The sequence below is a fragment of the Petromyzon marinus genome, unplaced genomic scaffold (genome assembly GCF_048934315.1).
Source record: "Petromyzon marinus isolate PM22_M1 ecotype Great Lakes invasive population unplaced genomic scaffold, UKy_Petmar_22M1.pri1.0 PM_Scaffold_7, whole genome shotgun sequence".
Classification (NCBI taxonomy): Eukaryota; Metazoa; Chordata; class Hyperoartia; order Petromyzontiformes; family Petromyzontidae; genus Petromyzon; species Petromyzon marinus.
In genome coordinates, this window is record NW_027423677.1 from 2,184,937 (window position 1) to 2,257,025 (window position 72,089).

The window sequence follows — 72,089 nt, forward strand, 5'->3', positions numbered from 1 at the left end:
TGGGTTGGACGCTGCTGCGTTAGTCAATAAACACCACCGATTCAGTAACCAATATTTTTGTGAAATCACCTTCATCACAAGGGGGCCAGTGTCTTGGCTGGCAAAGAAGTGGGGCATAAGATATCCTAAACCTTTCATACATCTTGACGCGTATACACCTTCATTGGCTGATTGTACTGGTTGGCAAGGTAAAAATTCGAAATTAAAAAAAATTGCGCTACCATTTGAACCGCTGCGACAGGAGAACGAAGAACCGGTGACCTCTGGATTGCAAGTTCAGAGTGCAAACCATCTGTTACTTCAGGGTAGCATTTCTCATAAACGCCACTGCTTTTTTTTCAATTGTTCACCTCTGCTTACGAGCACAATGTACACTTAATTAACTCTGCAGATGTAAAACCCAGAGTGTGTGCCCACTCATGCACCTCCTCCGACATCTTGTTGACACTGCATCCACGATACACTAGTGCTGTCTGGGTTTCTTAGGCCGGGGAGAAGGCGAGCCCCATGGGGTGGACTCCGCAGGGTTGTAGCCTGGAATCTGTGACAGCGGACACACAAATGGCACAAACGTACAACAAAGATAGTCACCCAAATAAGCCTTTAACAGACTGTGCTGCTGTTAGGCGGCATGGCCCACGAGGGGGTAAGTGGCCAACACCTCTCCCCAGTGCTGATGTTTACACACTGCACCAGGTACTCATTTAAGAAAGAGTTGACCTTGGATAGGCAAAACAGCAGTTCAGATAATCCTCACTGGTGTTGGCGGTGAGTGGGAATTGGGTTGTCGGGTTCATAGCGCAGCGTGCTAACCACTACACCAATGCTCTCACACACACACATGCGAGTATTTCCAACACAAGTGATACGTTATTATTACACTTATTAACATTGAAAAACTTCGCCAAGTCTGAAGACTTTTGAGGAACAGGGGGAGATAAGATGACAACTCCACACAGTAACACATTCTAGTTGGGAATCAAACCCAGTTTTCTTGCTGCAAGACGCAAGGGTTAACCAATGTGCCACCCTGCCGCCCATGGTGATACGTAAACTACCTTAATACCAGTTTCAACGCATGCTTCTTTTTAGATATGGGAGGAAACCAGAGAACCCGGAGGAAACCCATGCAGAACAGACTCATGGAGTTTTGTTAAGAAATCTGATATCTACCAAGACTCCCACACCCTGACTTAGCTTGGTATCTTGAGAACTCGCATTCATCAACAACTGCCCCTAACGATCATTTAAATAGGTCACGTTTCAGATAATGGCCCTTCTTGTGCAATGAACTAGGGCCATAATAAAAATCTATTTTATACAGCACCTTGCATATCGAAATATCTCAAAAAAGCACTGGACATTAAAAAACTACTCAAGTATAGATACAAGCCAATAGAAATAAAGTAAAAGCCGATAATAACAATAATGACAGTGATACTGACACTTTACACAGCATGCAAAATGCAATAAAAGCTAATCATAATGATTCCCCTCACAGTAATAACCAATCAGAATCCAGGAAAAGCCAATTAATAACGACGTTTTCAAGCTGGATTTAAACACACGGACAGTCACAACTGATATAGGTAGGGATAGTGTCCCATAGTCTTTGGATATACAGTCTGTTCTATAATACAGTAGTTGCGTACCTCAAGAACACCGCGTTTTGGAAAAATCGTGTTATAATAAATAATATATGGTATATGGGGTAAAGCGCAGTCTGCAATAACGCGTGAGATGCGTAACACAGGCTGAACAAAGACTAAGGAACGTGGGTAGCATCTAGAAGCATCCAGCAGCATCCCGCCTTGTGTGATGCTACGCCGAGGCAGCCGTTACAACCGCTTATTCCTACTCGCACGACGTAGTTCCATTCATTCAACAGAGTTATATCCAGTTTGGATCCGCGTTACACAAAAAATGCGTTCCTTCATACATTCATCATCGCGTTATATCCAATTTGTCAGTTATAGGAGGTATAGGACAACAGACTGCAGCTCAAAATGCTAGCTATAGATATATTTTTTCCATCCAAGACCGGAGTTTATATTTTATTCCTGTGTTATAAGGGTATTACGTTCAGGGGCTAAATGCCAATGGATGGGTCTGATAGCCACGGGAGAGCCTCAGGAGAGAGTTTGTGTCATCTTGCCACCCCCTCCATTGAAGGAGCGCAGACTACAGTGGTGTAAAATGTGGTCCATAGTATGGGTTGCATGGCCACAATCGTACAGTAGCTTGTTTTTAATGCACTGCTATGTATCTGTATGAGTCTCTATGAATCTCCAGGAATCATAATGGGTCTCTCTGTATCTCCTATGTATATCTGTGTCTCTATGGGTTTACTATACGGTCCCACAGTTTGGGTTGCATGGCAACAAGCGCTATGCTGTGGCTTGTGTCATTAATTTTCGGCCCGCTGACGTTCCGATGCGGCGAGCGTTTGTTTTTTGTGCACTACTGCTGGCGCAGCAAGCAGCAACAGCAGCATGGTCACAATACAAATCGGTGGTATTCCGAGGTTGCGCGTCGCGCCGCACGGTGAGTACCTCCGGGCGGACGAGGTGCATGCAGATCCGCTGGTGCTGCAGGTTGGACGAATCCAGCGACACGCGCACGCACACGCGGTCGAACATGTTCAGCGCGATGCCGTCCACGCACAGCGTGGGGCCCTACACAAAACACAAAGACATATCTCCAATGTAGCCTTAACAGACTGTTGGGGCAAGTGCTGTTGGCGAGGAGCACAGATGAAGGCCGGCACGGCACACAAGGGGGTGGGTCGCCAGCGCCATGCCCGGCCGCCTTTGTCTCCCCAGTGGCGATGTTTACACACCGCACCAGGCATTCAATTGAGTTCTGAGTCAACCTAGGGGAGGCCCAGGACCGGTTCAGATAATCATCACTGGTGTTGACCGTGCGAAGGAATTGAACCCAAGTCGCCGGGTTCGTAGCGCAGAGCGCTAACCGCTACACTACCGCTGATTGCTCTCTGCCAAGTGCCCTTAACACAAGCACGGATTGACGTAAACCCAACGTTCTTATTCATACTATTACATGGGTCACTCAGAAAAGCCTCACTGATTCTCAAAACGTTTGCATTCAAGGTCACTGCTACGTCTTTGTAAAAGGAGGTGAACGATTGATATGTGCTCCCCAAATAAGTAATTTGCATGTAATTTGGCAACCTTGGACCATGATGCTGGCACACGAATAACGTTAGAGGCTCTTTTAACGTCCACTGTTAAAGCGGATAGCCTGTAAATATTTTACACTTAATACACACCACAGTATTAACCGGAGTGGCCACCGAGTTTGAAACGCAAACCTCCACAACACACAGCGAATGCAATACCGCTTGGGCCACCTCACCGCGAGCTGAAAACCGGGCATGAGAAGCCGATGGCTGCAATGACCAAACCAACCAAGGGATTGTGATGTGCGGGCCAGCCAAGGAATTTTAAAGCCTTATTTGGCCATCATTAAGGAGTAGATGCAACCCCCCTTAGGTTATATGGAGTGTACAATTGCAGTTAAGAACATACCTAAAATATGGCTGCAAATGTTGACACTTTGGAGCTTCTGGTCCAAATTAGGCTGTGTGCATTATCCACGCAGAGTGACAATGTAATGCGGCATGCAAGGCATGCTGGAAAGGACCAGATCCAATGGTCACAAATGTGCTTTTTGCCATCTAGAGATCACTTTTTGCATCAACTACTATTTCCCTCATTTGTTTTTATTCTACAAGTACTTTTCTGCCCTTTGAGTTTCTCATTGTTTACAGAAAGCATTAGATTTTCTCTATAATTCTTCCGGATCTGAGGGATTTTACTGTATTTTTAATGTGATGTCCTCTCCGTGACAATACGGGCTCCATCATGGCAGTTATTTCCAAAGCATATTTAATTGTGACCGTTTTATATTTGAAACGCATTTACATCATTTAATTCAGTTTCAGTTTATTTTGGTATAGCCCTGTGAGCCATCCGGCTCTAATGTATCCACCGGTGTAACTTCCTCTGTAATAGTCCACACTTCCAAATGGCAAAAAAACGGAGCTTCGTATCTCACTGCATTCTTCCACCTTAAACCAAGTGTCTGTGTGTCTGATAGAAACCTAATCGTAGAGAGATGGTCAGGGGGCTTGGGTCCCAGTGCATTAAGCCAGTCCTGGGTTTAAGTGCAGAATTCAGCCGTTCAGGAAATGCCAATACCTCCCGGTTAAGTGAACACATGCCCTACCTCCTCGTCGAAGGTAACGTTGAGCTTGAGATCTTTGGAGTCAAAGAAAACCATCCCCTCCAAGCCGTACTTGGGAATGAGCACCACCACGGCGTTCTTGCGCACAAACAGCACGAAGCCCTCTTCACTCACCACTCCCTTGCTCTTGAAGAACAACTGAGACCACAACAACAACAGCCATTAATCACCGCTACGTGGCCAAGAGCAGACACACGCGCATCACTTACCAAGCCCATAATTAATTAACAAAATTTAAGGTTATTTTCTGCATCCCCCCGCTAATTTATTCCAGTTGTGCTATTGGCATCATGTCATGGGGATTATTTTGAGTTCAATCGTGAAGGTACAATGTCAATTGTATTGACTATAATCCTCCATCACCTGACAGAGCCAATCAAATAAAGTTGTCACATCATGGGCAAATGTGACTAGGTTTTTCAGCAAACACAGAAGAATGCTGAAAAGCAATGTCAAGTGTAGCCAACCAGTACAGCCACGGCACCACCACACGTAAGCGTGCGAATAGAAAACAATTGATTCTTACTACACGCACAATACGATGCCTGATTTCGTGACCTTAAAAATGGTTTTCAAGAGACGAATGGACGCATTATCAGGTGCCTAAGCACACGCCGTGCAAGCTCCACGTGGCCCACACTTCCGCCTCCCACCTGCATGTGGAAAGCTACAGACGAGCGTTGGGCGTACTGCGCCATCTTGTGGCGGTAGTTGAGATTGTTGCAGAGCTGCTGCTGATTCTGCTTGTCGGTGAGCGCCGGGTACGTGGGGTCGGCGCCCACGCACACGGCCAGCAGCCGGTGCACAATCACATCCGAGTATCTGTAACGGTACAGGGAGACAACAACAACAACAATATTCACATTTGTTGTAGCCTCTATTTAATATGAAGATTAAATTAATAGTAGATACAGGCTGCGGTATGGCCACGAGATGCCAACGGAGCAGCGGTATTAATCCACCAAGCACCGCGATTCATTCTGGTGGATCTCAGCGGGTTTGACGATCCACCAGAAAGCTACGCAAACAATGACTCAGATGGATTTAACGCTGTGATAGAATACTGTACTCTGGCCATACCACGTTCTAGCACCATCTGCTGGTGGAAATTATCTTTGTTAATGTATGAATTTAATTCTTTGTTGAGGATTTTTTATTTGTCAACAGATGTAGCGCAAATTGCTGCCTGCTCATATCTGTGTTCTTATTTAAGATCCACAACAAAATCGTTAGCGATCCATGGCAGAATTGCATTTCACTTTTGGCCGCTGCTGCAACACGGCAATGGATTCTTGATTCTGCACGTGGAACACTGTCACCCTCCTTGTAGGCGTTGGTGTTCTCCGGATCCTCTAGTTTTTCCCCAACACAAGCCAAACAACCATTTAAGGAATTGTCCAAACTTCCCGTTTATAGGACCTTTTGGAAAAATAACTCGAAATCTGAATCTTTATCCTGGAGAAATCCGATTCGCGATAAAAGCTCGTTTTGACAGATGTCCAGTAGGTATATGATAGGAGTGCTAAGAAGAGGAAAGGTAAACAAATCAGTAAAAGTAAATAATAGAAAAAAGATATACAAGTTGTATGTTAAACTTAATTCGCACCGTACGTAGCCAACCGTGCTAATTGGAGGTGTGCCGTAATCACAAGTTAACATTGCATAAGTACATCAATTAATAAATAAATTCCTAAACTTGGGAAAGGCAGCACAGTCCCAGACCACACCAAGACAACAACATAGTCCCCTCAATATTCGCGAAGGTCGATTTCACGCGTGTGCCTGACGCCAGAGCACGTCACCGTCGAATGGGCGACGTGAAGTGGGTGTAGATGGCGGTGGCGAGCCCGTAGTGGTGGGTGTCGGGCTCCATGCCGGAGCAGAAGTAGATGGCCTGCATCATGCAGCGCGTGGCCAGGATGCGCAGCAGAGTGTTGAGGTATGGTGGCGCTCCCGGCACCGCCGCCCGGTCCAGGGACTCGGCCAACGCCTTAGCCGAGTCCACCTGGATCTCGATGTTCTGCGCAAAAAAATCGGGCACACCGGCGTTTGTGAGGTGACTATCCCGCACGTGGCTTGTAGTTCAGTGCTGGGGAAGCAGCAAGGGTTGTGGTGTATTGGAAAGAAAACGTTATTCAGCGCACTTCCTGTGGGCATTCAGGTTTCCATAACCTGGCTTGCCAGGAGAAGGCAGTACAGCAAGTGGATTAATCTACATCTGGCACAGTGCCTGGCTGCCTTCCAGCGTTGTCTGTGGTTCGTCACACCTTTTGAGTTGTTCTGCCTCTAAGGGCGAGTGGAAACTATACGGCTACATCTCAAGATAAAGGTAAAAGGTGCAGCCCTGCAATTGCTCGCTCAGGCCAATACTGACATCGTTTCAAGACACCTGTGCTTCACAGTAGGGGGTAGCACATTCCCACCCATTTTGAGCATAATGTTCATCACAATAAGTCGACCTGATATTTCAACATTTCAGTGCTGGAATTTATCTAAAATTAAATACAGTACTACATTTATCGTGATGGTTTTTTGTTGCTTATTTCTGTGGAGTAGCTGGGAAACGAGCCGAGTCCTTCAATTCCCTACACTTGATAACACAGTATGTTCAATGTGGCTGCTGGATTTTGAAGCCAGGGTCCCAGCTGTAATCTCTGGGTCATAGGGTGACCCAGGTGACCCTTGCAAATGAGACTATTATGTTCTCTTGAGTTCTCACCCGGTTAAACCAAAAGACCTCAAACAAAAATTTGAGCCACCCGACGACCTCTGAATTCCTTGCGAGGAGGATGATATTGAAGGAAGGTTAACAGCAATCTAGAGACAGTAGAACCCCTCTTAAAGACGGTAATTGGTTCCACGAACACGAGCATTAAAGGATTTGGTCATTAAGCGAGTATAGGAAATACGTGTTAAAAGCTTAATTCGTTCCGATAGCATCGAAAGTTTCCCTTGTTCACCCAAAAAACGTACTTTATAATATTTAAACAATGGATATTAATACATAAAGATACTAACATTATAAACACATCATATTAAAATAAACACTGTTAATAAATGCATGAATTCATTTTGATTTAAAACTTTCGTGACTGCAGGGATTCATATTCTTGGTTCTTTCGGTAAATTCACGTAGAAGGGAAACAATAAAATAATAAAAATATACAACAATAAAATTCTCACGACGTTTCGACTGCAACACAAGCAATCATCATCAGGTGTGAAAACCACAACAAGAAAATTTGAAAAAAGTGGCGGTTATTTTAACGTTAGCACCACGGAGAGAGATTTGATAAGCCATTTCGGGTCTTAATTGATTGATCACGCTTAAGGTGGCTGTCAGAACGCATCCATTATTTTTTGTCTCCCCCCTCCTCTTTTCCGAACATAGATGGACTCGTCCATCTGAACAAACTGTCAAATCTCTCTCCGTGGTGCTAACGTTAAAAATAACTGCCACTTTTTTCAAATTTTCTTGTTGTGGTTTTCACACCTGATGATGATTGCTTGTGTTGCAGTCGAAACGTCGTGATAATTTTATTGTTTTATATTTATTTTATTGTTTTCCTTCTACGTGGCATTAATTCATATTTACTGTACCTACAAGAGCCCGTCGTTAACAGGGAAATGGTCGGTTAAGCCTACACATTGAGCTCTATGGAGGCCCGTTGTTAAGCGATTAGTTAACAAGGGTGGTCGTTAAAAGGGGTTCTAACTCTACCTTTGATTTCGCCGCCTTCACCAAGATGTCGTAGTTGGAAGGCGGAGGCGCCGGGTGGCGTCAGAGCAGCGCACACTCGGGGAATTCGCCTACGATGCGCTCCGCCACGGAGATGTTGGCGAGCAACATGAACTCCTCCACCATCGAGTTGGTCTCCCTGTGTACACGCACCAGTTTCCGCCACCACAACACATCAACCACATGGGTCAAGATTCTTTATCTTAGATTATTTTGGTGATAATAAATTTCCCACTTGATAAGCCACTTTGTTCAGCTATCATTTGTGGTCAGGGTTTTACTTGGTAAGATAAAAATAGTTTAGTTTTATTTGTATATTTGTTTAAGTTATTTGTTTACCTTTCCAATACTTTGCAATCCTAACGTGTGCTTGTATTGTTTGTTGTTGTAACGTTGTGACCTGCCCCAACTGGACATCTGTGAAAAAAGAGCTTTATAGCTCATCGGATTCTTCCAGTAGAAATATATATTTTGATTCTGATAGAGAGATCTGCACAACAGTCGGATCGCAGTCATGGGAGGTGTCTTGTTGACGAGACTCACTTGAGTTCCTTGGTCTGCAGGTCGATCGGGTCGTGGGTTTCGCTGTCCATGTGGAATCGGACCTCAGGGGATGCCAGAGTCAATGCCCTACGGGTGGAAAAGGGACATGAGCGATTATCATGTCCAGCCAAAACAACACAGAATCTTAATATAAGACACTTCACAAACTCAGATATTTGAGTTGAACATGCACAGCTCGTTAAGTCAATCCACTGCTGGATGAGGGCCGCCCCATGTCATACGGGTCGTGGGGTGGTTTTACCGTACTTAACCGTGGTGGTCAGTACGCGTTGGCAAAGGTGGGGGAGCACAGACATGGGAGCATTAAGAAGAGTAAAACAATTTATGTCACTGCATTGTCCTCTATTGCCCACAATGTAGCCCCGCAGCAGCCTGTAACACTCCAATCTAGAAGGATGTTATTAACCAGGTAAAACCTTAACTTCTTTATTGTTGCCTTCATTTCCGCATCTCCAGCTTCTTCAGCCTCCCACTCCCAGCCCCACTCACTTCCCCCCCCCCCCGGCATTTTGCCGTGCTCGCCCCTTTAATCCCTCTAGCAGCACCCCACTTCCCCTACCCCACACCCCACATCTCTATCTCTCCCCCCTTGCTCCCCCCACTCTCTTACCTATATAGCCTCTTGTTACAACAGCCCTTTTTTGCCCACTTCAGCAATTGTTTCTGGCTGTGGTTGTCCCACCTGAAGAAGGACTCTTGTGTTGCGCCCGAAACGTCGTGATTTAATTTAGTTGTTATTTTATTTTATAGTTTTACCTATGTGACTTTACCGAAAAAAACCAGAGTATGAATCCTGTAACACTTGTTTGTGCATGATATTCACCCAAGCCTCATGCATCATGGGGTCAAAAAAGCAACAGGTGCAGCCTTGCAATTGCTTGCTCAAGCCACTGCTGGAAGAAGGGGGCTCCCATAAAAGGCGGCCCCTCTAGGGATGCACCCTTTTACAGTCCCTCTCAATGTATTTTAGCCTACTCTTCCACGCTGGCCGGATGTCTTAGAAGACACGGGAGTAACCACACTTTACCGCGCCACAGGCGACCTGCCGATCGACTAAATGCGGTGCACACATTAATACGGCTCATCGCTCCAGTGGCGGTGGAGGGGATGAGGATCTTGACAATGAGTTACCCGTTTTGAATGCGCCTCTGCTTGAGGATCTTGGCCAGGGAGTTGAGGCCACGCAAGCTGCTGGTGACCGGATCCTTCCACCCAGCGTCGTCCATCATTAGCTGAGCCTCTGCGTACGTCAGAGACGCCTGCGGGGATACGATGAACACACCACGGGTGAACCATGGGGTCCTCGCAATTACACAATGCCCACGCCTGATCCAAGCCCAAGCCAGAACTCAACAGATGTCTACGTGGCTCCCGATGACCACTGAGGGTTACGCTCACCCAAAGAAAGTAAAATTGATATATTTTTTTAATTCTCAAAGCTGGAATTTAACCAAATTTAGTGCAATGTAATTTGGTGGTCTTTCGTGCAGTGAGTTTAACACGTAGGCTTTCGTGACCAATATCATCCATAATACAGGTTGTTTGGGTTAGATTGTGTAAATACATAAATGTGTCGTTAAACCCGCCACCACCCGACACAGCCGACTAGTAAGGGTTGTCACATAAACAGAACGTGGCCAATTCGTCACTGGTACAACACACCGGTGTTAGCCATGGCTTGAAAAATAGCTTTATAGCTCATTGGATTCCTCCAGTATAAATATTCTGATTCTAATTCTCAATAAGCCACATCAAAGCAACGCTTAAAACCCAAGCTGCCTCTAAGCATGGTTCCAGCCCTGAGCCTCCGTGTCCCTTGTGCCTCCACGTATATCTCTGCATGCTCCCAGCCACGCTCAGAATTTCCGTGAGCTGTGCCTGAGCCAAGGCACAGCTGAGCCACTCATACTTCTTTGGAGGCAACGGAGCAGATCAAGCCAGAACCGAGCCATGTTGAAGTCAGTCCTGAGCCGAGCAGAGACCAAGAATACGGGCACTAAGGCAACAATGTTTGGAAACTTAATAACAGGAATATTGTCCACCCCTTTGTCAATCCACTGCAGGATGAGGGCTTCTCCATGCCGTAATGGGTTGCGATTGTCATTTGACCTTGCTTTGTTACGATGGTCAATGCAGGTGGTGAAGGGGAGAACTTGGGCAGTTTTTTTTAGATATCACTCTGTACCGGTGTTAGCCATGACTGGAACTAAACCAGCTTGACAGGATGAATGTGCAGTGCACTTAGCATTGTGCCACTTAAACTCCCCTTGTAACCTCCGCTAGCATTGACAAAACCATGAAAGGAATAGGCACGAATTACCGCGACCGTGACCACGATTACCACCACCAAATGAATACCTCGGTGTTCCCATTGTCGAGCGGTTTGCAGTGTAGGGCATCGTCGATGTCTGTGCAGCCTGGAGGATCCACACTGCAGATGGACAACGCACGAAGGTCCTCCCTGCCAGCCTGGTCCTTGTACGGGACACACACAGCACCAGGTTCAACAAAACGCTGCCTTACAACAAACAAAACACAGGGTGAGCCATACATGGGTAAACCAACTTCATTCTAATGGCGTTCTATCTTCTCAATAGGCGACTGAATATTCTGAAAGTACAGTCCGTTCTCCTATAACTCTGCGTGTTTTCATATCGTGAATTAGATATAATGCGATGAATGCATTAGGGAACACATTTTTTCATAACATGGATGCGAATTGGATAAAAGGCGATCGAGTGAACAGAACTGCGTTGTGCGAGGCAGAATAAGCGGTTGTACGGTTGCCTCGGTGTAGCATCACACAAGGCGGGATGTTTCTGGATGCTTCTAGATGCTACTCACGTACCCGAAGTCTTTGTTAAGCCTGCATACGCATCTCACGTGTTATCGCGGACTGTGCTTTACCCTATATTATTTATTATGCGATTTTTCCACAATTCGGTGTTCTTCAGGAACGCAAGTACAGCGTTATAGGAAAAAAGTCTGTAGTCCCCTTGCTCCATTCATTTCTGTACTGGACCATCTCCACGGCCACTGCAAAGTCCTCCACATCCTGGCTCACCACTTTGATCCGCAACTCTCGAGGCCTGCCTCTCGGGTCTCCGCCCTGGTGCTTCCATAAGTCCGTCGCCTTCATTCCTCCGATGTGAATTTCCTCTCTTCTTACGATGATGTGTCCGAGCCATCGACTTTCTTTCAGGTCGACGGCTTTTCTATATACGGTCTGCGGTAAAGGTGTAGAGCCCCGTGGCGTCTCGTTCATGCCAGTGCAGCGGAAGGACCTCGACTGGAGGGAGAGCTCCAGAGAGGTCCTCTAGAAGGTATTCTACGCAGGCCAAACATCTTGAAACTATTGAGGTTTGACAGCACGATGATGATGGGGGGTGTTTTCGCATTTGTCTATTGTCGGGGGCCTATACGTCGGGGGCCACACGTCGTGGGCCACACCAAAGGCCACCCAGGGGCCACCAGTGGCCCGTGGGCCTTGTAATAAAGAACATTGAAGTAAAGGATTCTCACATGCACGACCAAGCACACCAACACACTGCAGGCATAAGAATTGAACTCAATCGAGGAATTGACATATCGTCACACGTCTCATGCGTACCTCTGCTGTGATGCTGAACGTGGGAGGGGGCAGGCATGCAAGTACGGCCTGGCTGAAGGGCTGGTGTGGCACGTCGTGCTCCAGCAGCAGTACCTCTGTCTCCGTCTCCTTATCCCCACATTCGCCCAGAGAGCGCACAAAATGGCCCTGCATAAGCACACCGACGATTAGCACGGTTGTCTACGTATGGTACGGAAGAAGTTCAACATGCATATGCACATACGTGGCCAATCGTCACCGGTATCCCATTTCCACTGGTACATTGGAACCCAGACAGCGCAGAGCTCTCGAGGTGTCTGTGGTCACCCACTGGCTTTTTGCCGTGTCGAACCAGAACCAAACCGTGATATGCTGGCCCCACAAGGCATCCAAATCTATCCGGGGGCCGAGCAGGGCCAGGGGCGGGGCTAGCGACATGTTAATTGTGTGACGGCAGTCGGTACACCACGGGGACGTGGCACCACAGCGTCATCTGCATGTGCCATGAACTTGTTCAAAGCATTGACCGTCCATGGCATGGATCTGCTTTTGCAGTGGATAAACAACCTGCAGCCTACTAAACCGTGCCAGCCATGGTGCCGCTCGGTTGTGCAGTGGCAAATAGGTATGAAAAGCACAACCACAATGCCAACCTTGTACCTAACGTACATTATGTAGAATATTAACCGGCATCTGTTTAAACAAAGATACAACCCAAAGAATACATCTTAACAATATATTTAACTTTTCACCAATTTTGTTTCTCATTGTGTTAATGGTATCACACAAGACGAGGAATCTATACAAACCCTCCGTGGTCAAGGACGACCCACAGGAGCAGACATAACAGAGCTACTTCTAAGATCCATTGAAGTGAAATGCAGTCCAAATTGTAGGGGGGCAGTGCTTTTCCAACCACTCTGCCAATCAAAGCAATGTTCATCACATGGCAGTCAAACGCAGTAGTTTTCTCAGAGATGGAAATTAAACAATCGAAGTGCACGACCAAATTTAATATCGTTTTTGGTGCAGTTATTGGTGACTGGGCTGAGACTATCAACTTACAACACCTTAATAACCTAGGTTGAATCACAGGTGAGTTTGCCATGCTTTCAAACAAAAAAATCACAGTGGTGCCATCTCATCCACCCTGACTTCCAATTCACCGTGTCACCGTTCGTGTTTTGGGTTCGACGGCTGTATTGCATACAGAGCCGCGTGGCCGCGCGTCAAGTGACAGAAGGATGAGCCCGACGATGCCGACCACGGGACGGACGGGTGAGGTGTCACGGCGTGCGGGGCGTCACGGTGCAGTCGTACGTTCGGGTAGCGGGAGTGTCGCAGCCAGCCATCGATGGCCACCACGATGCGGGGGGCCTGCAGGGACGCTGCTTGTCTTGTCTCCACCCGCACTCGTGGCATGCGGCGGTCCGCGGGCATGAACAGGTGGCGGGTGGCCTGCAACACGCACAAAGAGCCCCCAGTAAGGCATTCAACAAACTGTTTGGGCGAGTGCCGTCAGCACACACCTATTCAAGCTGGTACGGCAAACGACGGGGTGGGTACGGCCAGCACCATGCCCGACCGCCTTTGTCTCCACAGCGCTGATGTTTACATGCCACATCAGATACTCATTTATGGCCGAGTCGACCTAGGGAAGGGCCCAAGACAGGTTCAGACATTTGCCGCTGTTTATTGGTTATGAGCGATAAATATAATCCAACTCGGGTCCCAGGATTCGTAGCGCAGCGCGCTAACCGCTACATCACCGCTCCCCACACGTACACACACACATGCAGATCAGCCCACCTCCTTGATTGGGCTGGGCATGAGCATGCCGCACAGCGGCCTCGAGTTCCGCTTGATGATGCCGACCACTTTGCCAGTGGGCCGACGCATCTTCCCACTTTCGGCTTTCAGCTGGAGACCAAAACAAAGGACAAACATCGTGTTGCGTAATCTAAGCAAGAGCGACGACAGCAGCAGCAGCAGCTGGGATAGCACCGGGAGATGACAACGCAAACTCAAATGAGCACTCACCACAGTAGCGTCTCTCTCACACACTGAAATAATGAAATAACTATTTTTTTACCAGCTCACTGCATAACACAATACAATTTGGCTTGAAGGGGAAGGAGCAATCCAAAACAATAGCGCTTAACCTGCGGATGTGGTTTCATGCTGTGTCTCATCAATGCCAATAATGAGACTGACGCTTTGTTAAAATGACAAAAGATCACAGTGAGGAGTCCTCCGTAAATATTGATAAGTTAAAACAGTTCTGGCGATTGATAGAATCAACCGGAACACGCCCATCAGACACCACATGTTTAAAAAAAAACCGCGTAGGCTTTTGCGACCAATATTATCTACAACAAAGGTTACCCTCCCATCTAATTCACAATTTGATGCTTAATCTCTCGATTCTTTATGATTTCACTTGCAATTGTGATTGACATTTTCTCTTACCTGCTTAGCACATCAGTCACCCTATATGTGTTTAATGTTTACGTAACGTTTTTTCTAAGTATAACCGTGCAATGATCAATCTATAAATAATCTGCCCAAGCCAACTTGCACTACATGCGATTTAATATCTAACACTTATTTATGTTTGTGAAATATTGTCGACTTTTCATAAACCACGGTTGTTTTTGTGCCAATTTCAATTAACTTCTTGCTGTACTTTATTATGTTTTGCATTTTGTCACTGTGGTATGTATGCATGTAAAACTTATTTCGCACCGTACACAGCCAACCATGCTAAAAAGAGGTGCGTGGCAAGGACTACAATCTAAATACAAAAAGCAGTACTAAAGAAATTAGTTTTCAATATAGAGGCCACCCTGTGACCCAGCTCAGACTGTGGAAGCGCCACCGTGTTGAGCCTGGATATGCATAACAGGTGGTATAGGCTCTGCGCCAAAATGGCTGGCAGCAAAGCGCAGTACAGCAAAATGAACTGTTGTCCTGTCCTTCTATGCTCCTGATCTATGCCCCCCCCCCTCTTCACCAACCCGCACCGAAGTATGGTCAAATAACCCCTACGTACATACAAAAATAGTACGAAATGATTAGCACTCCTGACTTGATTTTGAAGTAATGTAATGTAAAGTCATTTAATAAACGCAAAATCAAGCTAACAGCATCTCTAATGTGGATTGTTGTCTGGTCACACGGTGTTCATTATGTTTAAGGTCTCTCTTGAAGTGGTTGAGTGTTTGTTGTTATTCTTTGTTTAAACTATATTAAAACTATTTAAAAACTATAAACTAAATAACTTTACCAGGTAAGGACCCTGAGAGCTATATAGCTCTTTTTAAGTGACCTGGCCACAAATGATCGTTCAATGAAGTATCTTATCACATTTGAAATTGATAGCAGCCAAATACTCTAAGTGCATGTCAGATTGTAACTGTGCAAGGAAAAGTCGGAGGACCTGGAGAAAAATCCATGCGACCACGGGGAGAGAGACACGCACACTGCAGGTGTCTGGGTTTGATTTTGGTTCGGCAGTGTTGACGCTCCACTCACCACATCCTCCTCATTCTCTTCTGCAACGTCCCCTGCGACGCCCTCATCGTGCAGGACCAGCGAGGAGGGGGCAACCCAGCGCTCCTCGGGGAACATCTCCACGCACACGATGTCGTCGTGCATCGCGCGGTTTAAATGCTGCAGCCCCTGGATCAACACCTGCACGGAGACAAAAAAGATCCCCCGTATAGCCTTAACAGACCGCTGGGCCAAGTGCTGTTAGAGAGCAGCATATACAGTAAAACCTTGGATTGCGAATAACTTGGTCTGCGAGTGTTTTACAAGACGAGCAAAATATATAATAAATATTAATTTGATAAACGAGCGAGGGTCTTGCAATACGAGCAGCTTTGTACTGCCGAACGTCACGTGATCACAACTGATATACGAGTGCTTTGATATACGAGTGCTTTGGATTACAAACACGTTTCCAGAACGAATTATGCTCGCAATCCAAGGTTTTACTGTACGAGAGTTTTAATACCACGAATAAACAATTTAAAATGTAGGACTATTAGCCCATGAATCTTCTGAAACCAATGTTTTTCAGTAACATATGTTCAAGCAGGGCAATTTCTGGACTGGGTTTTTTTTCCAACAAAGGGCCAATGTACCTAATTGTTATTTAACGTTACATTTTGGAGGTGGAAATAGACCATTCATTTTATACTCTTTGGTTCTATTGGGTAAAGTCACGTAGGTGAAAATAAAATAACAAAAAATCACGACGTTTCGGCCACAACACAAGCGGCCTTCATCAGGTGAAGGGACGAGCCTGTCTGGAGGACAGAGCTGGAGTGGAAGAAGCCACGCTTAGATCACGACATTTAAGCTGTGTGAGAAGAAGAAAAAGACCACGCGCTTTGACAAAGGAATTAGCATATAATTTAGCATTGAAATGGCTCATTCAAATAGCTAAGTTAAAGTATACACATCCGCAGAGGTGCCCGTTGACAAAGGAATTAGCATCGAATTTAGCATTGAAATAGCTGAGTGATTAGCTAGTAACTGGTCACAGAAATAGCTATGTTAAAGTTAGAGTATATACATTCACCGAGGCACCTAGTACTCATCAAACAGGAGAATTTAGCGAAACACAACCACGCTCAGACATCGGACCTGTGTGCGAGCCTACAAGGTGTTCTGACAAAGAGATTAGCATAAAAATTAGCATTTGATTGGCGGATTTTAGGAAAGAGGTGGTGTACGTGCCGGTGGACTTGCAGTTTGGCGCGGGGGGGGGGAAAGGGGGGAGGGGGATTTTACCTATTGATGGTGTGAAAATGGGAATTTATAAGAGCTGCGAAAGTTTGGGGTACCACTACTCGAAAAATATACTGTACCATTGAAATTAGTTTAATGTTTAGTTCGATTTAGAACATCTTTCCAATGGTTGCTTAATTTTGAAACCATCCTCTCAGTTGAAATTGTGTCTGTGTTTGTAAATCTGAATTGCTTCATGAACAAATCTCTGATAAAAGCCCGTGGGTTTGCAAAGAACCTTGGTATCGGAAAAAAATATATCGTGATCCCCCACAGCGTTGTAACAGTGATCAGCCACGGCAGAAGAATTCGTTTTGCCGTGTTTCAAATCTGCTTTGTGCTCGCGAATTCGGTCAGAGACATGTCGCCTGGTCTCACCGATGTAGCAATCACCGCAGGTACAACTCAATTTGTAAACCCCGGGGTACTGTAAATCAGGAATGACATCCTTCACGGATGGGATCAGCTTCTTTGGTTCTTTCGGTAAAGTCACGTAGAATGAGAATAAAATAATAAATTGATAAAATAACACAATAATATTCTCACGACGTTTCGGCCACAACACAAGCGGCCTTCATCAGGTGAAGGGACGAGACTGTCTGGTAGGACAGCGCTGGAGTGAAAGAGCCACGTTCAGATCACGGCCTTTAAGCTGTGTGAGAGGAACAAAGTGCCTTGACAAAGGAATTAGCATATAGTTTAGCATTGAAATGGCTGAATGATTAGCTTGTGACTGGTCACAGAAATAGTTATGTTAAAAGTTAAAGCATACACATCCGCAGAGGCACCCCTTGACAATGGAATTAGCATAGAATTTAGCATTGCAATAGCTAAGTTAAAGCATACACATCCGCAGAGGCACCCCTTGACAATGGAATTAGCATAGAATTTAGCATTGAAATAGCTGAGTGATTAGCTTGTAACTGCTCACAGAAATAGCTACGTTAAAGTCAGACCATACACATTCACCGAGGCACTTAGTACAAATCAAACAGGAGAATTTAGCATTGAAATAACTAGGCGAATTTAGCATTGAAATAACTGAGTGATTGGCTAGTGACTGGTCACAGAAATGACTATGTTGAAGTCAAGGCCTACACATCTGAGCTATTCACAGTACTATATAGTGAACCAATAAAAACTAAAATATAAATTACCTTAATGTTATCAATAAACTCTATATTCTCCAATCAGCTTAGCTACCAACAATAAGTCGTTATATATCACAATGCTATATGGCGAAAAAATGGGTGGATTCTTACCCTCAACTTTAGCACCACGGATAGCTACGGGCCCCGTTCAGACGGACGAGTTCGTCCATGGTCGGAACAGAGGAGGGGGAGAGAGACAGCTGCGAGGCCCTAGTATACTCCATGTTGTAAAACCATACCATTAACCGTGGTGTGAGAGGTATTAAGAGGCAATGCTGGCGAAAGAGCTGCGGTCTGAAGGTCATCGTAAAATCTTCTTTGGTTCTTTCGGTAAAGTCACGTAGAATGATAATAAAATAATAAATTGATAAAATAAAATAACACAATAATATTCTCACGACGTTTCGGCCACAACACAAGCGGCCTTCATCAGGTGAAGGGGGCGAGACTGTCCTACCAGACAGGACAGTCTCGAGAATATTATTGTGTTATTTTATTTTATCAATTTATTATTTTATTATCATTCTACGTGACTTTACCGAAAGAACCAAAGAAGATGAATCATTGCAGTCACGAAAGCTTTAAATCGAAAAAAGTCATCGTAAAAATACAATTAATTAAGATCACGAATTTTGTGTCCTGTATTGAACCGGACCTGGATCTTGTGTTTGTTTAGAATTTTGGAAATCTTTTTAGTAATGCCTGCGATATATGGAAGTGTGATGGTTTGACCGGAGTATCAAGTGGTTGTTTCTGTATGGAGGGAGAGACAGCTTGGCGGATGGTACGGTCAGAGTAACCATTCCTTTTGAGGGCCAGGTGTACATGTTTTAATGCATTGGTCAGGTGGTGTTGGTCCGAAATGCAATGAGCCCTATGGAATAAAGTTTTGATGAGAGAATTCTTTTGGGCTGGGTGGTGGTGGGAATCAGGTTTCAAGTAGGAATCTGTGTGGGTGGGTTTCCTGTAGACAGAATACCCCAATGAGCCATCAGGTCTCCTCTCAAACAGAACATCCCCCTCCCCCCTTCCCCCCCCCCCCCCCCGCGCCAAACTGCAAGTCCACCGGCACGTACACCACCTCTTTCCTAAAATCCGCCAATCAAATGCTAATTTTTATGCTAATCTCTTTGTCAGAACACCTTGTAGGCTCGCACACAGGTCCGATGTCTGAGCGTGGTTGTGTTTCGCTAAATTCTCCTGTTGGATGAGTACTAGGTGCCTCGGTGAATGTATATACTCTAACTTTAACATAGCTATTTCTGTGACCAGTTACTAGCTAATCACTCAGCTATTTCAATGCTAAATTCGATGCTAATTCCTTTGTCAACGGGCACCTCTGCGGATGTGTATACTTTAACTTAGCTATTTGAATGAGCCATTTCAATGCTAAATTATATGCTAATTCCTTTGTCAAAGCGCGTGGTCTTTTTCTTCTTCTCACACAGCTTAAATGTCGTGATCTAAGCGTGGCTACTTCCACTCCAGCGCTGTTCTCCAGACAGGCTCGTCCCTTCACCTGATGAAGGCCGCTTGTGTTGTGGCCGAAACGTCGTGATTTTTTGTTATTTTATTTTCACCTACGTGACTTTACCCAATAGAACCAAAGAGTATGGATCCTAGCAGTCACGAAAGCTTTAAATCTAGAACCATTCATTTTGTTAACAAAGTAGTCACAACCATCATTAGACCTCCTTTGCCAGTACCAAAATATAATAGGATTTTCCCCTTTTTTCTGGCAACAAAACTGAAACCTTTTACGAGGAATCATGTGTGCATTAACCACAATACTTGTGGTGAAAATGCAAACAAAAACACACTGATAATATTTGCAATATATGCGTACGCCTTTTGGCGTCCTCTGGTCTCGCACCAATTGGGTCGAGGCTCAAAAGAAAGCCGTCCCTGGTGTGGACCAATCAGTCTCAAGGACAATGTATATATTATCATAGAGTGTTTTTTGTTTGCATTTTGACCACAAGTATTGTGGTTAATGCACACATGATTCCTTGTAAAAGGTTTCAGTTTTGTTGCCAGAAAAAAAGGGAAAAACCCTATTATTAAAGTAGTCACAATTAACGTATATACTGTGGTTGTGGTGGCGTAGCTATCGAGTGTGCAGGCAGTGCAACTGCACCAGGACCCACAGGCCGGGGGGGCAGGAGCCAGGCTACGACACCTACGTAGGGTGCAAAAGACGTTCAAAATACAAATATTTTAGCCCAGTAGCTCTTAACCTTTACTGCAGCCTTGCAGTAAAGGTTAAGAGCTACTGCTCATGCCAAGAAGGCTATGCCACTGCTTCATTATAAATTTGTTTTTAAAACTCACACAGATACGATCGAACAGCAATGTTCCTTCCAGACGCAGGCTTGTGAAACGTGTACCTCTTTATCACTGTCACCGTCCCCTCGCACCCTTAGAGTCCCCTCCAGGTAATTCTCACGACTCGCAAGGAAGGTTCCCTGGACAAACCGGCCGGAGCGCACACCTTGCTGCAGCTGGGACAGCGGGAGATGTTCGGGGAAGATTACCCGGGACTCCACCACATCCTGCACACGTACACAGCACACGCACGGCACATGCACGCGTCAACAACAATTTTGCAACCGCCATCACGTAACGAGACGAAGGATCCAGTCTGATTTATCTCAGAGCAGTACGGCCATCCGTGTTAGAGAACGTTCCACAAAAGCGGATATCATAGAGCTACCTCTAGAGTTTCACCCTTCCGTCTCTGCTTTTTGCTAAATATGCCACGTTATAAATCTAGGATTTATTTGATTGATTGACCATTGCTGGTGAGGATGAGACGTTCTAAAAGGGAGCTGTTTAACACGTATTCTTTCGCGACCAATATTATCCATAATAAAGGTTTTTTGGGTAAGAGCGCGTAAATGTGTGTAGTTAACCCGGTACAGCCAATTAGTAAGGTTTGCTACGTAAAACAAAACGTGTCAATTAGTTACTACTGCAGCACGCCAGTGTATTGGAGAGTAAACCCACAACACTTACAAATCGAGTATATCGTTTCCCTGGCGATTACAACCAGCGAAACGTCGTACTCAGCGCAAGGCAAGTGTCCCTTTCTTCAGTGAGGCAGCTGGATGCAACGCGGAAGTGAGGGGTCGGACAAGGGTACAGGCCCGCACCAAAAATATGAGGGGGGGCAGAGCTGATGCACGCATACGGAGTCTCACCTGCTCCGTGGCCAGTGCCAGACGGTCAATCAACTCAGGGTTGTCCAGCAAGCGGCGCACGTATTCCTCCACTGGGGGTACACAGACACGCGCAGATAAACGCAGACATTATAATTGGCGACACGATTTACCGGACGATTTAGAGTGCCACCCAAAATGTAAATTTGTTACTTTTCAAGTCATGGCTGCTAGATTTATTAATATTCCTGTTTAACTGAAGCACTGTTTAACAAGAGGCACTACAGACTTGATTCAAAGCTTTCGTGACTGCAGGAATTACTCTTTGTTTTTTTCGGTAAAGTCACGTAAAAATAAGAAATAATAAAATAACATAATAGCGTACGACGTTTCGGTTGCAACACAAGCAGCCATCATCAGGTACAGAAGAACTAAATTTACGAGAGAGAGGAAACATAACCCCAGATGTATATACAGACACAAGTAGGGTGGAACTAACACAGATACAACAGGGGACACAGAGAGAGAAGCATACCAAACAAACAGGGTTTAGCAACATTTGGAAACCATATAAAGCAACACAGACGGTCGGTCAAAACACAATTAACGCATAGTCTGGTTGATTACGCTATTTCAAAGATTGCTAAATTGCAAGTTAAGTATGAAATTTAAAATACAGACCGCGCACACACACATAGACATCCAAGTAGAGCGAACCAGCACAGACACGCACACAGTGAAGTCGCCTTAAATAGGCAGAGAAGGTAAGGCTGAGAGACAATGGGACAATTTAGCATGAGGTATGCATGGAGCAAAGGGGGTGCAGCAGCACACACTCGAAAACACCAAGGCCCACACACAGGCAGAGACAGCACAGAGACACAAATCCAAGCCAAGAAACAAAGACAGATACACAAGCAGAGACAACACAAAGACACAAACCTCATACCTCCCCGTAGAGGTAGTTCAGACTTGATTCGAAGCTTTCGTGACTGCAGGAATTACTCTTAGTTTTTTTCGGTAAAGTCACGTATAAATAAGAAATAATAAAAAAACTAAATAGCGTACGACGTTTCGGTTGCAACACAAGCAGCCATCATCAGGTACAGAAGAGCTAAATTTACGAGAGAGAGGAAACACATAACCCCAGATGTATATACAGACACCCAAGTAGGGGGGAACATAGATACAACAGGGGACCTGGCTGCGAGGAAATTGCTGGTAACGCATCGACACATCACCAAAATTTGCAACTTTGGGCTGGAACGGGACGTCCACACTGACCCCAAATACCTGAAGGGCAATGTGAGTCCTAACCTTACTTAGCATCATCAGCATCATTATCAGTATCGCCAATGTCATCACCATCATCGGGATAGAAGGCCCATCACTTTAATTGTACTCAATGTTTTTATTTTATTTTGCACAGGCCCTAAGAAAAAAAAGAGTGGGGGGTGCTGCCACACATGGTGGTGCAATGGCCCCCCCACCCTAGACTTGCAATCTAGAGGTCGGTAATTGGATTCAATCTCTCTGCTCTGCCGATAGTTTAAAATATGGGGCAATTTCACAAATCGCCTTCCTCCTCCCCCCCCACCATGTGGTACACGGGGTAACTCTGGCCCAGAATAACCTGTGGTGGTGACCACCAGGCTAACTACACTAATTACAACATGACTAGCTACGACAGACCGGGACCACAGCTCGGGTCCAGGTCCACGTGTTGGAGACTCGGTAGAACGTAGACGCAGACAAAGGTTTCTTCAAGATGAACAACAACGCCGGTCCCTCTGGGGGATCCGGCTTATATTCTCTGTGGCGTGGCTGGCTCCGCCCTTGGCCACGACCACCTTCTAGAATCCTCGAGCAGCAGGATCTGGACCCCGACCACGTGACCACCCCTATCCCCCACTTGGGGCCCCTTTGTAGACTTAACCGGTCACGTGTCCTCTCGGGTCAACCAGAGTGCCATGGCCTTTTGTAACCCCTTTCATACGGCCGGCATTCCCACACCCTATCCTGTCGGGCTGGCACTGCACGCCAAGCGTGATGCCATCCAGCTGATCAATCAGCGCTGACCGAGCCCCTCTAGGGCCAGTACTACACCCACACCATAGTGGTATCCGCGATGTCAATACACCGCACGCCGTGCCTCTCTAGGGCCGGCACTACACAGTGACATCCCGTGATGTCACTACACATTTAACCCTTCAGGGTAGTGGAGGGCTAGATGACGCTAATTTGGCCAGATGAATATGTGGCCTCACGCAAAAAACGTATGACGAATCGCGAAGCATCGCCCTGAACTGAATTTACTGAACGTATTGTTGTTGTGCTTGTGGCCATGCGGTCATGTCCATTAGGTGCCTCTGCCTGTAAAGTGTATGTCTTCAGAAAGCATGTTCCATGGGCTCTACAAGGTGCAGAGCGACATGTGGTCATACAGTATGCTACTGTGAGAAATCTTATATTTTGCTGAGACAAACTTTCACTTGCCACAAACATTCGGGGCCCTGAGTACAGAAGATCCTCACAGCAGACAACGATTGTAGTCTTATCTTACACTATGATTTTTAATTGCGTAAAGTTCAGATTTAAAGCTTTCGTGACTGCAGGGATTCATCTTCTTGGTTCTTTCGGTAAAGTAACGTAGAATGGAAATAAAATAAAAAAGAATAAAACGTAATAAAAAATTAAATTTTCACGACGTTTCGGCCACAACACAAGTAGCCTTCTTCAGGTGAAGGAACAGAACTGTCGGGACGACAGCACTTCAATGACTGCTGCTAAGATTCGCAGTGTCGTTTAAACTAGGTGGGAGAGGTAAAGCGCCTTGACAAAGGAGTTTACATATCAAACAGGATAATTTAGCATTGAAATAGCTGCGTTAAAGTGTTGGATCAGCAGGGTGTTAAAGTCAGAAATTAGCATGTAACTGGGAGATTAGGATGATGTTAATGTGAGGGATTAGCATGTGACTGGTCACGGAAATAGCTATGTTAAAGTCAAAGTTTCCATCTCAACAGAGGCATTTAATATATGGACGCTAAAGGACTGCAACTACCCAACTATCATACAATAAACAGATGTGAAAAAAAAACTAAGTAGAAACTTCATCAATATAATAAATGTACTCAATATATTCTTCAATAAATTGAGCTATAAACATAAAGTAACTGGGTATACACTACACTATCTAATGAATACCATATAGTAAACTAATAAAAAAACTAAAATACAAACTACATCAATGTTATCAATAAACTCTATATACTCTCCATCAGCTGAGCTACTAACAATAAGTCGTTATACATTACAATGCCATATGGCGAAAAAAATGGGTGGCGGTTTTTTCCTTCTTTCCAACGTTAGCACCACGGAGAGCGACGAGCCTCGTTCAGACTGACGAGTCCATCCATGCTCGGAACGGAGGAGGGGGGAGAAACAGCCACGATGTGCTGCTCTGTCCTGTGTTGCATTACAACCATGCCATAAACTAGACTACTATACATTGTAACGTTATAGCTTCCAATCTAAACTACATTGTATAATATCGTATACACAGCCCAATGTAAGCTCTAACATTATGCATTATATTGATATGTCTCCAAATAAACTTTTTCCTACATTACACAACTATACACCGTAATATACACTACCACAGACAAACCCACCCTTGAATTATACAATGAGTTACTTTAGACTACCCTATACTTTAGACTGTAAAATATTAGACTTGTAATATTACACTATGTATTATTCTACCAACCCTACTGTATACCACACATATATTCACTATAAAATTACAATACTATATATTGCCTTATGAATTATGTTAAACATTACAATGTTATACTATTTATTATTATATAACATGCTATAAACCAGGGGTGTCCAAACTACGGCCCGCGGGCCAACTGCGGCCCGCCATCCATTTTTAATTGGCCCGTATCAAAGTTTAAAAATATAATGGACTATGGCCCACTGTATCGCATTTCTTAATTTAAGCACTAGATGGCGCTATTGTCTTGAACAAGGCAGCGTCTCCACAAAGCAAGCAATCGAAGAAAACATTTGCTCAGGGTCACCAGAAATGCCGGAACCGAAGAGACGCAAGATTGCAAGCGAGTGCAGAAAATTTCAGACTCGGTGGAAAAATGATTTTTTTTTCATTGAAACCAAGGGGAAGTGTGTTTGTTTGATTTGTAATGAGAGTGTTGCCGTGATGAAAGAGTACAATGTACGACGGCATTATGAAACGAAACATCAGACCTTCACGTCCTACACTGGCGCCGAGCGGAGAAAGAAGGTAAAGCAAATGGCAAGCTAGCCTGCTAACGCAGCAGCAGGGTTTTTTTTTTCCCGTGCTAACAAAGCTCAAGAAAATGCAACAATAGCCAGCAATGAAGTAGCTCAACTCATTGCCCTACACGGGAAACCTTTCTCAGACGGTGACTTCATCAAACAGTGCCTCACTAAAGTCGTGGGAATGTGCCTGGAGAAAATGCAGGATTTTAACGATGTTAGTATGTCCAGAAATAAGGTTGTGCGGCGAATTGAAGACTTGTCGGCTAACTTAAAACAGCAAGTGTCAGATAAAGCTTGTGCTTTCGATTTTTACTCGATTGCATGTGATGAGAGCACAGATGCCACGGACACTGCACGGCTGTTAATTTTTTTGTGGGGAGTTAATGAGAATTTTTGCATTACGGAGGAAGTGCTTGATCTTCGGAGTCTAAAGGGGACAACAACTGGGAAGGACATGTTTGAAGCTGTGTCAGATTCAATTAACCAGGCTGGACTTAAATGGGACAAGCTGTGTGGAATTACAACGGATGGGGCTCCAGCAATGACAGGCGAGCGCAAAGGAATGGCTTCTATGGTGAGTGCCAAGGTGCAGGAGAGCGGAGGTGAGACTGTTAAAATGCACTGTATCATCTACCAAGAAGCCCTCTGTGCCAAGATAATCCAGCTTGGCGATGTGATGAACACAGTTGTGAAAAATGTCAAAAAAAATTATGGCCCGAGGGCTTTACCACAGAGAATTGCAAGCGTTCCTCTCTGATGTCGATGCTGAATACGGGGACCTACTCTACCATTCTCAAGTGCGCTGGCTCAGTCGCGGCTCCGTGCTGCAGTGGTTTTATTCCCTGAGATCATATATCGACAAGTTTTTGAAAGAAAAGGGCAGACCTCTCCATGAGATCAGTGACCCTTTATGGTTGGCAGGCCTGGCTTTTTTAGTTGATCTCACTGATCATCTCAACACCCCGAACAAGAGACTACAAGGCAAAGAGCAGCTGGTACCACAGCTGTATGTGCACATGAAAGCATTCCGTGCGAAGCTCCGTCTCTTCGAGTCACAACTGCGCAACTTCAATGTAGCGCACTTCCCCACGCTGACCGAAATCAATGCGCATTTCCAAATGCCAAGCTCTCTGCAAAAATGGGAGAATATGTGTCTGTGACCACATCTCTCATGACAGAATTCAGTCAGCGCTTCCAAGATTTTTCTGTCATTGAGAAGGAAATCACACTGTTTGCGGCTCCGTTTTCAATGGATGCAAAAGAAGTGGAGGAGAGTCTGCAATTAGAACTGATCGAAATTCAGTGTGATGATTCTCTGAAGAATCAGCATCAGCTTCTCTCCCTACCTGACTTCTACCGGAGGTTGGAAAAGGCCAAGTTTCCTCTGACGAGACGCCATGCAAAACGAATTATGAGTCTGTTCGGCTCAACATACATATGTGAGCAGACATTCTCTCTGTTAACGCTGAACAAAAGCAGGCTGAGAACCAGAACGACCGACAGCCATCTCCGTGACGTCCTTCGCATCTCAACCACCAAACTTACTCCTGACCTGCCAGCTATCCTTCAGACCAAAGCACAGCATCACTGCTCCCACTGAGCGTAACATTATTCCCATTACAGGTGAGTTAAAAATATACACACCGTTTTCATTTGTTAATAAGCCCAATTACTTCATAAATTCAGTCAATTAAAGTTGATGACAATTTTTTTAACAAACGTTAGTTGATGTGTTAACAAGCCCAATAATGTATTTGTGTAATAAGCTTGAAATATCCACATCCCCTATTTGTCTTCTTGGCTCTCCCTTCATGTGGACAATGAAGGGGGATCAGCACCCTAAGAACCAATCTGAGGCTGTCACTGAGAGAATTACCTGCCAACCTTTTTGTAAAAAATAAAATTTAAATCTACTAATGAAGAGCTATGATGGAGGCTTTTTTTCTTCAAACATGTTCAATAATCAAACGTAATTTACCTGCATTTGATTGATTTTGACAATATTAGTGCATGAGAAGTGAGGCAGTATACCTCACGTCTAATGAGTGGCCCAATCCTTCGTATATTTTTCTGTATGTGGCCCTCGGGAAAAAAAGTTTGGACACCCCTGCTATAAACCATACCATTGACTGTCGTGTGAAAGGTATTAAGAGGCAGTGGCAGCGAATGGACTGCGATCTGAAAGTCACCATAAAATACAATCAATTAAGTACCAAAATGGTTTATAACGTCTTTCCAATGGTTACTAAGCCAGAATCCATCTTCTCGGTTGAAATTGTTTCTGTGTTTGTATATGTGGATGGCCTCATGAACGAATCTCTCATGGTAGCCGGATGGCTTGCAGAGAATGTCCGTCTTGGAGAAGTCAATGTCATGTGAGCCCACTGAATTATAACAGTGATCTGCCACGGCTGAGGTGCTCGTCCTACCGTGTTTCAAGTCTGCTTTATGTTCACGGATGTGGTCCCAGATATGTCGTTTGGTTTCTCCAATGTAACTGCTACCACAGAGGCAACTTAGTTTGTAGACGCCTGGGTACTGTATGTCTGGAGCCACATCTTTTACAGACGAAACCAGATCACGGATTTTATGTACTGTGTTGAATCGGACTTGGATCTTGTGTTTATTCAGGATTTTGGAGATCTTTTTTGTGACCCCCGCAATGTAGGGTAAGGTGATGGTTTTGAATGGCTCCTCAAGAGGATCCTTCTTCATGGCTGGAGTGATGGCTTTGCGGATTGTGTAGTCGGAGTAACCATTAGCCTTGAGAGCTTGGTGTACGTGCTTAAGTTCACTGGCAATGTGTTCCTGGTCGGAAATGCATTGGGCACTATGGTATAAAGTCTTGATGAGGGAGTTCTTCTGGCATGGATGGTGGTGGGAATCCGGTTTTAAGTAAGCATTCGTATGCGTAGCTTTCCTGTCGACAGAGTGGCTCATTGAACCATCAGGTCTCCTTTTAATTAGGACATCCAAAAAGGGTAGCTTGCCATCTTTTTCGACCTCCATGGTGAATCTGATGGCTGGGTGTATGGAATTGATGTGGTCGAGGAATTGGTTTGTGTTATGGTCGAAACGTCGTGAGAATTTTTATTGTTTTATATATATTTTATTATTTTGTTGTTTCCCTTCAACGTGACTTTACCGAAAGAACTAAGAATATGAATTACTGCAGTCACGAAAGCTTTAAAAGAAAATTTCATTGGAAAGACGTTATAAACAATTTCAGTTCTTAATTGATTGTATTTTATGGTGACATTCAGACTGCAGTCCATTCGCTGGCACTGCCTCTTCACACGACGGTCAATGGTATGGTTTATAGCATGTTATAATAATAAATAGTATAACATTGTAATGTTTAACATAATTCATAAGGCAATATATTGTATCGTAATTGTATTGTGAATATACAGCAGTGTGGTATACAGTAGGGTTGGTAGAATAATACATAGTGTAATATTACAAGTCTAACATTTTACAGTCTAAAGTATAGGGTAGTGTAAAGTAACGCATTGTGTAATTCAAGGGTGGGTTTGTCTATGGTAGTGTATATTACGGTGTATAGTCGTGTAATGTATGAAAAAGTTTAGTTGAAGACATATAAATATACTGCATAATGTTCGATCTTACATTGGGCTGTGTATACGATATTATACAATGCAGTTTAGATTGGAAGGTATAACGTTACAATGTATAGTAGTCTAGTTTATGGCATGGTGGTAACGCAACACAGGACAGAGCAGCACATCGTGGCTGTTTCTCCCCCCTCCTCCGTTCCGAGCATGGATGGACTCGTCCGTCTGAACGAGGCTCGTCGCTCTCCGTGGTGCTAACGTTGGAAAGAAGGAAAAAACCGCCACCGATTTTTTCGCCATATGGCATTGTAATGTATAATGAGTTATTGTTAGTAGCTCAGCTGATTGGAGAGTATATAGAGTTTATTAATAACATTGATGTAGTTTATATTTTAGTTTTATTAATTCGTTTACTATATGGTATTCATTATATAGTGTAGTGTATACACAGTTACTTTATGTTTATAGCTCAACATATTGAAGAACATATTGAGTACATTTATTATATTGATGTAGTTTATACTTAGTTTTTTTTCACATCGGTTAATTGTATAATAATTGGGTAGTTGCAGTCCTTTAGCGTCCATATACTAAATGCCTCTGTTGAGATGGAAACTTTAACATAGCTATTTCCGTGACCAGTCACATGTTAATCCCTCACATTAACATCATGCTAATCTCCCAGTTACATGCTTATTTCTGACTTTAACACCCTGCTGATCCAACACTTTAACACAGCGATTTCAATGCTAAATTCTCCTGTTTGATATGTAAACTCCTTTGTCAAGGCACTTTACCTCTCCCACCTAGCTTAAAAGACGCTGCGAATCTTAGCAGCAGTTATTGAAGCGCTGTCGTCCCGACAGTTCTGTTCCTTCACCTGAAGGTTACTTGTGTTTTGGCAGAATTGTCGTGAGAATTTTATTTTTTATTATGTTTTATTATTTTATTTCCATTCTACGTGACTTTACCAAAATAACCAAGAAGTTGCATAAAGTTGTTGCATGCTTGGGCTCCAGATGCCGAAATTACATTTTAAAAAACGGCCAGTCTCATCAGATCTCAGAAGCTAAGCTTGCAGCGCCCAGCCCTGATGGTAACCCGGGGATACAAATTAATGTGGAGAAACAAATGTTCGCTTGTGACGACCAAGACTACGCCTGTCCTCCCAAGGACAGGCCTCACTGATTCCGAAGACTTTCATTTTCAGGAGGGTCCTGCCGAGTATTTTTGCAGTAGGGAGGCGATGTTGTGCTGTGCAGTGCCGGAGAGTAAGCTCATGCAGCCCGTCCACCCTGTCCCCTCTCCTCCCGTCGGGACGGGTCGGTCACAATAGCATTCAGAAACACCCTCCACGTCACAAAACAGTTCAATTTCTCAATCCGCAGGTCAGCTCAAATCTGTATTGTGGGCGTTCCCTTGTACTCTACTGTGTACGAGGGGCTCTGGATCCAATCCCCTGATCACCATTGCATTCACTTAAATAATAATAAATTCTCCTGGCCACCCATAGAAAATTAGAGTGCACAATTATACGTGTGATTCATCACAGGCGAGCTCACACCGGCCACGCTTCCAGCTTAGGGCCTCGCATTAAGAGAGGGGGGGATCTCTAAATACGAAACAAGAAATGGACATGAGGTTTCGAGTTTTAACATAATTGCTTAATAAATAAAGATCGGTGAGAAAAAAAGACTCTCCAAAGCAGTTATTTTCATTCTGCTGACAAAAATATACAGGCATTCATAGAAGGGGCCTCTTAAGCTTGCCAATGGCATAGCGCGCCAGCAATGCCATCATCCGGCTCTGCTGCCGAGTGTCATCCCAATGAAGTAATTTGCAGGTAACGTTAGCATTGGGATGCTTGGCCAATACCCAGTTACATTGTGATTGTGTGTTTTCTAGCTATGTGAGCAAACTGGATAATTAATTAACCAAGGCCCTTCTTGTTGCGAGGGTCAAAGATCACCGGTGCACCACCCTGTCACCTGAAACGATAATAGTTCGCTTATAATTTTTTGGTTATTTTAGTGTGCACATTTACACGCGATAATCACATCTCATCTCAAGCATTTGAAAAGGGCACCCTCAGTGGCAACTGTTCTCTGTGTGACACACGGTTATTCAGCACCTAACCTGTAAGGAGGTCAAGTGCTGTTTGCTGCGAGCAATCCCAATTGAGTGATTCGCAGTGAAGTTTTTTTTTTACATGACAATTGTCGCCTGTGATGCTGACACACGATGGCCATACTTTATTTTAAATGTCTTGGGCTCGTTTTTATTTTTTTACGTTGAATTTTATTGAGTAAATCACGAGCCCGTTACAGTGCGCCACGGGACTGCACGTCATTCGAGTGGTGCATTCACAATGCAACCGGACCATTTATTAGGGGGGGCTGACGGGAAGGGGGGAGTGAGGCCTGCGCCCCCCCATAAACTGGGGGGGTGGGGGGGAGAGGGGGGCATTGTGACAGGCGTATTGTAGTAGGTGTAATCTGCTCCACGTTTGTCTTGATAAAGGAGCCCTGTGCAACCTGCTCGGTGTGTGACGTGCGTGCTCATCGGTGTGTGACGTGCGTGCTGCTCGGTGTGTGATGTGCGTGCTCCTTGGTGTGATGTGCGTGCTCCTTGGTGTGACGTGTGTACCGCTCGGTGTGTGATGTGTGTGGGTGTAGGAGAGGCCCCTTACCCTGGCCCATGGCAGTCGATGACACGTTCTACCGCTTGATCTGCGATGGCTACTGCATGCAGCCACCCCCCTGCTGTCCACCGCAAGTGTAAGCCGCCCCCCCATACCTCCCACACCAGGTTTTATCCACTGCTGGACTGATGCGTTTCTATTGTGGATGCAGGTGGCTGACGGAGGAGAGTGCGAAGTGTTTGTTCTGGGATATTCTTTGATTTTAATTGTAGTGATTCAGTTAATTGATTGAACAATTGCTTAAGGGTGAATTACGTGATGTGTTATTGGCAGTGAGTTGTGCTGGCTGGTTCAGTCTCGTTGACACGGCCATTATGAACCCTCTTAGTCTGGAATGTCCTACTTCCAGCCGTACGTGCTGTTGCGACCCACAGACTCCTCACATACAATGAGGGAAAAAAAGTATTCGATCCCCTGCTGATTTTGTACGTTTGCCCACTGACAAAGAAATGATCAGTCTATAATTTTAATGGTATGTTTATTTGAACAGTGAGAAACAGAATAACAACAAAAAAATCCAGAAAAATGCATGTCAAAAATGTTATGAATTGATTTGCATTATAATGAGGGAAATAAGTATTTGACCCCTCTGCACTTTGTGGCAAAACCCTTGTTGGCAATCACAGAGGTCAGATGTTTCTTGTAGTTGGCCACCAGGTTTGCACACATCTCAGGAGGGATTTTGTCCCACTTCTCTTTGCAGATCTTCTCCAGTCATTAAGGTTTCGAGGCTGACGTTTGGCAACTCGAACCTTCAGCTCCCTCCACAGATTTTTTATGGGATTAAGGTCTGGAGACTGGCTAGGCTACTCCAGGACCTTAATGTGCTTCTTCTTGAGCCACTCGTTTGTTGCCTTGGCCGTGTGTTTTTGGTTATTGTCATGCTGGAATACCCATCCACGACCCATTTTCAATGCCCTGGCTAAGGGAAGGAGGTTCTCACCCAAGATTTGACGGTACATGGCCCCGTCCATCGTCCCTTTGATGCGGTGAAGTTGTCCTGTCCCCTTAGCAGAAAAACACCCCCAAAGCATAATGTTTCCACCTCCATGCTTGACGGTGGGGATGGTGTTCTTGGGGTCATAGGCAGCATTCCTCCTCCTCCAAACACGGCGAGTTGAGTTGATGCCAAAGAGCTCCATTTTGGTCTCATCTGACCACAACACTTTCACCCAGTTGTCCTCTGAACCATTCAGATGTTTATTGGCAAACTTCAGACCGGCATGTATATGTGCTTTCTTGAGCAGGGGAACCTTTCAGTCCTTCACGGCGTAGTGTATTCCAATTGTTTTCTTGGTGACTATGGTCCCAGCTGCCTTGAGATCATTAACAAGATCCTCCCGTGTAGTTCTGGGCTGATTCCTCACCGTTCTCATGATCATTGCAACTCCACGAGGTGAGATCTTGCATGGAGCCCCATGCCAAGGGAGATTAACAGTTCGTTTGTGTTTCTTCCATTCGCGAATAATCGCACTAACTGTTGTCACCTTCTCACCAAGCTGCTTGGCAATGGTCTTGTAGCCCATTCCAGCCTTGTGTAGGTCTACAATCTTGTCCCTGACATCCTTGGAGAGCTCTTTGGTCTTGGCCATGGTGGAGAGTTTGGAATCTGATTGATTGCTTCTGTGGACAGGTGTCTTTTATACAGGTAACAAGCTGAGATTAGGAGCACTCCCTTTAAGAGTGTGCTCCTAACCTCGGCTCGTTACCTGTATAAAAGACACCTGGGAGCCAGAAATCTTTCTGATTGAGAGGGGGTCAAATACTTATTTCCCTCATTAAAATGCAAATCAATTTATAACATTTTTGACATGCATTTTTCGGTATTTTTTGTTGTTATTCTGTCTCTCACTGTTCAAATAAACCTACCATTAAAAATATAGACTGATCATTTCTTTGTCAGTGGGCAAACGTACAAAATCAGCAGGGGATCAAATACTTTTTTCCCTGCCAATGAACATCTGAATGATTCAGAGGACAACTGGGTGAAAGTGTTGTGGTCAGATGAGACCAAAATGGAGCTATTTGGCATCAATTCAACTCGCCGTGTTTGGAGGAGGAGGAATGCTGCCTATGACCCCAAAAACACCATCCCCACCGTCAAGCATGGAGGTGGAAACATTATGCTTTGGGGGTGTTTTTCTGCTAAGGGGACAGGACAACTTCACCGCATCAAAGGGACGATGGACGGGGCCATGTACCGTCAAATCTTGGGTGAGAACCTCCTTCCCTCAGCCAGGGCATTGCAAATGGGTCGTGGATGGGTATTCCAGCATGACAATAACCAAAAACACACGGCCAAGGCAACAAAGGAGTGGCTCAAGCAGAAGCACATTAAGGTCCTGGAGTGGCCTAGCCAGTCTCCAGACCTTAATCCCATAGAAAATCTGTGGAGGGAGCTGAAGGTTCGAGTTGCCAAACGTCAGCCTCGAAACCTTAATGACTTGGAGAAGATCTGCAAAGAGGAGTGGGACAAAATCCCTCCTGAGATGTGTGCAAACCTGGTGGCCAACTACAAGAAACGTCTGACCTCTGTGATTGCCAACAAGGGTTTTGCCACCAAGTGCAGAGGGGTCAAATACTTATTTCCCTCATTAAATGCAAATAAATTTACAACATTTTTGACATGCGTTTTTCTGGATTTTTTTGTTGTTATTCTGTCTCTCACTGTTCAAATAAACCTACCACTAAAATCATAGACTGATCATTTCTTTGTCAGTGGGCAAACGTCCAAAATCAGCAGGGGATCAAATACTTTTTTCCCTCACTGTAGAGACCCACATACTTCTTCTCTCTCTACAAGATAAACATGACCAGTGTTTCTGCACTACGTATGGAGATGCAGTGGCATTTAGACGCCGCTGTGTGAATCCATACTGTACATATTTTATGCCTTCATGACCCTCTACCTACTCACACCCCCCCTCACCCCCCTCGCCACCTGACCCCCTTCATCCCCCTCCGTGACGTCATTAACATCATCGGCACTCATTCAACCATTCTGAGAACGAACGCGCACTGGAAGAGGTGAAAGCGCAGTCCGAGCTTGTGCGCGATTCGCCTTCCTCGCACCCTTACCGCACCTTCCCCTCACCCCACAGCCGCAAGGTGATGCACCACTGCTGGAGCCACGCGCCGTTAGAGCGCCCCACGTTTGAGGCGATCCTCGCAGAGCTGAGACCGGCCTCCAACGATGACAAGATCTACAAAGGCGAAGAGGTCGGCTGGGAGCCGTCGTCCGTTCCGTCCGAGTACACCTCCCTCACTTGCTAGGATCGCCCTCGTTACCCTGTCCACTCTAGGGGTGAATAGTTATTTTATTATTTCAAAGATTACCGTGCTACACTTGTTTATTCAGGGAAGTCTCACTCTTTTGCAGGAGGGTCCTGTCCAGCTTTCACAGAAGGGGGCGATGTTGCCACTGTGTGTAATCCCTGTTTAAGTAATTTGCAAGTAAAATCTCACTGTTAGTATTGGTTGTTCTTTTTTGAAAGCTGAGAACCCTGAGAAAACGCGTGCACAACAGGGGAAGAACATGCAAAGTCCACAAACTCTCACTTACACGCCAAGACTAAGATCCCCCCATGTAACAGACTGTTGGGTAAGTGCCGTTATGAGCACTTATGCAGGCCAGCACAGCATATGGGGTTTGTCTCTGCCAGTGCTGATGTTTTCACAATGCACCAAGTACTCATTTGAGGCCAAGGGTAGGTCCAGGAATGGTTCAGATAATTGCCACTGGTGTTGGCCATGAGCAGGAATTATACCAGGATTAATGGATTCATAGTACAGCTCGCTAACCCGCTGCACTAACGCTCCCCATAAACATCAGTAACATAAACAAACAACAGCTCGTACAAATACAAGAACAAATACAAGAACCCCCCCCCCCCCCATAAGGTACATCGTGTTGTTTTGATTTCACGACTCGGCGCGACTCGCGAATACTCAAAGCGAGATGCTCGTGGTTAGTAAACAGGTATCCAGTAGTCAATCCGTGTTTACTAAAATCTCGTGGTTGGTAAATTAGCGGTTGGCAATGGATTCCTGTACATGTATGCCTCTACTTACGAAAGGGATGCGTTCTTCGAAAAACGCACGTAAAACAAAATATCGTAAATCGGAATGGCTTTTCCCATTAATTGAATACGAAAAACTTGCGATGTGTTTCAGACAGTCATTTCTACTATAAACCCAAAATAAACACCAACATTTCACAATGCAAAAAATAATAAAGAACAAATATTACAACGGTTGAATAATAATCAATTTAAAACAAAAATAATTAACATCTTCAAGGAACTCACCAAAAGATCTGCATGTTGGAATGACTGGAGAGGTGACGAGGCGTTACTTTTGCACTATGGGGATACCGTGACACTGTCGTGGATGGATGACAGCGTTTTGCTTGATGATCTCATGGTGCGTGCCATGTGATACATTGTTTCCGCTGAAATCCTATTTCGTAAGTCGAAAAGTATCCTTAATTTGTCAATTTCGTTTTCACTAAATTTCGTGAATGGAACATTCATGAATCAAAACACAAAGATTTCCTGTACAACCAATATAGACTGTTGGGCCAAGTGCTGTCGTCAAGCACCTAATACAGAAAATAAAAAACACGTGCATTCATGCACAACCACGTACAAATACACGTCACAATTATAAGCACATGCTTTCAACAGAAATTACAAATGTTATATATTGTGCTTTAATGATTACATTTTATATTAGTGTGTCTTAATATTACACAGTAAATATCTTCAAGGACGACTCTTACAGTCCCATCATCACCACCATCATCACCAAATGTATCATTATCATCATCCTAACCATCTGTATAATAAATCACCATCTGTATCATCACCACCAAAGCAAAGACTCCCTGTATAGCCCGAATAGACTGTTGGGGCAAGTGCTGTTAGCGAGTACCTGTGAAGGTCAGCATGGCACACGAGGGGTGGGTGGCCAACACCACGCCCGGCCGCCTTTGTCTCCCCAGTAGTCATGTTTACACCACACCAGGTACTCATTTGAGGCTGAGTCGACCTAGGGGAGGTCCATGACCGGTTCAGAGAGTCGTTACCAGCGTTGGGCATGAGCGAGAATTTAACTCGGGTCGCCGGGTTCGTAGTGCAGCGTGCTAAACGCTACACTACCGCTACCCACCACCTGTATCACCATCATCTTCCAGAGTTAATACATTTCATGTCAATAGCTGGAAATGCTTGTATTTGTAATAAAAAAAAATGCATAAGTAGTTGTCACTCACTCACCCACACTCAAACGGTCAGAAAGGACTGAAAGATGAAATATCTTCAGAACCCTACATCCTGAAACTAAACTAATTATTTCAATTTTACCAAGAAAGGCCCACTGAGCTATATCGCACACTCAGGAGTCCTGATTCCACTTCTGGGAGTCTCAAGTCCAACGCCATGGAATTGTATATGTTTAAACATGTGCGTGCATGTGTGATTGTGTGCACGTATGTGTGCATGCGTGCCTTCATAAGCGCATGCGTGTATGCACGTGCGTGTGTATGCACGTGCGTGTGTAAAATAACTTTAGCCATGACATTTGGGATATGTTAGGTTTAGGGTTAAGAGCTTTGCGCACGTAAACAGGTGGGTGTGTTAACTCACCAGTGTGTAGCTCACCTCACCGGTGAGCTGGTGTGTACGCTATCTAATCTGTAAGCTTACGACTGTGTGTGTGCACACTAGTGTGTAAGCTCACTGATGTCTAAACCTGCTGGTGTGTGGCCTCACTAATGTGCAGCACATTTTGTGGAAGCTCACTAGTGTGCTTGCACACGAGTGTGCCGGTGAGTGTGATTGTGTGTGAGTGTGCGGTGAGTGTGTGTAAATTTGTGTGAGTGCGTGTGTGAGTGTGTGTGAGTGAATGAGTGCGGTGTGAGTGTGTGTGAGTGTGTGTGAATGCGGTGTGAGTGCGGTGTATGTGAGTGTGCAGTCAGAGTGTTGGTAAGTGAGTGTGCGGTGAGTGTGTGTGAATGTGCAGTAAGTGTGCCGGTGAGTGCGTGGTGAGTGTGCAGTGAGGGTCCAGTGAGTGTGTGAATGTGCAGTCAGTGTGCCGGTAAGTGAGTGTGCGGTGAATGTGGTGTGTGTGAGTGTGCCGGTGAGTGTGTGGTGAGTGTGTGGCTTGACATGTCTCCGTATCAGTCTTACTCAGCCACCCCCTTACTTGCCCACGCGTAGATCCGTCCTGCCCACCAGACAGCTACATGCGATTCAAATGTCCACGTACACATGACATCACGTTGCGATGCGCATGTGTGACATACATGTGCCACGTGTTGCACACACTACGCACGTCCCATGCACAAAGGGCATGCCTTACAAGTGATGACCACGAGATGCAGGTGCTTGCCTTGTAGATGTCACGTACCCGTGACGCACGTGGCCCGTGCGCGTGACGCGCGTGCTCCGCGCTGCCGTGTGCTTTGACCAGGGCCGTCCATAGGGGGTGCGTGGGGCCAACCCGATGCCTTCAAACTAAACCGGAAGCATTACATGTGACACTGATGTCTACACGTGGGGCCTCCCCCGAAGCGCGGGGCCAGGGATAGTCGGTCCAATTTGCCGGACACTCGGGGACGACTCTTGATTTGGCATACGCGACGCGCACGTTGTGTGCGCTGTGCGTGGGGTGACTGGCCCGATGTGCGTGCCAGGCAGGGCAAGGGGGACTGCCATTGATTGTGTCGAGACCTTTTGTATGGGTGACGAGATGAACGCCAAAATTCAACGCAGGCCGCCACACAAGGGCTGCACATTTCAATGTTGAGCAGGCCCCTGTGTGTCCGTGCGTGTGGGTCCCTGTGTGTTGTTTCTGTGTGCATTATGTGAGGGTAGCAGTGACGCAGTGGATAGTACGCTACGCTCCGAACCCCGCAAACATGCGAGTTGGAGTCCCGCTCATGGCCAACACCAATAACGATTATTTATCTGAACTGGTCCTGGGTCGATTCAACCTCAAATGAATACCTGGAGCGGTGTGTGTAATACGTCACCACTTGGGAGACAAAGGTGGCCGGGTTTGGTGTTGGCCACCTACCCCCTGGTATACCATGCCGACCTTCATTGGTGCTTGCGAACAGCACTTGCCACAACAGTCTGTTAAGGCTATATGGGGGATCTTCGTCTCTGTAGTGGGAAACTCGTAGGTGTGTGCATGTGTGGAGGGAAACCTGTACTGCTGTCGTACGTTGTGACCGGGCGAGGCCAATTTCCGTCCTCATGGTCGGCCACGGCGTCCTGGTCTTCGTACTGCTGCTTGTTTTTGGCTGTAATGACACCCAACATGGACAACCCCATCACCTGCGTTCAAACAAGTGTTACACAGTATGAACAACATGCGCAATAAAGCAACCACAAAGCACATACACTTTTAAATATAAAAGCACTGGGGGTCTAGTACTGTAGTCACCAATCCGTGTGTATTATTTATTTATTTGTTGGTCATTCTGATGGCAGCACAAACAGAAGCTGCATCCATAACTTCTCAATCCGCACAGTCCCAGGCCAAGGTCCATTCGTGGAATTAATACAAATATTTACTGATTAGAGGGTGTTTTTGTTTGTTTGGGTTAGATCGCGTAAATCTTAGTCAAGTTTGTCACGTAAACAAAACATGCCAATTAGTGACTATTTCAGCACATCGGTGTGTTGGAGAGTAAACCCAAAACATTTACAATTCAAGTACCGTGACGTTTCGCCTGTAACTACAACAACAACCCGCCTCGTCAGGTGACAGCCAGAGTTGTGGTGAAATCCTTCCCCTGTTTCGGTCTTTAATAGACGTAGACGGGGGATAAATGTGACGTCGTCGCTTGTAAGCAGATCCGATACGAAGACGGGGGGGGAGGGGGGGTAATGTATTGATGTAAATTACAATGGATATCTGTTATTGATTGGGTTATTCGCAGTTAATCAACATACATAATTGTTACTCCTGCTATTATGGATTGACTCAAGCAGCTAGCGAAGGATGCTAGGTTTAGTAATATATGTTATATATGTCGCTATTGTTAACTTTCAATCACATGTCTTATGATCACTGTTGCATTGTTTTTATAGCATTATTTTATTAACTTCTAGAAAGGTTTAGTTTAGCCTGATTTTTACATAGTGGACACTGTGTGTGTGTGTGCTGCGAGCTGAGTGGTGGAGGTACCTGGCAACAGTTGAACCGAGCCCGCTCGGCCTCTTCATCCGTGGCGACCAGGGTACAATCCTTACTATATTCTTGGTTCTTTCAGGTAAAGTCACGTAGATAGAAAATAACAATAAAATAAAAATAAATTAAATTAAAAGCAAAAAACTCACGACGTTTCGATCGCAACACGTGATGAAGACCGCTTGTGTTGCCACCGAAACCTCGTGGGTTTTTTGCCTTCACTTAAAATGTTATTTTCTATCTACGTGACTTTACCGAAAGAACCAAAAATATGAATTCCTGCAAGTTACGAAAGTTTAAAGTAAAAATTTGACAGTCGTGTAACTAATCAGGCCTGGAGGATACAGTGGACCACGTGGTTTCCGGGGTTTGTTAACTTAACAAGTGACGTCACTTCCCTAGCAACGGTCGATCGTTACAGACGGAGGTGGACGCGCGCTCTGTGTGCTTAAAGATCGCATTCGGGAGCACACTTCAACAACGTTGTCAGTGAACATCGATAACGCGGTTAAATTACTTGGTAAACCTCATTGACAAACATCCGTGAGGTTGAACACTTCATTAACACAGTTAACGAAATCTATTGACAAAACGTGACCATCCGTGACTTCTCGTTCTGCCTTCAAGGCGATATCTTCCGTGAGTACATCCACACGCGCGCTGTATCAGGATAACATTAATCTGAGAGAACATCTATATGTGAATGTGTGTCTGTTCGAAATGTTTAATGATGAGGACGGTAATGATGATGGTGGTGGTGGTTGTAAGCTGTGATATGATTAGAGTCTCACGTGCGCTGCTGTGATTTTGTTGCAGGGTGGAGAGATGAGCAAGCCGACGGGAAGTGAGTACTGTAATTCCACACACAGACATACACACAGACACATGCACCTGTATACAAAGACAGATCCCCGTATAGCCTTAACAGACTATTGAGTCAAGTGCTGTTAGCGAGTTAGCACCTATGATGGGGTGGGTGGTCAGCACCGCATCCGGATGCCTTTGTCTCCCCACATTTGATGTTTATACGTTGCACGAGGTACTATTTTAAGTTTGAGTAGATGTAGGGGACGCACACGACCGGTTTTATTTATTAGTCACTGATGGTTGTGAATGGGAATCGAACTCAGGTCGATCCCCACAGACACAACTGCTCCCAACCACTCATACAGACACTGCACATAGACACAAACAAAGACAGAAATCTTGTGTATAGCCTTGAAACACTGTAGGAGCAAGTGCTGTTAGTGAGCACCTATGACGGCCGGCACCGCACACGAGGGGTGGGTTGCCAGCACCACACTTGTCCGTCTTTGTCTCCCAAGTGGCGATGTTTACACACCGTATCAGATACTTATTTGAGGCTGAGTGGACCTAGGGGAGGCCCCTAACCGACTCAGATAACAACAACAGCCCTCATTCGCCACTAAGTGACGGAGACGTCACCATGGCGCTTGTGCCAGGCCTGGTGCACTCCGAGGCCACTTTAAGTGTCGAAGGCTTGCCGACAGGAGATCAGGGGACAGACCCCAGTGCGATGGGTTGACTGACTGAGATGACTGGCAGACGCACCACCTTTGCATCCTACTGTGCCAACTTGCTGCGTTTTAGTCATCCAGTGCACCGTCTGTTGTTGTGAGCGTCGCTCCTCTCACCCTCCTTTTTTGCTTGAGGGCAACTGCCACCAACTTCCCATAAGCATCCTTCACGAGCTTCCTCCATAGAGACAGATCTTGACACCAGTGGTACCAGTCTTTGGCAAGTCCACTTAGTTCCGTATCCTCCTGTACTGCATCAGTCCATCTCTTCTCCAGGCCGTGCCACGCCCATTTAGCCCCCTCTATCTGGAAAAACAGAGGCTGCTTGGGGATGCGGTGGCTGAGCAAGCAGGCTACATGACCCAGGCAATGCAGCCCTGCCCACCAGTGGAGCTCACTGTGAGCTCTTCACACATTCCAGCCTAGTTAAACCCAGGGTGGATCGTAGGCAGGCCAGTCTGAAAGTGTAAAGCTGGTTCAGATTTTTCATTTATTCTATCATTGGCCAAGAAGACCCAGCGTTTTGTGTCGAGTGACAGACCAGGTAGATACCCCAAAGTGTTACGAAGCTGATGAAAATATGCCACTTGACCGATTCGGAGTGAGACCTCTGCTGCCAAACCAGAATTTTTGCATAAGCACACTATCCAGGTACGTAAACTTATCTCTACAATTACCCCATCACTCAAGAGTAGTTGAGGGGGCGGAGTATTAAATTACACAAAATACTCAGGCGGGTGCTTAGTTTTGGTGGGGCTGATGGTAAGGCACCACCTCTTTGTCACACGCTCCAGGCTTAGCAGCAGAACCTCCAACTATTTTTCAGTGTGAGCATCAACTTCCAAATGATCAGTGTACATAACATGGTTGACCAGTAGGGAGCCATCCCTTGACCTCACCCAGGCATCAATCAGCCTCCCATTGTATCTGTAGCAAATATTAAAAAATCCACCGGTACAGCCATAAAAAAACTTCTCGAACTATGTGGTCGAAGATGATGCTAAATAATGTGTCAGCCAGAGTAGATCCCTGTCGCACCCCACTGTAAACAGGAAATTGCTCTGACTCCCGGGCACGCAACTTTATCCGGGCCTGCCCACCATCGTGAAGGTCCTTAATGATTGTGAGCAGATGGTAAGGGACTCCGGAAATACGAGTAACAATCCAGAGCCCTGGCCTACTGATTGTATCGTAGGCCTTGACCAGGTCGGCGCTGCAACACTACACATGTAACGCATGGATTTGTTACACCGTTCAACCACACACACAGACACATTTTAATTAAAACAAGTCCCTGATTTGTAAAAAAAGAATCAGAGTACCAGTCATCAAATAGGCAATTGACACTTGGTCCAAAGAATATGTGATACTGTAATAGAAATACATGAATAGCTAAATTCAGAATTTAGGTTAATAAGGCATAACCCAGTGCACAATATGACATTCATGAAAAGACAAACAGTGCAACAAAGGAAATAAGCTTTCAGTCTGTATCAGACGGTCTCAGACGCTAGTGTTGAGAAGGTGACATGGCAGGCGTTTAGAAACCCGCAGTGCCGGCGGATGTAAAGTCGTTACACACAGTGTCTTTCGAACAATACAACGGTCAGGTGCTTGATGCAGCTGGTGACTCTCCAGATGTGGTGGGGTATTGACGATGTGTAGAACGATGCAATTGTACTTTCTCGAATGTCAGGTGTTGTCGGGCTTTGACGATGTGTAGCACGATGGATTTCCTTCAGTATCCAACGTATAGAGGTGTCTTCACCATGATAATTATTCACAGGCTTGTTGGTTTACAGTCACGTTTTTTCTAAACTCATGTGATTCATGGCACGTGACCTTGCAGCACAGTTTTGAGCAATGCCTTTCCTTCTCCAAGAGACACACATGTATCCTCTCTTTCTGTAAAACTCACTTTAAGTCTTCTTAATTTCACTTGCCATATGTATCGGCTCAATATAAAGTGACAAATGCAAATCTTAAACTTTGCTTTTAAAATCTCCACTGTTTTACCACTATACCGTCTCCACTGCTTAACCACTATACCTCTGAGTGGTTACTCAGCGTTTCAGCCATTCTCGTGCAAGGAATGACTTCTGTTGAGAGCAACCTCACATGCACGGGAGCACATGCTATCCAGCCAACATAAACATTAGGGTTGCCCCTGGCTCTCTGGCCCCTTTGTTCACCCTCCTCTTCTCCTCCCTTTATCTTTTCTAACGTAGCCCACTAATATACTAATTGTATGAATGGACCAGTGTATAAGAATTAATAGTGTATTTCTTATCTAATTCATGTTCTCTCTTGTGAAACAATGGACATCTTTTAAATTTAGCCAGACCTCCACAGCTTGCCCATAAATCCATCTTACTTTTTCTGAGATAACGGAAGTTTTTCTATGTTTGGCCTGGAGTTTCCAGACCTCGCAAACTTAATATGGCCTCCCCAACCAGCCCATAATCCTAATGAAGTTATTTGGAGGAGGAGGTGTCTCCGGCACATGAGTCAACCTCCAGACCTCCCTACAGTGTTATCATTGTTACATCGGTCTCAAGTTAAGTTAGATTCCTGTCAATGGTGCCAAGTTTCTTTACCAAAATAACATACAGGAAATACGCCTTTTGGCGTCCTCTGGTCTAACACCGTTTGAGACGAGGCTCGAAAGAAAGCTGTCCCTGGTGTGGACCAATCAGTTTCAAGGACAATGCATATATTATCAGAGTATGTTTTTTTGTTTGCATTCTGACCACAAGCATCATGGTTAATGCAGACATGATTCCTTGTAAAAGGTTTCAGTTTGGTGTTTTAACATCTTAACACCTGTTTTGTTGCCAGTAAAAACGGGAAAAACCTATTATCATACAGGAAATACTCAAATACCCATTAACGAATCAATTGTGGTGCTGCTCTCTCCTCCCCATGTGACTCCCCAGACCGTCGCTCGAAGGGGCAGCGAAAGAGGTTCCTCGTTGACACAAGACTAGAAGCTAAGCGCCAGATTCTGGAGCTTGAGATGATCCTGCTGGATCATTGTGCACAGCAGCAGGCCAAATATCAGCGGGAGCTGCTGCAATTCCAGAACAGCACCGAGCTGAAGAGCTTCATCATCCACCAGCAGCAGCAGCAGCAGCAAAAGGCAGAAGAGCAGCAGCAGGCAGGAGTCAGCACCAATAATGAGGATGTGAAGCATACATGTCAGAATAGCAACAAGGTTGAGAACGAGATTGAAGAGATGGAGAAAGTGGGGGAGAGAAATGGTATGAAGAGAAAACGTGGGAATAGGAAGAAACATAAGAACAAGAAGAAAGTTCTGGAGGAGACAGTGAAAGAAGAGGTGGCTGAGAGAGAGGGGAGTGAGGGAAAGCCCATGCAGGAAGTGGTGGAGGTTGGGACGATTGAGGTAGAGATGATTGAGGCAGTGGCTTTGGAGGATATGATGAATGAGGTAGAGTTGAATAAGGTAGAGGTGTTAGAAGGAGATGGCAAGCGGGAATTAGCGAATGAGGCAGAAGTAGTGGTGATTGAGGTAGAAGCAGTGGCCAAGCAGGAAGTGGTGAAAGATATAGTGGCCAATGTCATAGAGGGGATTGAGAGAGATGCAAAACAGGTATTAGCAGAAGAGGTAGAGCCAAATGAGGTCGATGGGAATGAGGGAATGGTCAAACAGGAAGTGGCGGAGAAAGTTGAGAATGTTGTGGAGACAAAGAAAGAGGGACAGGATTGTGTTCAGAGGAAACGTAGGAATAGGAAGCTACGAAGGACTGAGATGAAAGTGCGGGAAGTAGAAGAGATAAAGGAAAACGAGATTGAGGGAGAGGGGAATGATGGAGAGCCCAAGAAGGAATTGGCGAGTGAGGTAGAGGTAGCGGTGATTGAGGTAGATGCAGTGGCCACACAGGAATTTGTGAAAGAGGTAGTGGCCAATGTCGTAGAAGGGATTGAGAGAGATGCCAAGGAGAACTTAGGGAAAGAGGTAGAGGCAAGTGAGGTAAATGGGAATGAGGGAATAGCCAAACAGGAAGTGGCTAAGAAAGTTGATAATGTTGTGGAGACAAAGAAAGAGGGAGAGGATGGTGTTCAGAGGAAACGTAGGAATAGGAAGAAACACAAGAACAAGATGAAAGTTCTGGAGACAGTGAAAGAAGAGGTGGCTGAGAGAGAGGGGAGTGAGGGAGAGCCCATGCAGGAAGTGGTGGAGGTTGAGACGATTGAGGTAGAGATGATTGAGGCAGTGGCTTTGGAGGATGTGATGAATGAGGTAGAGTTGAATAAGGTAGAGGTATTAGAAGGAGATGGCAAGCGGGAATTAGCGAATGAGGCAGAGGTAGCGGGGATTGAGGTAGAAGCAGTGGCCAAGCAGGAAGTGGTAAAAGATATAGCAGACAATGTCATAGAGGGGATTGAGAGAGATGCAAAACAGGTATTAGCAGAAGAGGTAGAGCCAAATGAGGTCGATCGGAATGAGGGAATGGCCAAACAGGAAGTGGCGGAGAAAGTTGAGAATATTGTGGAGACAAAGAAAGAGGGAGAGGATTGTGTTCAGAGGAAACGTAGGAATAGGAAGCTACGAAGGATTGAGATGAAAGTTCGGGAAGTAGAAGAGATGAAGGAAAACGAGATTGAGAGAGAGGGGAATGATGGAGAACCCAAGAAGGAAGTGGCGAGTGAGGTAGAGGCAAATGAGGTAGAGGTAGCGGTGATTGAGGTAGATGCAGTGGCCACACAGGAATTTGTGAAAGAGGTAGTGGCCAATGTCATAGAAGGGATTGAGAGAGATGCCAAGGAGGACTTAGGGAAAGAGGTAGAGGCAAGTGAGGTAGATGGGAATGAGGGAATAGCCAAACAGGAAGTGGCTAAGAAAGTTGATAATGTTGTGGAGACAAAGAAAGAGGGAGAGGATGGTGTTCAGAGGAAACGTAGAAATAGGAAGCTACGAAGGACTGAGATGAAAGTGCGGGAAGTAGAAGAGATGAAGGAAAACGAGATTGAGGGAGAAGGGAATGATGGAGAGCCCAAGAAGGAAGTGGCGAGTGAGGTAGAGGTAGCGGTGATTGAGGTAAATGCAGTGGCCACACAGGAATTTGTGAAAGAGGTAGTGTCCAATGTCGTAGAAGTGATTGAGAGAGATGCCAAGGAGAACTTAGGGAAAGAGGTAGAGGCAAGTGAGGTAAATGGGAATGAGGGAATAGCCAAACAGGAAGTGGCTAAGAAAGTTGATAATGTTGTGGAGACAAAGAAAGAGGGAGAGGATGGTGTTCAGAGGAAACGTAGGAATAGGAATAAACACAAGAACAAGAAGAAAGTTCTGGAGACAGTGAAAGAAGAGGTGGCTGAGAGAGAGGGGAGTGAGGGAGAGCCCATGCAGGAAGTGGTGGAGGTTGGGACGATTGAGGTAGAGATGATTGAGGCAGTGGCTTTGGAGGATGTGATGAATGAGGTAGAGTTGAATAAGGTAGAGGTATTAGAAGGAGATGACAAGCGGGAATTAGCGAATGAGGCAGAGGTAGTGATGATTGAGGTAGAAGCAGTGGCCAAGCAGGAAGTGGTGAAAGATATAGCAGCCAATGTCATAGAGGGGATTGAGAGAGATGCAAAACAGGTATTAGCAGAAGAGGGAGAGCCAAATGAGGTCGATCAGAATGAGGGAATGGCCAAACAGGAAGTGGCGGAGAAAGTTGAGAATATTGTGGAGACAAAGAAAGAGGGAGAGGATTGTGTTCAGAGGAAACGTAGGAATAGGAAGCTACGAAGGATTGAGATGAAAGTTCGGGAAGTAGAAGAGATGAAGGAAAACGAGATTGAGAGAGAGGGGAATGATGGAGAACCCAAGAAGGAAGTGGCGAGTGAGGTAGAGGCAAATGAGGTAGAGGTAGCGGTGATTGAGGTAGATGCAGTGGCCACACAGGAATTTGTGAAAGAGGTAGTGGCCAATGTCATAGAAGGGATTGAGAGAGATGCCAAGGAGGACTTAGGGAAAGAGGTAGAGGCAAGTGAGGTAGATGGGAATGAGGGAATAGCCAAACAGGAAGTGGCTAAGAAAGTTGATAATGTTGTGGAGACAAAGAAAGAGGGAGAGGATGGTGTTCAGAGGAAACGTAGAAATAGGAAGCTACGAAGGACTGAGATGAAAGTGCGGGAAGTAGAAGAGATGAAGGAAAACGAGATTGAGGGAGAAGGGAATGATGGAGAGCCCAAGAAGGAAGTGGCGAGTGAGGTAGAGGTAGCGGTGATTGAGGTAAATGCAGTGGCCACACAGGAATTTGTGAAAGAGGTAGTGTCCAATGTCGTAGAAGTGATTGAGAGAGATGCCAAGGAGAACTTAGGGAAAGAGGTAGAGGCAAGTGAGGTAAATGGGAATGAGGGAATAGCCAAACAGGAAGTGGCTAAGAAAGTTGATAATGTTGTGGAGACAAAGAAAGAGGGAGAGGATGGTGTTCAGAGGAAACGTAGGAATAGGAATAAACACAAGAACAAGAAGAAAGTTCTGGAGACAGTGAAAGAAGAGGTGGCTGAGAGAGAGGGGAGTGAGGGAGAGCCCATGCAGGAAGTGGTGGAGGTTGGGACGATTGAGGTAGAGATGATTGAGGCAGTGGCTTTGGAGGATGTGATGAATGAGGTAGAGTTGAATAAGGTAGAGGTATTAGAAGGAGATGACAAGCGGGAATTAGCGAATGAGGCAGAGGTAGTGATGATTGAGGTAGAAGCAGTGGCCAAGCAGGAAGTGGTGAAAGATATAGCAGCCAATGTCATAGAGGGGATTGAGAGAGATGCAAAACAGGTATTAGCAGAAGAGGGAGAGCCAAATGAGGTCGATCAGAATGAGGGAATGGCCAAACAGGAAGTGGCGGAGAAAGTTGAGAATATTGTGGAGACAAAGAAAGAGGGAGAGGATTGTGTTCAGAGGAAACGTAGGAATAGGAAGCTACGAAGGATTGAGATGAAAGTTCGGGAAGTAGAAGAGATGAAGGAAAACGAGATTGAGGGAGAGGGGAATGATGGAGAACCCAAGAAGGAAGTGGCGAGTGAGGTAGAGGCAAATGAGGTAGAGGTAGCGGTGATTGAGGTAGATGCAGTGGCCACACAGGAATTTGTGAAAGAGGTAGTGGCCAATGTCATAGAAGGGATTGAGAGAGATGCCAAGGAGGACTTAGGGAAAGAGGTAGAGGCAAGTGAGGTAGATGGGAATGAGGGAATAGCCAAACAGGAAGTGGCTAAGAAAGTTGATAATGTTGTGGAGACAAAGAAAGAGGGAGAGGATGGTGTTCAGAGGAAACGTAGGAATAGGAATAAACACAAGAACAAGAAGAAAGTCCTGGAGACAGTGAAAGAAGAGGTGGCTGAGAGCGAGGGGAGTGAGGGAGAGCCCATGCAGGAAGTGGTGGAGGTTGGGACGATTGAGGTAGAGATGATTGAGGCAGTGGCTTTGGAGGATGTGATGAATGAGGTAGAGTTGAATAAGGTAGAGGTATTAGAAGGAGATGACAAGCGGGAATTAGCGAATGAGGCAGAGGTAGTAATGATTGAGGTAGAAGCAGTGGCCAAGCAGGAAGTGGTGAAAGATATAGCAGCCAATGTCATAGAGGGGATTGAGAGAGATGCAAAACAGGTATTAGCAGAAGAGGGAGAGCCAAATGAGGTCGATCAGAATGAGGGAATGGCCAAACAGGAAGTGGCGGAGAAAGTTGAGAATATTGTGGAGACAAAGAAAGAGGGAGAGGATTGTGTTCAGAGGAAACGTAGGAATAGGAAGCTACGAAGGATTGAGATGAAAGTTCGGGAAGTAGAAGAGATGAAGGAAAACGAGATTGAGGGAGAGGGGAATGATGGAGAACCCAAGAAGGAAGTGGCGAGTGAGGTAGAGGCAAATGAGGTAGAGGTAGCGGTGATTGAGGTAGATGCAGTGGCCACACAGGAATTTGTGAAAGAGGTAGTGGCCAATGTCATAGAAGGGATTGAGAGAGATGCCAAGGAGGACTTAGGGAAAGAGGTAGAGGCAAGTGAGGTAGATGGGAATGAGGGAATAGCCAAACAGGAAGTGGCTAAGAAAGTTGATAATGTTGTGGAGACAAAGAAAGAGGGAGAGGATGGTGTTCAGAGGAAACGTAGGAATAGGAAGAAACACAAGAACAAGAAGAGAGTCCTGGAGACAGTGAAAGAAGAGGTGGCTGAGAGAGAGGGGAGTGACGGAGAGCCCATGCAGGAAGTGGTGGAGGTTGGGACGATTGAGGTAGAGATGATTGAGGCAGTGGCTTTGGAGGATGTGATGAATGAGGTAGAGTTGAATAAGGTAGAGGTATTAGAAGGAGATGACAAGCGGGAATTAGCGAATGAGGCAGAGGTAGCGGTGATTGAGGTAGAAGCAGTGGCCAAGCTGGAAGTGGTGAAAGATATAGCAGCCAATGTCATAGAGGGGATTGAGAGAGATGCAAAACAGGTATTAGCAGAAGAGGTAGAGCCAAATGAGGTCGATCGGAATGAGGGAATGGCCAAACAGGAAGTGGCGGAGAAAGTTGAGAATATTGTGGAGACAAAGAAAGAGGGAGAGGATTGTGTTCAGAGGAAACGTAGGAATAGGAAGCTACGAAGGATTGAGATGAAAGTTCGGGAAGTAGAAGAGATGAAGGAAAACGAGATTGAGAGAGAGGGGAATGATGGAGAACCCAAGAAGGAAGTGGCGAGTGAGGTAGAGGCAAATGAGGTAGAGGTAGCGGTGATTGAGGTAGATGCAGTGGCCACACAGGAATTTGTGAAAGAGGTAGTGGCCATTGTCGTAGAAGGGATTGAGAGAGATGCCAAGGAGGACTTAGGGAAAGAGGTAGAGGCAAGTGAGGTAGATGGGAATGAGGGAATAGCCAAACAGGAAGTGGCTAAGAAAGTTGATAATGTTGTGGAGACAAAGAAAGAAGGAGAGGATGGTGTTCAGAGGAAACGTAGGAATAGGAAGCTACGAAGGACTGAGATGAAATTTCGGGAAGTAGAAGAGATGAAGGAAAACGAGATTGAGGGAGAGGGGAATGATGTAGAGCCCAAGAAGGAAGTGGCGAGTGAGGTAGAGGTAGCGGTGATTGAGGTAGATGCAGTGGCCAAGCAGGAAGTGGTGAAAGAGGTTGTTGCCAATGTCGTAGAAGGGATTGAGAGAGATACAAAGCGGGAGTTGGTGAAACAGGTCGAGGCAATTCAGGTCGACACGATCGAAGAAAAGGCCATGCAGGTCTTGATCAATGAGGTAGACACGAATGAGCTAAAGGCCAAACAGGAAATGGCAAAAAAAGTTGAGAACGTGGTGGAGGAAATAAAGCAGGAAGGGGCAAATGAGGTCGAGGCATATGAAGTAGATGCCATCCTGGAAGTGGCAAAAGAGGTAGAGGAGATTGAGGGAGAGGCCAAGCAGGAGGTGGTTATGGAGGTAGAGCCGAATGAGTTAGAGGCGAATGACATAGAGGTGATTGAGGTAGAAGTGGAGGTAGGGGATTTTGAGGTGGAGGAGAGTGAGGTGATTTTGGTAGAGGCGAATGATGTAGAGGCAATAGAGGTAGACGCAAAAGAAGTAGGAGCTATTGAGTTAGAGGCAAATGAGGTAGAGCTGAAGGAGGTCGACACGATTGAAGACGATACAAAGCAGGAAGTGGTGAATGAGGAAGGAAGATGTGAGCAATCTTGGAGGGCAGAGAGTGTTCAGGAAGAGAAGAAAGAGATTAAGCACATCCCATCTACTAAGGGAGAGAGAAAGAACAGTTTCTGGCGTTGGGCAATTTGGAGCTTCATGTGCTGCACACGGCAGCTGGAGAAAGATGAAGAGGAGAATGAACGAGGAGGAGACAGAGGGAAGGAGCACCAAGACGAGGAGCTGGGAAACAAGAAGAAAGAGAAGTGGTGGAGACTCCACAGAGGGAGAAACTAGCATGTTCTCCCAGACATAGACATTGAGACGTGGTTGTATGGACATGTATATTTATATATGTATATATACATTTCAGTTGAAATAAAAACGTACTTATGTTTCTTGAACTCGACTTCTGGTATAAAATATGTATTACCTAAGCTATCAACAGAAGGTTTGTACAGGATTAACTGCACTTGTGGCAAATGTTATGTTGGGCAAACAGGACGAATGATCAGCACGAGACTAAAAGAACATCAGAGAAATATTAAATACACACGTTTCAACAAGAACACTCAATCCACTGCTGGATGAAGCCCTCTCCATGCTGCGATTCCTCACATCCCTGTGATGTGGCAATCCATTCAACTCCTGTAAGCAACCTATTTTTATTTGACCAGGTAAGGCCCACTGAGATATATAGCTCTTTTCCAGAAGCAGCCTGGCCACATATGATTGCTCAACGAGGTGGCTTATGTGAAAATTCATAGTCATTATCTCAACGTGACCATGGGGAGAACATGCAAATTCCAAATACGGGAGACCCTTGAATATCACGAGTTCATAGTTCGTGGTTTAGACCTATCGCCGGCAAGCTCTATGTATATCAATTTACCTATCATGGGGATTAGATTTGGTCTTTATTGGGTATACTGTACAAGGAAGTACTATATCATTGTGTGATATCGTGGTGGGGAGCGGGCGAGGGGATTATTTGTTTACTAGCCTTTTGCCCGTCCAAGCATGGGTGTATTGCAGTAAATCTGAAACTTGCAAGCACAAAGCAGACCGCAAAGTGATATTCATTGCATCCATTTGTGTGCAATTTGTAAGGCCGCGGTGACAGACCTATTTCCTTTAAAGGTTATAATCCCTTGTTCATCATGACGTTCTTTTTACTTAGATGTCTCAATAGCGTTATGGAGATCGCGTTACGTGAGGGTTCTGCCTTTGTAGTGAGTTGATAAGTTGACGCTTAGGAGGGGAGAGGAGGCACCTCGCCCCCCCCCCCCCCCCCCCCCCATGTGGAGTGATGTCACCCGCTAATTATTATCAATGGAGGGGGGTGTCCATTTGGAGGACGTCACCTGCTCATGATTAATAATGAGGGGGGGGGGTCCATGTAGAGGACGTAACCTGTTTATGATTATATTCTATGGGTCCTTTGGTAAAGCCACGTAGATAAAAAATAATAAAAATATCACGACGTTTCGATCGCAACACAAGCAATCGTCTTCAGGTCAGGTGAGAGAGAAAGTTGCTGAGACAAGGTCTTATATAGGCCTGAGATAGGTGCATCAAGGTAGGTGGGTGGAGCTATAGATGGTCCAACCACAGAGGCTGGAACAGTGGCCTTTGTATTGTGAGTTTAGCAAACTCCTCTGCCATCTCAGTTGAGTACTCTCTATTAACTTATTAAATATTTAAACTTGTTATATACAATAGAACCCCTCTTAACGACCACCCCATGTTCACGGGTAATCCCTTAACGATAGGCCTCCATAGAGCCCAATGTTTACTGTATAGTAGTGGTGTATAATAGTGGAGTGCCTCTGTAGAGACCAATGTGTTCCCTTACCGATCATTCCCATTGCTAACGACGGGCTGCTGGTTTATTTTCCTTGACACGAGATCAGCAAGGTATCATGGTTCATGTGTGGCAGTTTCACCACCTGTACGCGATCACGACAGTCGACGCGGCTGACCGGGCCCCACGTTTGTGGTGAGGCACCACGGGGGCCAACGTTTTCATGGAGAAATTTGAAACTGATGCCATCCAGACTGCCACTCTACGCCCGACGTTATGGAAGAGGTACGTGGATGACACTTTTATCATCTGGCCACATGGCCGGCCTGCTCTAGACCAATTCCTCGACCACATCAATTCCATACACCCAGCCATCAGATATACCATGGAAGTCGAAAAAGATGGCAAGCTACCCTTTGTGTATGTCCTTATTAAAAGGAGACCTGATGGTTCAATGAGCCACTCTGTCTACAGGAAAGCTACCCATACGGATGCTTACTTAAAACCGGATTCCCACCACCATCCATCCCAGAAGAACTCCCTCATCAAGACTATATACCATTGTGCCCAATGCATTTCCGACCAGGAACACATTGCCAGTGAACTCAAGCACGTACACCAAGCTCTCAAGGCTAATGGTTACTCCGACTACACAATCCGCAAAGCCATCACTCCAGCCATGAAGAAGAATCCTCTTGAGGAGCCATTCAAAACCATCACCTTACCCTACATTGCGGGGGTCACAAAAAAGATCTCCAAAATCCTGAATAAACACTAGATCCAGGTCCAACTCAACACAGTACATAAAATCCGTGATCTGGTTCGTCTGTAAAAGATGTGGTTCCAGACATACAGTACCCGGGCGTCTACAAACTAAGTTGCCTCTGTGGTAGCAGTTACATTGGAGAAAACAAACGACATATCTCGGACCGCATCCGTGAACATAAAGCAGACTTGAAACATGGTAGGACGAACACCTCAGCCGTGGCAGATCACTGTTATAATTCAGTGGGCTCACATGACATTGACTTCTCTAAGACGGACGTTCTCTGCAAGCCATCCGGCTACCATGAGAGATTCGTTCATGAGGCCATCCACATATACAAACACAGAGACAATTTCAACCGAGAAGATGGATTCTGGCTTAGTAACCATTGGAAAGATGTTATAAACCATTTCGGTTCTTAATTGATTGTATTTTATGGTGACTTTCAGACCGCAGTCCATTCACTGGCACTGCCTCTTAATACCTTTCACACGACGGTCAATGGTATGGTTTATAGCATGTTATATAATAATAAATAGTATAACATTGTAATGTTTAACATAATTCATAAGGCAATATATAGTATCGTAATTGTATAGTGAATATACAGCAGTGTGGTATACAGTAGGGTTGGTAGAATAATACAGTGTAATATTACAAGTCTAACATTTTACAGCCTAAAGTATAGGGTAGTGTAAAGTAACGCATTTTATAATTCAAGGGTGGGTTTGTCTATGGTAGTGTATATTATGGTGAATAGTCGTGTAATGTTGGAAAATTTTAGTTGGAGACATATCAATATACTGCATAATGTTAGAGCTTACATTGGGCTGTGTATACGATATAATACAATGTAGTTTAGATTGGAAGGTATAACATTACAATGTATAGTAGTCTAGTTTATGGCATGGTTGTAACGCAACACAGGACAGAGCAGCGCATCGTGGCTGTTTCTCCCCCCTCCTCCGTTCCGAGCATGGATGGACTCGTCCGTCTGAACGAGGCTCGTCGCTCTCCGTGGTGCTAACGTTGGAAAGAAGGAAAAAACCGCCACCCATTTTTTCGCCATAGGGCATTGTAATGTATAATGACTTATTGTTAGTAGCTCAGCTGATTGGAGAGTATATGGAGTTTATTGATAACATTGATGTAGTTTATATTTTAGTTTTGTTAATTCGTTTACTATATGGTATTCATTATATAGTGTAGTGTATACCCAGTTACTTTATGTTTATAGCTCAACTTATTGAAGAATATATTGAGTACATTTATTATATTGATGTAGTTTATACTTAGTTTTTTTTCACATCGGTTTCATTGTATAATAGTTAGGTTGTTGCAGTCCTTTAGCGTCCATATACTAAATGCCTCTGTTGATATGTAAACTTTGACTTTAACATAGCTATTTCCGTGACCAGTCGCATGCTAATCCCTCACATTAACATCATGCTAATCTCCCAGTTACATGCTAATTTCTGACTTTAACACCCTGCTGATCCAACACTTTAACACAGCTATTTCAATGCTAAATTATCCTGTTTGATATGTAAACTCCTTTGTCAAGGCGCTTTACCTCTCCCACCTAACTTAAAAGACCCTGCGAATTTTAGCAGCAGTTATTGAAGCGCTGTCGTCCCGACAGTTCTGTTCCTTCACCTGAAGAAGGCTACTTGTGTTGTGGCCGAAACGTCGTGAGAATTTTATTTTTTATTATGTTTTATTTTTATTATTTTATTTCCATTCTACGTGACTTTACCGAAAGAACCAAGAAGTTGCATAAAGTTGTTGCATGCTTGGGCTCCAGATGCCGAAATTACCTTTTAAAAAACGGCTACCAGTCTCATCAGATCTCAGAAGCTAAGCTTGCAGCGCCCAGCCCTGATGGTAACCCGGGGATACAAATTAATGTGGAGAAACAAATGTTCGCTTGTGACGACCAAGACTACGCCTGTCCTCCGAAGGACAGGCCTCACTGTTTCCGAAGACTTTTATTTTCAGGAAGGTCCTGCCGAGTTTTTTGCAGTAGGCAGACGATGTTGTGCTGTGCAGTGCCAAAGAGTAAGCTCATGCAGCCGGTCCACCCTGTCCCCTCTCCTCCCTTCGGGACGGGTCGGTAACAATCGCGTTCAGAAACACCCTCCAAGTCATAACACAGTTCAATTTCTCAATCTGGAGGTCAGCTCAAATCTGTACTGTGGGCGTTCCCTTGTACTCTACTGTGTACGTGGGGCTCTGGGTCCAATCCCCTGATCACCATTGCATTCACTTGAATAATAAGAAATTCTCCTGGCCACCCATAGAAAATAAGAGTGCACAATTATACGTGTGATTCATCACAGGCGAGCTCACACCGGCTACACTTACAGCTTAGGGCCTCGCATTAAGAGAGGGGGGGGCTCTAAATACGAAACAAGAAATGGACTCAAGGTTTTGAGTTTTAACATAATTGTTTAAAAAAATTAAGATCGGTGAGAAAAAAAGACTCTCCAAAGCAGTGATTTTCATTCTGCTTACAAAAATATACAGGCATTCATAGAAGGGGCCTCTTAAGCTTGACAATGGCATAGGGCCCCAGCAAGCCATCATCCGGCTCTGCTGCCGAGTGTCATCCCAGTGAAGTAATTTGCAGGTAACTTTAGCATTGGGATGCTTGGCCAATACCCAGTTACATTGTGATAGTGTGTTTTCTAGCTACGTGAGCAAACTGGATAACCCATACAGAACAAAGGGGAGAACGTAGAAAACTCCACAAAGTGCCAGTCGGATAATTAACCAAGGCCCTTCTTGTTGCGAGGGTCAAAGATCACCGCTGCACCACCCTGCCACCTGAAACGATAATAGTTCGCTTATAATTTTTTAAGTGTGCACAGTTACACCCGATAATCACATATCATCTCAAGCATTTGAAAAGGGCACCCTCAGTGGCAACTGTTCTCTGTGTGACACACGGTTATTCAGCACCTAACCTGCAAGCAGGTCAAGTGCTGTTTGCTGCGAGAAATCCCAATTGAGTGATTCCCATTGAAGTTTTTTTACATGCCAATTTTCGCCTGTGATGCTGACAAATGATGGCCATCCTTTATTTTACATAATGTCTTGGGATCGTTTTTATTTTTTTACATTGAATTTTAGTGAGTAAATCACGAGCCCGTTACAGTGCGCCACGGGACTGCACGTCATTCGAGTGGTGCATTCACAATGCAACCGGACCATTTATTAGTAGGGGCTGACGCGAAGGGGGGAGTGAGGCCCGTGCCACCCCATAAACTGGGGAGGGGGGGAAAGGGGGGCATTGTGACAGGCGTAGAAGAGTTGTAGTTGTAATCTGCTCCACGTTTGTCTTGATAAAGGAGACCTGTGCAACCTGCTCGGTGTGTGACGTGCGTGCTCCTCGGTGTGACGTGCGTGCCGCTGGATGTGTGATGTGTGTGGGTGTAGGAGAGGCCCATTACCCTGGCGCATGGCAGTCGATGACAAGTACTACCGCTTGATCTGCGATGGCTACTGCATCCAGACACCCCCCTGCTGTCCACCGCAAGTGTAAGCCGCCCCCCCATACCTCCCACGCCAGGTTTTATCCACTGCTGGACTGATGCGTTTTTATTGTCGATGCAGGTGGCTGACGGAGGAGAGTGCGAAGTGTTTGTTCTGGGAGATTCTTTGGTTTTAATTGTAGTGATTTAATTAATTGATTGAACAATTGCTTAAGAGTGAATTATGTGATATGTGTTATTGGCAGTGAGTTGTGCTGGCTGGTTCAGTGTCGTTGACATTGCCATCATGAACCCTCTTAGTCTGGAATGTCCTACTTCCAGCCGTACGTGATGTTGCGACCCACAGACTCCTCACATACAGTGAGGGAAAAAAGTATTTGATCCCCTGCTGATTTTGTACGTTTGCCCACTGACGAAGAAATGATCAGTCTATAATTTGAATGGTAGGTTTATTTGAACAGTGGGAGACAGAATAACAAAAAAATCCAGAAAAACGCATGTTAAAAATGTTATAAATTGAGTTGCATTTTAATCAGGGAAATAAGTATTTGACCCCTCTGCAAAACATGACTTAGTACTTGGTGGCAAAAGCCTTGTTGGCAATCACAGAGGTCAGACGTTTTTTGTAGTTGGACCACCAGGTTTGCACACATCTCAGGAGGGATTTTGTCCCACTCTTCTTTGCAGATCTTCTCCAAGTCATTAAGGTTTCGAGGCTGACGTTTGGCAACTCGAACCTTCAGCTCCCTCCACAGATTTTCTATGGGATTAAGGTCTGGAGACTGGCTAGGCCACTCCAGGACCTTAATGTGCTTCTTCTTGAGCCACTCCCTTGTTGCCTTGGCCGTGTGTTTTGGGTCATTGTCATGCTGGAATAACCATCCACGACCCATTTTCAATGCCCTGGCTGAGGGAAGGAGGTTCTCACCCAAGATTTGATGGTACATGGCCCCGTCCATCGTCCTTTTGATGCGGTGAAGTTGTCCTGTCCCCTTGGCAGAAAAACACCCCCAAAGCATAATGTTTCCACCTCCATGTTTGACGGTGGGGATGCTGTTCTTGGGGTCATAGGCAGCATTCCTCCTCCTCCAAACACGGTGAGTTGAGTTGATGTCAAAGAGCTCCATTTTGGTCTCATCTGACCACAACACTTTCACCCAGTTGTCCTCTGAATCATTCAGATGTTCATTGGCAAACTTCACGCGGGCATGTATATGACCTTTCTTGAGCAGGGGGACCTTGCAGGCACTGCAGGATTTCAGTCCTTCACGGCGTAGTGTGTTGCCAATTGTTTTCTTGGAGACTATGGTCCCAGCTGCCTTGAGATCATTGACAAGATCCTCCCGTGTAGTTCTGGGCTGATTCCTCACCGTTCGCATGACAATACGAAGCCGTAATTTTCACAGCCCCGATGTGTTATATGTAATTTTTGTTGTGACTGAAATTATGTACATTATATAAGCGATATAGTTTGAAGAGTTGCGATGATTAGAAGGCTCGTGTAGGGGCTAATGTTGACCAAACTGTCGATGATTTCCCTGCACTCAAGTATACAAACGGGAGAATGTGGAGCGCCATCTGCAGTTGGAAATGATGCGTCGATAGCTCAAGGAGCTGGAGAAAGCCACGGCCACGGTCTCCACCAACACCACCACTGCCTCCAACGCCATCCTGGCAGCCACATGCAGTTCCGCCGCCACCACCAGTGATGCTGTTGGGAGATGCATCGCCACCCCCACCCCGACTGCTTCTGGCATAGATTCAGCGCTGCCACCCCAGCTGCTGCTGGCATCTCCAACACCGCCACCACCACCCCGGCTGCTGCCGGGAGATCCAACGCTGTCATCCCAACCCAGCTCATGCTGGCAGATGCACCACTGCCTCCCCAGCTTTTGCTGGGAGATCCACCACCACCACCGCCTGTGCCAAAGCCACCAGGTTCGGCAAATTGCGTAAATTTATTCGAGAACTTCACTGGTCGGCTACTGCTGGAAGATCCACCGCCGCTACCCCTACATCTGCAGGCCGATCCACCACCGACACCCCTGCGTCTGCAGGCCGATCTACCGCCGCCACCCCAGCGTCTGCATGCCAATCCACCACCACCCCAACGTCTGCAGGCCAATCCACCACCACCCCAACGTCTGCAAGCCAATCCACCGCTGCCACCTGTGGGTCTGCAGGCTGATGCACCTTCACCACTCCTGGGACTTCATATTCAATACCCGTTGAGAAATACAATTGAGATTCTTGCATTATGTGTAGTCATTACACTTTCGGTGTTTTGCTTTCACTGGTGTTTGTCACGCCAAAACAAAGGTCACATGTTGCTTTCGGGAGGTTATAGCTGGGAGGGAGAGGACAAGTTTGGCAGAAAAGAACCAGAGCTTTGTATGAAGTGATAGGCCATGTAACTTTTATACGGCGCTAAACAGCTGAAAAAAAGGATATGCCACTGAACTAATTCAGAGTAAGACCTCCGCTCTGAAATCGGAGCTGGTCATAAACAACTGCCCAGATATGGGAATACCTCCACTCTTTCCACAACTACTTATCATGCGGAGTTGAGGGGGTGGAGTCCTTGAAGACATACAAAATATCAAGGCAGGTACTGCTTTGATTTATTTGGTAGGGCAAACGGTAAGGCCCTACCTCTTATTGGCACGATCCAGGTTCACCATCAGACTCTCCCACTCCTCGAAGTGAACAGCCATTACGAGATCATCACCAACATCATCAGCATACAGATCATCCGTTGTTCTCTCCTTCCAGATTAAGAAAAACCGTGGGGCATGTTACACGTTAACATTATTGATACATTACGATTCGTAGATCAAAGTAGATTTTAATACAATCAGTCCTCGCTTAGAATGCCCCCGTAGAACACTGATTCGTTACAGTGATAGGTGTGGGGCCAAATGTTCTGGACTGACTTCTACCACCAAGCCAGCTTCACAACATTTGCGCGTTTCTCCGGTTTCCTCCTACGTGCCGAACCCTGATGCTTGAAATTGTCCAAACATCTCAATGCAGCAAGGAGCTAATAATGAGTCTCGAGACTCAATGTGGCTCTCCTGGGTACAGAAAGGATATTTCTAGATTTTATTATATTTATTCATATGATTCAGCGTAGCAGCTGCACTGCGATGTGCCAGCCTTGCCACTGTGTCATGGTGGTAGTGGTGGTAAAACCGATTCGGAATAATATGTTCAGTACGCGTCGTGATTTTTTATTTTAAAAGTGTTAATCAAACGAGTTGCAGTGACGTCATGGCCGAGTAAGCAGCAATGACCGCTCCAACCCCTACATTATTAGAACATTACCTTTTTCGACCCAACATAACCACTCGCTTTCCTGTTTGATAGTTTTCCTATTTTTCTACCTGGACTCAGGCACTTTATAGGGGGCCTTGGAAAGCTGGTTTTCTACTTTGGAGCTTCCTAGGACGATCCACAGCCTCCTTAAGTGTAGGGTCCTCAGTAAGCAACTCGAGCCTGACCTCATGGCTAGGCCAACGGGACCTTCCGCCTGTATCTTTGTGCTCCATGGAAGACAGATCCCCTGGGAAAAAAGCCATAGCTTTGTCTCCCCTCCCCCCCCCGTTCAAGTTGACACCAGAGATCGCGGTGGGAGGAACGAGCGCTGTTACAAGCCCTTTTGTAAAAAACAAAACAAAGAGAATACTGCCCTTATTCGGGTCCTCAACGAGATGTCGAGTAAGGTTTGCAGGACAGTGAAGTTTCAGGAGGCAGCCACATATGACCCTTCAGACTATGCTAGACGAGCAGAGCGGTGCAATGAAGACCTACGAAGCCAGGCTGCTGGAACCTGAGGAGGCCTACATCAGACTGGACTCTAAGGGACGGGAGTGCCAAGTAAACCATACGGCCTCCCGGAGGGGGTCGAGGGCAACGCTCCTCAAGATGCTCTATCCTACATTCGGCTACATCTGCTCCAAGTTCCGGCATTCCTCTCTACAACTGGGCCATCACCACCTACACGAGTCGGCGCTGCGCTGTGACCACGGCGTGCCTCCACGCGTGCCTGTCGACAGTCGTCCTCAAGACTGCCCGCATCAAACGCGAGCTCATCTCATTCGTATGGCAATGCTTGCTTCCCGCAGAGCAGACTCTTGTCCACAAACTCTCTCGCATATATGTAGCGTCATAAATGCACATCCTATACCGTCGGTATACTTACCTGCATTTGCGGGCACAAGCCCATAGGGGGTGCCACCCTCAGCCAGGCCCCAGGTGAGGGGTTGGGGGGTTCTTCCAGAGCCCCCTGGAAGGTTCTAGAGAGGGGGCGGTACCGGGGGCGGAGAGCCCCCGAGAGGTGTATTAAAGGGGCACCTCTGGGACAGCTCGGGGCAGTGCTCCGAAGACGAAGAACAGAAGACCAGCCTAGCTAGGACACTGGGACCCGACATCCTTATAAGGGTCGGGGCCGAGCGGGGACCAGTGGTCAGGACCCGCACCTTGGCTGGGTCGGGTCAGAGTAGCCTCCCTAGCTAGGACCCTGGGACCTCGAGTCCGACGTCCTTGTAAGGGCTGGGTCGAGCTCGGACCAGTGGTCAGGACCCTACCTTGGCTGGGTCGGGTCAGTTAGCCAACCCTAGGGCATGGATAGCCAGAGGGCTGAGAGCAAGGTTAGATCAGTGCGAGGGCACGCTAGCCCGGAGGCTGTACCTCCCTAGATAGTGGGAGTTAAGGGGAGTTCTGTTCAAAGTTACAAATAAACCGTGTTGCCTCTAAAGACGTCTCCAGTGTCCGTGGAACCCACTACATATATATGCATTTTTATATTTTGACCACTGTGTAATAAACACGTTGCCTGCGTGCGGCGACACTGGATGCTTTTCCCTCTTCCTTTTCCTCATCCCTTCACCACAGAATGAACACGGTAACGCGGTCATGCACCTCGGGGGGGGGGGGGGGTTCAGACATTTGTGACGAGGGGGAGGGGGGGGTTTGAGAAATGTGACGTCACATCAAAATGCGCAACTTTAAGTATAGAATTGTTATAACACTAATTGTTATAACACTCCTACAACATTAGTACAGCGCCACGCACTACAATGACAATAGTTGAAGCATGTTTTATTTTCAAAATGGAAATATGGTTTTGGGGGGGGGCAGAGCTTTGTGACGTCATATTTGAGGGGGGGGGTCTGACTTTTTGTGACGCCGAGTGACGAGAGGTCAAAAATTGCGTGACGTCATTTATGGACGGCCCCTCAAGTGAATGGCAAAATTGGTTTCGATTTACGTTGTTTCACTTACCGTCGTGTTTTTCAATGTACTAAATCGAGAACTTCAGTGCTTGGGGGATTTTGGAGCTGGCTCACCGCCTGGGCTGCTGCTGCCTTCCCACTCGGCTGTGGTTGCTCGAACCTCCGAGTCGTTCATAGCTCGTGGCTTCTAATATCGGAAGGAAGCGGTGATCGTCTTTGTTCGATGGCCAAGAGCTGCTGCTTCGAGGATGACCGGAGTTTGCGTGATGATCGTTTATGCTCCTGGACACGAGATCAGCAAGGTGTGATGTTTCATTTGTGGGAGTTGCACCGCCTGTACGCGATCAACCGTCGACGCGCCCACCCGGGCCCCACGTTTGCCGTGAGGCACCATGAGGGCCTCCCCGACGGCCAGGGCCTGCGCACGGTCGGAGTGGGCAGAGGCCGGCGTTCGACTGGTGGTTTGAAAAGAACACGGACAAACATTCGAGCTCACGCTTTTGCTTTGGCAACAATTTTCGTTAATTGGGCTCCGAGCGGCTCAACAAGCCTGGAAGCCGGCGCATTTAATCACCTCCGAGATCGAAATGTGGCAAATCGCATGCTAATCAGGAGCAAGTTGGCCCAGGGATTGAGAATCAAATTTGCATGTGAAACGGCGGTGCAGGACTCGATTCGAAGGCGAGTGAATACTGCGCTGTGGTGCATTGCAAGTGGACATTATTATCATCCAACAGTGACCAGCATGGTGAAGTATGGTCAAACTAAACCTGACATCCAACATCACGTGGCGAGATGTTCATCCAGCAGTGGAAAACGTAACTTAAAGTAACCAAAATAACAGAAGATGCATGGAAAAGAAATCGGTTTAATTTTGTATATAAACGCGTATAACTCATGTGTACATGCTTGTGAATATACGATTCAGCTAAAAAATGTAAAACACATTTACACAAAGTCGCAAAGACATCAACTCCCTTAAATCTTTACCACTACTCCAGGAGCTCAGAATTATTGCCCAAGTACTGTATATACGTGAGCAAAGTTATAACCATTTACGAAACAATTTGAAAACGTGTCAATATTTTGTCAGAAATTATCTTTGCACGTCTAAAGGACAAGAGAAGCTGTAACGAAATGCGCATTTGTAAACGATTAAACCTTAAAATTTTCTGACACCGACATTTTTTCCAAAAACATTCCTTGTGTGATTGCACAGAGTCCGATGAGGGGTGGGGTAGCTGTGTAAAAAATACCTGAGGTGAAATTCTTCATTAAACCGACGATTTAAACAGCAACAGCTCGGGTAATTTTATACTCTGTTCCATGCAGCTGACCGCTGCCCCTTCATACAGTAAATGGCATCCTCACAAGAATAAGTAACCTAACATCCCTTGCAGGGAATCCTCTCGCGATAAAAAAATATCTTCCATTTGCCATCCATCACGAGACCCCTGCGGGTGTCACCGTGCACAATCATACTTCGAAGCTCTTGCTCGGATTCCCCAGAGCTTTGCCCTCCGAGTGGCCACCCTAATGGCCCACTCCGACAGGCCAAACTTGGCACAATTGTAGGTTTTCAACTATAATACACGTTTTATGGGTTAGATCGTTTAAATATATAAATGTGTTGTTGAACCCACCACCACCCGACAGCCAATTAGTAAGGTTTGTCACATAAACAGAACATGTCAATTCGTTACTAGTACAGTCCACCAGTGTGTTGGAGAGCAAAGCCACACCATTTACAATCTAAGTACAACATTTCGCCAGCACTAACTAGCTTCATCAAGCGACAGCCATCACTTGTGAGCACTTCTTTCGCGAATTGGGAGGGGAATCAATGAATGCATATGACTACGGGTATCCATTGCCGATTGGGTTATTTATATGTTAATCAACACACATTATGCATGCGCATTAAGGAACGAGGATTCTCCACGAATCTGGCTGTCGCCTGATGAAGCTGGTTGTAATTACTGGTGAAACATTGTACTCAGATTGTAAATGTTGGGGCTTTGCTCTCCAAGACACTGGTGTGATGTTACTAGTAACGAATTGGCACGTTCTGTTAATGTGACAAACCTTTCGAATTGGCTGTGTCGGGTGGTGGTGGGTTTACCGACACATTTAAATATTTATTACGCGATCTAACCCAAAAAACCTGTGTTATGGATATTGGTCGCGAAAGCCTACGTGTTAAACTGGTTTTCAACTGTTAGATCAGTGGTAGCTGATATGTGAATCGCGATCCATGGGTGGATGATCGCAAAAGATTTGATTGTGGATCTCTGGACAAATAGGAATTAACACCTCTAATATAAAGCAATTCTTGTTATAGCAGATGGCAAAACAAAATCCCCGACTAAGAATTAATGGATTAATAATATATATCTTAAACCAATAGATCGCACTAGCACTTGGCATGTCTACAGTGTTCTATTAGTCGGTTAAATCCATCCGGGTAACTGTTGGTCATATATTGCTGGTAGATCACGGAACATGTTGAGATATACCAGAATGGATCACAGTGCTTTGTGGGTTGGACACTGCTGCGTTAGTCAATAAACACCACCGATTCAGTAACCAATATTTTTGTGAAATCACCTTCATCACAAGGGGGTCAGTGTCTTGGCTGGCAAAGAAGTGAGGCATAAGATATCCTAAACCTTTCATACATCTTGACGCGTATACACCTTCATTGGCTGATTGTACTACCATTTGAACCGCTGCGACAGGAGAACGAAGAACCGGTGACCTCTGGATTGCAAGTTCAGAGTGCAAACCGTCTGTTACTTCAGGGTAACATTTCTCATAACCGCCACTGCTTTTTTTTCAATTGTTCACCTCTGCTTGCGAGCACAATGTACACTTAATTAACTCTGCAGATGTAAAACCCAGAGTGTGTGCCCACTCATGCACCTCCTCCGACATCTTGTTGACACCGCATCCACGATACACTAGTGCTGTCTGGGTTTCTTAGGCCGGGGAGAAGGCGAGCCCCATGGGGTGGACTCCGCAGGGTTGTAGCCTGGAATCTGTGACAGCGGACACACAAATGGCACAAACGTACAACGAAGATAGTCACCCAAATAAGCCTTTAACAGACTGTGCTGCTGTTAGGCGGCATGGCCCACGAGGGGGTAAGTGGCCAACACCTCTCCCCAGTGCTGATGTTTACACACTGCACCAGGTACTCATTTAAGAAAGAGTTGACCTTGGGTAGGCAAAACAGCAGTTCAGATAATCCTCACTGGTGTTGGCGGTGAGTGGGAATTGGGTTGCCGGGTTCATAGCGCAGCGTGCTAACCACTACACCAATGCTCTCACACACACACATGCGAGTATTTCCAACACAAGTGATACGTTATTATTACACTTATTAACACTGAAAAACTTCGTCAAGTCTGAAGACTTTTGAGGAACAGGGGGAGAGAAGATGACAACTCCACACAGTAACACTCTAGTTGGGAATCAAACCCAGTTTTCTTGCTGCAAGACGCAGGGGTTTACCAATGTGCCACCCTGCCGCCCATGGCGATACGTAAACTACCTTAATACCAGTTTCAATGCATGATTCTTTTTAGATATGGGAGGAAACCAGAGAACCCGGAGGAAACCCATGCAGAACAGACTCATGGAGTTTTGTTAAGACATCTGATATCTACCAAGGCTCCCACACCCTGACTTAGCTTGGTATTTTGAGAACTCGCATTCATCAACAACAGCCCCAAACGATCATTTAAATAGGTCACGTTTCAGATAATGGCCCTTCTTGTGCAATGAACTAGGGCCATAATAAAAATCTAATTTATACAGCACCTTGGATATCGAAATATCTCAAAAAAGCACTGGACATTAAAAAACTACTCAAGTATAGATACAAGCAAATAGAAATAAAGTAAAAGCCGATAATAACAATAATGACAGTGATACTGACACTTTACACAGCATGCAAAATGTAATAAAAGCTAATCATAATGATTCCCCTCACAGTAATAACCAATCAGAATCCAGGAAAAGCCAATTAATAACGACGTTTTCAAGCTGGATTTAAACACACGGACAGTCACAACTGATATAGGTAGGGATAGTATCCCATAGGCTTTGGATATACAGTCTGTTCTATAATACGGTAGTTGCGTACCTCAAGAACACCGCGTTTTGGAAAAATCGTGTTATAATAAATAATATATTATATGGGGTAAAGCGCATTCCGCAATAACGCGTGAGATGCGTAACACAGGCTGAACAAAGACTAAGGAACGTGGGTAGCATCTAGAAGCATCCAGCAGCATCCCGCCTTGTGTGATGCTACGCCGAGGCAGCCGTTACACAACCGCTTATTCCTAATCGCGCGACGTAGTTCCATTCATTCAACCGAGTTAAATACAGTTCAGATCCGCGTTATAAAAAAAAAATGCGTTCCCTCATACGTTCATCATCGCGTTATATCCAATTTGCCAGTTACAGGAGGTATAGGACAACAGACTGCAGCTCAAAATGCTAGCTATACATATATTTTTTCCATCCAAGACCGGAGTTTATATTTTATTCCTGTGTTATAAGGGTATTAAGTTCAGGGGCTAAATGCCAATGGATGGGTCTGATAGCCACGGGAGAGCCTCAGGAGAGAGTTTGTGTCATCTTGCCACCCCCTCCATTGAAGGAGCGCAGACTACAGTGGTGTAAAATGTGGTCCATAGTTTGGGTTGCATGGCCACAATCGTACAGGAGCTTGTTTTTAATGCACTGCTATGTATCTGTATGAGTTTCTATGAATCTCTAGGAATCATAATGGGTCTCTCTGTATCTCCTATGTATCTCTGTGTCTCTATGGGTTTACTATACGGTCCCACAGTTTGGGTTGCATGGCAACAAGCGCTATGCTGTGGCTTGTGTCATTAATTTTCGGCCCGCTGACGTTCCGATGCGGCGAGCGTTTGTTTTTTGTGCACTACTGCTGGCGCAGCAAGCAGCAACAGCAGCATGGTCACAATACAAATCGGTGGTATTCCGAGGTTGCGCGTCGCGCCGCACGGTGAGTACCTCCGGGCGGACGAGGTGCATGCGGATCCGCTGGTGCTGCAGGTTGGACGAATCCAGCGACACGCGCACGCGGTCGAACATGTTCAGCGCGATGCCCTCCACGCACAGTGTGAGGCCCTACACAAAACACAAAGACATCTCTAATGTAGCCTTAACAGACTGTTGGGGCAAGTGCTGTTAGCGAGGAGCACAGATGAAGGCCGGCACGGCACACAAGGGGGTGGTTTGCCAGCGCCATGCCCGGCCGCCTTTGTCTCCCCAGTGGCGATGTTTACACACCGCAGCAGGCATTCAATTGAGTTCCGAGTCAACCTAGGGGAGGCCCAGGACCGGTTCAGATAATCATCACTGGTGTTGACCGTGCGAAGGAATCGAACCCAAGTCGCCAGGATTGTAGCACAGAACGCTAACCGCTACACTACCGCTGACTGCTCTCTGCCAAGTGCCCTGCATACAAGTACGGATTGACGTGAACCCAACGTTATTATTCATACAATTACAAGGGTCACTCAGAAAAGCCTCACTGATTCTCAAAACGTTTGCATTCAAGGTCACTGCTACGTTTTTGTAAAAGGAGGCGAACGATTAATATGTGCTCCCCAAATAAGTAATTTGCATGTAATTTGCCAACCTTGGACCATGATGCTGGCACACGAATAACGTTACAGGATCTTTTAACGTCCACTGTTAAAGCGGATAGCCTGTAAATATTTTACGCTTAATACACACCACAGTATTAACCGGAGTGGCCACCGAGTTTGAAACGCAAACCTCCACAACACACAGCGAATGCAATACCGCTTGGGCCACCTCACCGCGAGCTGAAAACCAGGCATGAGAAGCCGATGGCTGCAATGACCAAACCAACCGAGGGATCGTGATGTGCGGGCCAGCCAAGGAATTTTAAAGCCTTATTTGGCCATCATTAAGGAGTAGATGCAACCCCCCTTAGGTTATATGGAGTGTACAATTGCAGTTAAGAACATACCTAAAATATGGCTGCAAATGTTGACCCTTTTGAGCTTCTGGTCCAAATTAGGCTGTGTGCATTATCCACGCAGAGTGACAATGTAATGCGGCATACAAGGCATGCTGGAAAGGACCGGATCCACTGATCACAAATGTGCTTTTTGCCATCTAGAGATCACTTTTTGCATCAACTACTATTTCCCTCATTTGTTTTTATTCTACAAGTACTTTTCTGCCCTTCGAGTTTCTCATTGTTTACAGAAGGCATTATATTTTCTCTATAATTCTTCCGGATCTGAGGGATTTTACTGTATTTTTAATGTGATGTCCTCTCCGTGACAATACGGGCTCCGTCATGGCAGTTATTTCCAAAGCAAATTTAATTGTGACCGTTTTATATTTGAAACGCATTTACATCATTTAATTCAGTTTCAGTTTATTTTGGTATAGCCCTGTGAGCCATCCGGCTCTAATGTATCCACCGGTGTAACTTCCTCTGTAATAGTCCACACTGCCAAATGGCAAAAAAAACGGAGCTTCGTATCTCACTGCGTTCTTCCACCTTAAACCAAGTGTCTGTGTGTCTGATAGAAACCTAATCGTAGAGAGATGGTCAGGGGGCTTGGGTCCCAGTGCATTAAGCCAGTCCTGGGTTTAAATGCAGAATTCAGCCGTTCGGGAAATGCCAATGCCTCCCGGTTAAGTGAACACATGCCCTACCTCCTCGTCGAAGGTAACGTTGAGCTTGAGATCTTTGGAGTCAAAGAAAACCGTCCCCTCCAAGCCGTACTTGGGAATGAGCACCACCACGGCATTCTTGCGCACAAACAGCACGAAGCCCTCTTCGCTCACCACTCCCTTGCTCTTGAAGAACAACTGAGACCACAACAACAACAGCCGTTAATCACCGCTATGTGGCCAAGAGCAGACACACGCGCATCACTTACCAAGCCCATAATTACTTAACAAAATTTAAGGTAATTTTCCGCATCCCCCCGCTAATTTATTCCAGTTGTGCTATTGGCATCATGTCATGGGGATTATTTTGAGTTCAATCGTGAAGGTACAATGTCAATTGTATTGACTATAATCCTCCATCACCTGACAGAGCCAATCAAATAAAGTTGTCACATCATGGGCAAATGTGCCAAGTGACGAGGTTTTTCAGCAAACACAGAAGAATGCTGAAAAGCAATGTCAAGTGTAGCCAACCAGTACAGCCACGGCACCACCACACGTAAGCGTGCGAATAGAAAACAATTGATTCTTACTACACGCACAATACGATGCCTGCTTTCGTGACCTTAAAAATGGTTTTCAAGAGACGAATGGACTCATTATCAGGTGCCTAAGCACACGCCGTGCAAGCTCCACGTGGCCCACACTTCCGCCTCCCACCTGCGTGTGGAAAGCTACATACGAGCGTTGGGCGTACTGCGCCATCTTGTGGCGGTAGTTGAGGTTGTTGCAGAGCTGCTGCTGCTTCTGCTTGTCGGTGAGCGCCGGGTACGTGGGGTCGGCGCCCACGCACACGGCCAGCAGCCGGTGCACAATCACATCCGAGTATCTGTAACGGTACAGGGAGACAACAACAACAATATTCACATTTGTTGTAGCCTCTATTTAATATGAAGATTAAATTTACAGTAGATACAGGCTGCGGTATGGCCACGAGATGCCAACGGAGCAGCGGTATTAATCCACCAAGCACCGCGATTCATTCTGGTGGATCTCAGCGGGTTTCACGATCCACCAGAAAGCTACGCAAACAATGACTCAGATGGATTTAACGCTGTGATAGAATACTGTACTCTGGACATACCACGTTCTAGCACCATCTGCTGGTGGAAATTATCTTTGTTAATGTATGAATTTAATTCTTTGTTGAGGATTTTTTATTTGTCATAAGATGTAACGCAAATTGCTGCCTGCTCATATCTGTGTTCTTATTTAAGATCCACAACAAAATCGTTAGCGATCCATGGCAGAATTGCAATTCACTTTTGGCCGCCGCTGCAACACGGCAATGGATTCTTGATTCTGCACGTCGAACACCGTCACCCTCCTTGTAGGCGTTGGTGTTCTCCGGATCCTCTAGTTTTTCTCCAACACAAGCCAAATAACCATTTAAGGAATTGGCCAAACTTCCCGTTTATAGGACCTTTTAGAAAAATAAGTCAAAATCTGAATCTTTATCCTGGAGAAATCCGATTCGCGATAAAAGCTCTTTTTGACAGATGTCCAGTAGGTAGATGATAGGAGTGCTAAGAATAGGAAAGGTAAACAAATCACTAAAAGTAAATAATAGAAAAAAGATATACAAGTTGTATGTTGAACTTCATTCGCACCGTACGTAGCCAATCGTGCTAATCGGAGGTGTGCCATAATGACAAGTTAACATTGCATAAGTACATCAATTATTAAATACATTCTTAAACTTGGGAAAGGCAGCACAATCCCAGACCACACCAAGACAACAACATAGTCTCCTCAATAATCGCGAAGGTCGATTTCACGCGTGTGCCTGACGCCAGAGCACGTCACCGTCGAATGGGCGACGTGAAGTGGGTGTAGATGGCGGTGGCGAGCCCGTAGTGGTGGGTGTCGGGCTCCATGCCGGAGCAGAAGTAGATGGCCTGCATCATGCAGCGTGTGGCCAGGATGCGCAGCAGAGTGTTGAGGTATGGTGGCGCTCCCGGCACCGCCGCCCGGTCCAGGGACTCGGCCAACGCCTTAGCCGAGTCCACCTGGATCTCGATGTTCTGCGCAAAAAAATCGGGCACACCGGCGTTTGTGAGGTGACTATCCCGCACGTGGCTTGTAGTTCAGTGCTGGGGAAGCAGCAAGGGTTGTGGTGTATTGGAAAGAAAACGTTATTCAGCGCACTTCCTGTGGGCATTCAGGTTTCCATAACCTGGCTTGCCAGGAGAAGGCAGTACAGCAAGTGGATTAATCTACATCTGGCACAGTGCCTGGCTGCCTTCCAGCGTTGTCTGTGGTTCGTCACACCTTTTGAGTTGTTCTGCCTCTAAGGGCGAGTGGAAACTATACGGCTACATCTCAAGATAAAGGTAAAAAGTGCAGCCCTGCAATTGCTCGCTCAGGCCAATACTGACATCGTTTCAAGACACCTCTGCTTCACAGTAGGGGGTAGCACATTCCCACCCATTTTGAGCATAATGTTCATCACAATAAGTCGACCTGATATTTCAACATTTCAGTGCTGGAATTTATCTAAAATTAAATACAGTACTACATTTATCGTGATGGTTTTTTGTTGCTTATTTCTGTGGAGTAGCTGGGAAACGAGCTGAGTCCTTCAACTCCCTACACTTGATAACACAGTATGTTCAATGCGGCTGCTGGATTTTGAAGCCAGGGTCCCAGCTGTAATCTCTGGGTCATAGGGTGACCCAGGTGACCCTTGCAAATGAGACTATTATGGTCTCTTGAGTTATCACCCGGTTAAACCAAAAGACCTCAAACAAAAATTTGAGCCACCCGGCGACCTCTGAATTCCTTGCGAGGAGGATGATATTGATGGAAGGTTAACAGCAATCTAGAGACAGTAGAATCCCTCT

The 72,089-nt window shown here is 45.7% G+C and overlaps 2 protein-coding genes across 2 annotated transcripts in view; both read right to left on the bottom strand.

Moving 5' to 3' along the window:
• Window positions 1-20,433: 20,433 nt before the first annotated feature.
• On the bottom strand, window positions 20,434-39,170 carry LOC142923791 (exosome complex exonuclease RRP44-like). The gene is made up of 3 exons (XM_076064769.1): window positions 39,076-39,170; window positions 21,307-21,377; window positions 20,434-20,658 (listed from the first exon to the last, which is right to left on the bottom strand). The coding sequence occupies exons 1-3, from the start codon at window positions 39,107-39,109 to the stop codon at window positions 20,434-20,436; spliced, it is 330 nt and encodes a 109-aa protein (XP_075920884.1). The 5' UTR covers window positions 39,110-39,170.
• A 31,617-nt stretch (window positions 39,171-70,787) lies between these two features.
• The window catches only part of LOC142923771 (exosome complex exonuclease RRP44-like), a 2,314-nt gene continuing 1,012 nt past the window's right edge, over window positions 70,788-72,089 (bottom strand). Inside the window, exon 2 of the mRNA XM_076064751.1 lies at window positions 70,788-71,270. Within this exon, the coding sequence (XP_075920866.1) occupies window positions 71,049-71,270 (222 nt within the window). The 3' untranslated portion in view covers window positions 70,788-71,048. The remainder of the gene's footprint in view (window positions 71,271-72,089) is intronic.

Bases quoted from the DNA above. Each gene is read 5' to 3' on its own strand.
- LOC142923791 (XM_076064769.1), bottom strand. From the start codon at position 39,109: ATGAGGACGGAAATTGGCCTCGCCCGGTCACAAC. The intron at 21,378-39,075 runs GTACGACAGCAG...GTGTACCCCCAG, and splicing joins TGGCCTCGCCCGGTCACAAC to TGGAGGAATACGTGCGCCGC. The intron at 20,659-21,306 runs GTGAGACTCCGT...GTACGTGTGCAG, and splicing joins TGGCACTGGCCACGGAGCAG to GATGTGGTGGAGTCCCGGGT.